We start from the raw sequence: 72,089 nt of genomic DNA on the forward strand, positions 1-72,089 counted from the left end.
TAGATATTGGGAGGTGTACAACGAGTTAGATGACAACCATGATGATGTTGCTATCAGCACATTCAAAAGCGGTCTCCCCACCGAGCATGGCTTAAGGAAATCTCTCACTGGTAAACCAGTTGCCAACGTTCATCAGTTGATGGATAGGATTGACAAGTACAAAAGGGTGGAGGAAGATCAGCTGCAAGGAAGGGGAAATGAGAAGATCCTTCCCCTCAAAGCAAATGATTTTAGGTCGGAACGATATAACCATAACCAGCCGATGAGAGATTTTTCGCGACAGGCTGGACAGAGTAACACGCAAACAGTGAATGCAGTGTTCAGGGAGCCAATACAACAGGTGCTGGAGAAAGTAAGGAACGAGCCCTATTTCAGATGGCCGGGAAAAATGGCTGGAGACCCTTCCAAACGTAACCAGAACCAGTACTACCACTATTATCAGGACCATGGGCATACCACTAAGGATTGCAAGAATCTATGGAATCACCTAGATCAGTTGGTCCGAGAAGGGAAGCTGCGTCATCTTCTGCACCCCTCGAGCGGCCATCCCGGTCAAGCAATGCAAGAGCCTCGAAAGGATGTGTCATTAAGACCCCCCACCGGAACGATACATGTCATCCTCGCCGCACCAAGAAGAACTGGGCCACCCCCTTCCAGGGTATTGGCTGTTGGTCGGCTCCCCTCCGAGGACAGGCAAAGGGAACCTAAAAGGTCCAAAAAGGAAAGCTCTTTGATACTAGGATTCTCGGACGAGGATAAGAGAGGAACTATCCAATCTCACGACGATGCCTTGGTGGTTACGTTAAGAATCAGAGGCTTCGATGTGAAAAGGGTGTTAGTAGACCTAGGAAGTGCAGTAGAGATAATGTACCCTGATCTATACAAGGGGCTGAACCTGAAGCCGGAGGATTTGACAGCTTATGACTCCCCCCTTATCAGCTTCGAAGGGAAGACTGTTACGCCAAAGGGGCAGATCAGACTACCCATACAGACTGGATAGGAGGTGGTGGAGGTAAATTTTATCATGGTCGATGCTTACTCACCCTACACAGCGATAGTTGCCAGGCCATGGATCCACGCCTTGGAAGCCATATCCTCCACACTTCACCAAAAAGTAAAATACTCATCCAGAGGTCAAGTAGAAGAGATTCGAGGAGATCAGGCAATGGCCAGGCAGTGTATGGTGGCCGCCATTATACATTGGTCCCATGCCGAGTCCTTGGCCCCTGGGAACTTATAGCAACCAGCCGTCTCGATAGGGCAAGACAATGAGCTAGCCGAGGAGATAAGGTGTGAAAGTTTGGAAAAATTCACTGTCAACAATGACCCGGAGAAGTATTTCCAGGTCGGCTCCGAGTTGCCTTCTCAAGAAAAAGAGGAACTGGTCGGATTTCTCAGGAGAAATGTCGATGTGTTTGCATGGGACGCCTACGACGCCCCGGGAATTGATCCTAGCCTTATTTGTCACCACCTGAACGTTAACTCATCTTCCACTTCGAAGAAGCAACCACCCCGACGCCTCTCAAAGGAACATGCTAGTACCGTAAGAGACGAAGTGGCAAAACTGAAAAAAGCAGGGGCTATTAAAGAGGTCTTTTACCTCAAATGGTTGGCAAACACGATGGTGGTAAGGAAGAAAACAGGAAAGTGGAGAGTCTGCGTGGACTTCACGAACCTAAACAAGGCGTGCCCGAAGGACCCATTTCCCTTACCTCGAATTGACCGATTGGTGGATGCAACCGTGGGCCACCTTCGAATGAGTTTCCTGGACGCCTTCCAGGGCTATCATCAGATACCCCTTGCGTTAGAAGATCAGGAGAAAATGGCTTTCATGACACCCATCGGAAATTATTACTTATGACAACTTATTCAAAGTTTTAAACAGAACCTAAGTCTTGCATGGCTCCTCGGACCACAGACTTAGGGGAAATTATTATTTATGACAACTTATTCAAAGTTTTAAACAGAACCTAGGTCCTGCATGGCTCCTCGGACCACAGCCTTAGGGGAAATTATTACTTATGACAACTTATTTAAAGTTTTAAATAGAACCTAAATCCTGCATGGCTCCTCGGACCACAGACTTAGGGAAAATTATTACTTATGGCAACTATTCATAGTTTCAAACAGAACCTAAGCTCTGCCTGGCTCCTCGGACCACAGACTTAAGGAAATTATTACTTATGACAACTTATTCAAAGTTTTAAACATAACCTAAGTCCTGCGTGGCTCCTCGGACCACATACTTAAGGGAAATTATTACTTATGACAACTTATTCAAAGTTTTAAACAGAACCTAGGTCCTGCATGGCTCCTTGGACCACAGACTTAAGAGAAATTATTACTTATGACAACTATTCATAGTTTTAAACAGAACCTAGGTCCTGCATGGCTCCTCGGACCACAGACTTAGGGGAAATTATTACTTATGACAACTTATTCAAAGTTTTAAACAGAACCTAAGTCCTGCATGGCTCCTCGGACCACAGACTTAGGGGAAATTATTACTTATGACAACTTATTTAAAGTTTTAAATAGAACCTAAGTCCTGCATGGCTCCTCGGACCACAGACTTAGGGGAAATTATTACTTATGGCAACTATTCATAGTTTTAAACAGAACTTAAGTCCTGTGTGGCTCCTCGAACCACAGACTTAAGGGAAATTATTACTTATGACAATTTATTCAAAATTTTAAACAGAACCTAAGTCCTGCGTGGCTCCTCGAACCACAGCCTTAGGGGAAATTATTACTTATGAAAACTTATTTAAAGTTTTAAACAGAACCTAAGTCCTACATGGCTCCTCGGACCACAGACTTAGGGGAAATTATTACTTATGACAACTTATTCAAAGTTTTAAACAGAACCTAGGTCCTGCATGGCTCCTCGGACCACAGACTTAGGGGAAATTATTACTTATGACAACTTATTCAAAGTTTTAAACAGAACCTAGGTCCTGCATGGCTCCTCAGACCACAGACTTAGGGGAAATTATTACTTATGGCAACTATTCATAGTTTTAAACAGAACCTAAGTCCTGCATGGCTCCTCGGACCACAGACTTAGGGGAAATTATTACTTATGACAACTTATTCAAAGTTTTAAACAGAACCTAAGTCTTGTATGGCTCCTCGGACCACAGACTTAGGAGAAATTATTACTTATGACAACTTATTTAAAGTTTTAAACAGAACCTAAGTCCTGCATGGCTCCTCGGAGCACAGACTCAGGGGAAATTATTACTTATGGCAACTATTCATAGTTTTAAACAAAACCTAAGTCCTGCGTGGCTCCTCGGACCACAGCCTTAGGGGAAATTATTACTTATGACAACTTATTCAAAGTTTTAAACAAAATCAAGCGTCATTGCAACCCTTATTCAAATTCGCTGCACGACATCCTTTTTTCTCGTCCGTTTATATTTATTTATATCATTACAAACGTTAAATAAAGGAATAGTATCAGTAAACATCCATAGCAAACAAAGAGAACGTTCTATATTAATATTCCAAAGTCAATACAAAGAGAGGTCATTACAAAAGAACAAAAACAGGACGACTCTCGTTCAAAAAAAAAAGAAAAAAAAAAGAAAAGGGGGGGTACAAAAATTAAAAATCTAAAAACTAAGCCTTAGTAGGAGGATCCTTCTTCTGCTCTGGCTGAGGAGGAGTAGCCTCGGAGATGGAGTCCATGGCAGGATCTTTCGCTTTATCAAGCACAGGGATGGCATCAGGCACCGCCAAGTCCTGCTCAGAAGCTGCTTGGGTGCCATCAGGATTCTCTCGGATCTCCTGAGGATAGAAGACGTTCTCAGGCAGTCTCAGCGCCGAATCTGCAGGAATTCCTGCAGCATTAAGGGCGTGAGCCCATGAGATGCTGCAGTAGTCCCTGCACACCTCGGGGATCTCCTCGGATAGCCTGGCCTCCGTTTTTTGAATCCTGAGCTGATGAAAAGCTTTCTTTTCAACCTCTGCGTCCTCTTGGATCAGCTGAGCCTCTTCTTTAACTCGCCGTATCTCGTCCTCAGCTTTTTGTAGAGCGTCCTTAAGTTCCAGTACATTTTGCTTCTCAGTAGCAAGACTGGTTTTAGTTACGAATAATTTCTGGCGCTGATCCTCTGCTTGGGTTTCAGCACTCTTCAGGCCAGCCTCCGCGCTCTTGCGCTGTTTCTTCGACTCTTTGAACTTCTCCATTAGTTCAAAGATTTCTTGCTTGAGGGACCCCACGGTCTTCTCCACCTCAGTCCGAGATTGAACCTCGGCTTCAGCCAAGCTGCGGTTGTTGCGGCAGAACTCCTCAACCACAAACACCTGCTGGGTGATCTACCAACAAAACAAAACCGAAATTAGGATAGAATGCAACAATGTTGATGGCTTAATAAAAGGGTGCAAGAATGGCTTACCATCGCAAGGTCCCTCTTAAGGGACGGAAAAAGCTTGGGCTGGGAGAACCGCCTGTAGGCCTCCATATCCCGAGGAAGGAGCACTGGCTGCTCCAGGGCCTCAGCTATGTAACCCGCTCTGCCCCTGTTGTACTCTCGAACCGAGGCAGTATAGGGGATGGCGACCCCGTCTAGCTCCATCTTCGAACTCCATGCGCGGGGATTAACGCGCACCTCAGCTCGATTCTCCTCATCCTGGCTCTCCGTGGAGTTAGCCCTTTTACTCCTCTGTCCCCGAGTGGCTTTCTGTTGCTTGGCCGGGCGATGGGCCACTTCACCTTCCTCAGGAACGTCAACCGGCCTTTTCTTTTTTAGATCAGGGTTAACCTTGAGGCCAGGGTCGGAAGGAACCTGAGGGGCGGTTGGGGGAGGGTCCTGGGCTTGTGACTTAGCAGGCACCTTCGAAGACTGACCCTTTCCTCGGCTGGACATCAGTTCTCGTAAAGATTTTCCCTTGCCAGCTATATTGCCTACTTCCTCGTTTGAAGAGTCGTCCGAGAAAGTTATAATGATTGGAGCGCCAACCACGGAGTTTCGATCCTGCTCTCCCTCAGGATCCGAGAGTTCAACTACGGGGGCTTTGTCAACCTCCTCTTCAAAATAAAACTCGTCTATTTCCTCCTCAAGGGAAAGACGAGATGATTCGGCCTCTTCCTCAACTGACACGGCGGCTTCAAGGTCGTCTGGAGGCAGTTGCACGACCGGTGGAGGATCCCAAACACCAGGTAGCACGACTGGCTTAAGATCTACTAGGGCCAGAAACTTAGGCTTGGACATGTCAATCCTAGCCAACCGGGGGCTACCAGCTCTAATGGCGTGGCCAATGGCTTGGAAAGCACGGGTTAGCGGTTGATAGCCCAAAACCAAATGACACGCACGCAGCTGCCCGTCCTTGTGGACGTAGATTTCTGACCTTAAAAGATAATTTAGGGCCGGAACGTTCACGCGGCTCAGCCTGGGAGCAACCAAAGCTCTATTTGCAATACAGCCGAGAAGGAAATTAGAATTAAACTACAAAATTTATGACAAGCAAAATAGAGAGTAAATCCGAGGAGCTAAGCCCCTTCCCTAAAAGGATTGGGCCTAAAGGCGCCGCACCTGGAATTCCTGCCCGAGTTGGACAATGAAAACCATCGCTCCATTCTCCTGAGCCAATGAGGAAGTCATCCTTCATAGTCTTATTGGATATGGGGAGACAGGAGATTAGCCTAATCACCTCGGATCGAGATTTAAGGTAATATCCTCCGTTCTCGACGTAGTGGCACTCGTACATGTGTACCACATCATGCCAGGTTAGACCCAGACCCATTCGCTCGTTCAAGACATCTATGCAGCCTAATACCCTGAACATGTTTGGAGCGCACTGGTGTGGTGTCAACCTATGGTGGAACAAGTAGTCCCGGGTAATCCTACGCATGGGAAGTGTCATTCCCCCTTGTATAAAGGCAACCATGGGAATGACCACTTCACCCATGTCTCTATCTAATAGTACTCCTTCTGGGGGACAGTACCGCAGAACCACCCCCTGCGGGATATGGTATCTTGCCCTAAAAGCCTCCATGGCGGCCGGAGTGTCTACTAGGTTTTTGAATCTACCCATCTAAGCTGAGCTGGAGGAATGGAAATAAAGACCGAGGAGAAAAGTAAAATTCGAGGAGAAAATCGAAGCGACGAAACGAACGGAACTTACGGATATCTTCACAAATGACCGGTGAGGTGATCGAAAATCTCTGCTAGGAAGGGCGCTTCGCAGAAACGATTATGGAGATTTGAAGAACGGAAATGCTCAAGGATTTCTGGGCGCTGGAGTTCTCTGGAGCTCTCTATTCTGATGTGCGGATAAAAAAAGAAAAAAAGAGCCTCTCAGGCGCTTTATATAGCAAGAGAGAGAGAGAAGAAATCCCTCATGCTCGCAAATTCAAGGAGCAATGCTGGCCGTCAGATCCACATCTCGCCGTTGGATGAAGGAGAAATAAAGCTGTCTGGAGTAAATGGCCGTGCCTCGTAAATTATGGCGCGTCAAAAGTAACCGCCCGCGCGCGCGGACGAAGATTTCATCCGTTCCATCCTTTATAAATGTCAAAACCCCGCTTTTCTCCTCGGAGGGAGATCAAAACCAGAGTTTTGAGGGGCTATTGTGAGGACCGGCCCAGAATAACAAGTTGGCTGGGCCTTGGGCCCGTCCGAGGACCATTCTGTCCGAGGAGACGTCGCGACCCATAACCCCTGCCCAAGCCAACTGGGGCGAAGAAAACACGTCCGAGGAGTAATTCCTCCTCGGACATTCCAAAGTCCAGGTCAATGACGCAACCCAGTTACTGTAGCCCTCACTCCAAACACGTAAAAAGAAAGAAGGCTCAAAATATCCCAACAAAGGCTGTCACCACCACATTGAATGCACCACAACTACTCTCCTAGCCGCATTAATGAAGAGAAAACCCCTGAACAGTGTTATCTTGGTCACTGCAACTCACAAAGAACTGGTAAGGGCGTCTGATAGGACAGGTGCTCAAGTGGGGGTTTAGATGATCAACAAGTGTAGGGTCCAGATGATAAAAGAGGGCGTATATAATATGTAAGAGTCCCTCAGAAGAGAGGGACGAAAAGAGAGGGGAGAGAAGAGAGAAAAGCAAGGATTCATTGTATGAATGCATAGCCATGAATAAAACTTCCACTTTCACATCCATTTTCTTGATTCACGTTTCTACATCTGCTAAGAACATGCAACGAACCGTCTAAGCCAACTGGAACCGAGTTCTTCAGCCCATACTCTACAAAATTCATTGTGTGGGACTTCTTGGGCCAAGGCCTAACCGTCCAGGACCGGGTAACCAAAATCGTGTCCCTACATTAAACATTTAAAAATTTGAAGTAGAGAGAGACTCACATAAGAATTTAATTTTTGTCCTTGAAAGCATGAAAGAAGGCACTGAAACTCGAGTGAGTTTCACCCTACCAAGTTTAAGTTTAAACTTAAAGTTTAAGTCTTGTGCGTTGCATGCTACATGTGTGTGTATATGCATGAAAAATTATCTAAATTTAATATTTATTGTAGACAAGAGGTGGAGTAGTTTTACCCCTGTCTAGGTAAATCTTATTATAATTCCTTTGTGTAGCGTGTAAATATGCATGAAAAATGATCTGAATTTAACATATATTGTAGAAAAGAGGTGGTGTAGTCTTACCTCTATCTAGCTAATTCTTATTATATTTCCTTCGTGTAGCGTGTGAATATGCATGAAAAATTATCCGAATTTAACATATATTGTAGAAAAGAGGTGGTGTAGTCTTATCCCTGTCTAGAAAAATAATTTTTATTTTAATTTACTTTTAAATTACATAATGAATGCATGTTGTGTGAAACTAAGGTATCATAATATGCATATATATATATATATATATAATTGAATGGAAGATGGTAGAGGTACCTAAAAAATATATATATATATATATAATGATTTTCGATAATACATTGAACTTTAAGGCTCAATTAATCATATATATTTAAATGGAAAACCATTGAATTTAATAATTAAAAACTATTCGAAACAATAATTGAAATAATGTTTAAGTGAAACCTCAATTCAATAATTAAGAACAATCTAAATTATTAAACATTTAAAAATTTGAAGTAGAGAGAGACTCACATGAGAATTTAATTTTTGTCATTGAAAGCATGGAAGAAGGCACTGAAACTCGAGTGAGTTTCACCCTACCAAGTTTAAGTTTAAACTTAAAGTTTAATTCTTGTGCATTGCATGCTACATGTGTGTGTATATGCATGAAAAATGATCTAAATTTAATATTTATTGTAGAAAAGAGGTGGAGTAGTCTTACCCCTGTCTAGGTAATTCTTATTATAATTCTTTTGTGTAGCATGTGAATATGCATGAAAAATGATTTGAATTTAACATATATTGTAGAAAAGAGGTGGTGCAATCTTACCTTTATCTAGCTAATTCTTATTATAATTCCTTCGTGTGGTGTGTGAATATGCATGAAAAATAATATGAATTTAACATATATTGTAGAAAAGAGGTGTAGTCTTATCCCTGTCTAGAAAAATAATTTTTTTATTAATTTACTTAAAATAAATAATAAAAATAAATGAATATTTTACTTTTAAGTTACATAATGAATGCATGTTGTGTGAAACTAAGGTATCATAATATGCATATATATAATTGAATGGAAGATGGTTGAGGTACCTAAAATATATATATATATATATAAAATGATTGTCAATAATACATAGAACTTTAAGGCTTAATTCATCACATATATTTAAATGGAAAACCCTTGAATTTAATAATTAAAAACTATTCGAAACAATAATTGAAATTGTTAGGTTCTAAAGACTTAGGATCTTATGTATTTAGAACTCTAATGTGTATTGTTGGCAAACGATGATCAAAACAAGATGTTTAGTCGTGTATAGACTTGCTCAAAGTTGGTTCATTTATGTAAAGTTGGAACAAGTTGATGTAGAAATTAATATTGCTTCTCGGCCTGGTTCGATCGATCGAAACTTAGGCTAGATCAATCGAAAATCGGGTCAGATGCGTTTTTCTGCATAATTCCAACTTAGCCCTAGTTTATTTAAAACGTTTAGGGTTTTGTGTTTTTGCCAGGTATATAAGGCAAACCCTAGCCACGTTTTGTTGTTGCTCATATTGCTGTTTGTGTAAATCTTTTGTGAGATCTGTGAGGAGCTTTCCTTTACACAAGCTTAGGATTATCAAAAAGGATATTTCTTCAAGAGCTTGATGATCATTCAGTTGTTGCTATAAAAACTTAAAGAAACACAAGCGGGTGTGCTTGTACTTGCTGGAGAATCCAAGAAAAAATGAGTCCGTGGTTTCAAAGTTTGCACGTGGTCGTGTCAGTAAGTTTCTACTGGTAGGTAGTAATAGGATGTTAGTGGTCTAAATCCTGTTGAACAACTTCGATTCTTTCATAGTGGATTCAGGTTTACCTTGAGGATAGTTAGGTTAAATCCTCCACAGTTTTTTACTGGTTTAGTTTCCTGGGTGATCATATCATTGTGTTATTTATCTTGCCGCTGCTTTGCATGATATGATTTTTTAATTGTGATAACCAAGATTTGGAATTTGAACTAAGTAACAACTTGGCTAATTACTTAGGTTAATCCAATTGTGTTTTTAAGGGGTCTAAAAACTATCAAGTGGTATCAGAGCGGGTAGCTCTTTTGTTTTAGATCTTTTGATCTAAGAGCTGATCCTTGACCCCTATTGTCATGGATAATTTAAAGTGTCTTTTTGATCATGTTTCTGCTCATGCTTCTGTTGATTTTATTGATGCCTGTGAAACTCTTCGTAAAGAATTATTGAAATCTATGAAAATTGCTAAGAAATTCAAGAAAGAGTTAAAATTGGCTAATCTTGAAAAAAAGGAATTGGTTGTTAGATTAGATGAATTTAATAAAAAGAATGAATTTTTGAGAAATCAAATTTCCTCTCAAGATGAGAAGATGAAAAGCTTGGAACAAGAGTTAGTTGAATCTAAAGCTAAAATTGAAAATTTGACTAGTACCAAGCTTGCTGTTGATAACAGAAGTATTTCTATTTCTCTTAAGTCTAAAACTGAAAAAGTTTATATCCCTCATTTTAAGAGGAATAATAAAGAAAAGGCTTATTTTGCTAGGTTAGACAAAAGTAAAAGTTCTGATATAGACGCTGAAATTTTTAAACCTATGTCTAAACATACTGTTAAAGAGCATAATAAATCTGTTTTTGTGCTTACCTATCACCTTTGTGGTGTTGTTGGTCATATTAGACCAAATTGTTCTTTGTTGAGGCAAAAACCGAAATCTGAGACTAGATTTGTTGTTAGGAATACTGATGTTTCTAAATTTGTTCCTGTTTGTCACTTTTGTGGTGTCTCCGTTCACATTCGTCCTAATTGTCATAAATTGAAATTTAAGCATTCTGTATATCAATCTAGGATATGTGATGATATTTCTCCTGCCACAAGCCCATATAAATTGTTTCATATTCTTTTGAAAATTTGAGCTTGTTGGCTTGTGAAAGGAATTTGCAGGATTTCAGTCTCTCTCAGAAGATTGGTGTAATCCCTCAAATACACTCTACTTTTCATGGATTTTCACCTACAAAACCGAAGACTCGTGCTATATGGGTGAGAAAAGATTCTCCAAGGTGAGTGTTACTGACTTGTCCCTGATTTAATTCTTTCAATTGTTTGTAGACATGTTTTGTTTTTTGTTTTTGGTTGTTTTTTGTCTTTTAGGTTGTTATTTATTAATAAAAAAAAATCCAAAAACATTGAAAATTTTCAAAAAGACAAAAATATTTTATTTTGGACTACGAGCCTCTATCTCGTATATTCCAGGACGTAGGTCAAGCAATAAAGGCTGATGATCCTCGATTGAATTGGATAGACGTATCTAAGCCAGGATTCCTTGCTTGGAGAGATCTTCCGCCCGTCGAGTTGCCTATCCAGCGTGTTCCCCAGGAAGTAGCTGCTCCAAGAGAGGGGATAGATTCTGCATACTTGTCCCTCTCGGCCAAGATAGACCAGTTTCACCTTGAGGACGAAGGTGAAGCTTTAGGCGGGTGGATAATACTCTCAGAGTCCGAGGCTAATATCGACAAGCTTTCTGCAGCCAACACTCCGGGCCTAGTGGTTGCTCAGATTGACTCCGAATCCGAGGAAGAAGAGATGGCTCTAAACTAGAGGAGAAGCCTGTGAGACCTCATGGCCTCCAGGAACAAGGGGGCAACTTCATAAGAAGTACCCAAATCCCAAGTTCTTGTAACTCTTCCTCCCCCTCCCGCTCCTCTCCCTACCGATCTAGGCCTACACGCGATGAGGGACTTAAAGAAGAAGAGGCCACTGCAAGAGATTGAGGAGGGAGAATTGCCCCCTCAGAAGGGCACGAAGCAGCAAAAGACTGCTAAAGATCCAAAGGGTAAGAGGTCCTCATTCGTGGACAGCCGAGAAGAGTAGAACCAGGTCGAGGTGTGACTTCCAAAGCATGTGTGGTTGCCTCAGCTAGAGGTTGATGGGGCTGCGATTCCGTGGAATGCCTATGTTAGGGAGTATCAGAGAGGTCATTTCGCGCATGTGGCTGAGTCCTTGGAGTAGCCACTTCTCCTGCCTAAGGATATGGAGGCCTTGAGGAAGTTGAAGTAGCATGACCTTTTCCTGTCCCTAAAAAGGGACCTTGCTCTGGTAAGTCCAAATTCTCGTCCTTTCATTTACTTTAGCACTAGTATGCAAATATTGTTCTCTTCTGTTTGCAAGGGATGACATTATTGTTCTTATGCAGATTACCCAGGAGGTTTATGTGGCCGAGGAGTGGGTCAACAGAGCTAGGAACGATGCCAAGCATGAGGCTAACCTCCGTCTTGATGCCGAGAAAGCTTTGGGGGCTGCAAAGGAGGAGAATAAAGATTTGGCTACCAAGCTAACCGCCTCAGAGAGGGATCGGAATAGCACCGTGGCCGATCTGAAGAATGCTGAGACTCAAGCTGAGGATCAGCGCAAGTTGCTTTATCAAACAGAGATAGAGCTAGCCATTTTTAAGCAATTTGCGTTGGATCTGAAGGCGGAGCTGCAGAAGGCCAAAGAGGCAGCTTAGTTGGCAAAGGAGGCCGAGAAGCAAGTAGCCTATACCCTTGGCGTAGAGAAGAAACAAGCCAGGCTGACTGAGGAGCTGGCTGAGGCATGCAGGGACTACTGTGATGCCACATGGGCTGAAGCCCTTAACATTGCAAGAGTTCATGCAAACTCAGAGTGGAGGCAGTAGGGAAAGACCTTTTACCACCCTGATATCCGCGTAATCCCGAGTGGCCTTCCACTTCCCTCTACCCTTGCCCTTGAGTCCTTGGAGCAGCCTCTGACTACTCAAGCTGCAATCCTTCTTTCCAAGGTTCCACAGGGATCTAGCCTGGCTGGTGACCAATTATAAAGGGCCGAGGGGCCCAAAGATCAGGGCAAGGGTAAGGAGAAGAAGTCCCCCTCTAAAGTCAAGGATGCCGCCAAGGGTAAGGATGCTGCAACCAAGGCAAAAGAAGCAGAGGCCGGGACTAAGGAAGCTAACAACAAGGCCAAGGATGCTCCCTCCTCTTAGCCAGGCTAGCAAGATCCTCCTGCTCCCAAGGCGTAGGCTTAGAACTTAGGAACTTTCTGTAGTTCTTAGGGATTTTTTGGTAATACTTTTGCCCGAATGTAATGTACTTATCTTATTTAAAAGAAAAGCCTTTCCCCTTTTTCTTATCTGGGAAATCTCTTGCACTTTTTATTTTATATGCTTTGAGGATTATCAACATCATGAATGATGTTGTGTCGTTGCTTTCTTATACTTAAAAATAGTCAACAATACGTTGGTAAGTATTGGGTCAATCTAATTGTGTTGATCGCATCTTTTGATATAATAGTGTTCTATTTAAACACTTATAAAATATGTAACAGTGTATTAATTTTCCCCAAAGCATCTGGTCTGAAGACTTCAGGCATGACTAAGGTTTTGTTTAAATACTTATAAAATATGTAACAGTGTATTAATTTCCCCAAAGCCTTTGGTTCGAGGACATCAGGCATGACTAAGGTTCTGTTTATACACTTATAAAATATGTAACAGTGTATTAATTTCCCCAAAACATCTAGTCCGAGGACTTCAGGCATGACTAAGGTTCTGTTTAAACACTTATAAAATATGTAATAGTGTACTAATTTCGCCAAAGTATTTGTTTCGAGAACTTCAGGCATGACTAAGGTTCTGTTGAAACACTTATAAAATATGTAACAGTGTATTAATTTCCCCAAAGCCTTTGGTTCGAGGACATCAGGCATGACTAAGGTTCTGTTTATACACTTATAAAATATGTAACAGTGTATTAATTTCCCCAAAACATCTAGTCCGAGGACTTCAGGCATGACTAAGATTCTGTTTAAACACTTATAAAATATGTAATAGTGTACTAATTTCGCCAAAGTATCTGTTTCGAGAACTTCAGGCATGACTAAGGTTCTGTTTAAACACTTATAAAATATGTAACAGTGTATTAATTTCCCCAAAGCCTTTGGTTCGAGGACATCAGGCATGACTAAGGTTCTGTTTATACACTTATAAAATATGTAACAGTGTATTAATTTCCCCAAAACATCTAGTCTGAGGACTTCAGGCATGACTAAGGTTCTGTTTAAACACTTATAAAATATGTAATAGTGTACTAATTTCGCCAAAGTATCTGTTTCGAGAACTTCAGGCATGACTAAGGTTCTGTTTAAACACTTATAAAATATGTAATAGTGTATTAATTTCCCCAAAACATCTGGTCCGAGGACTTCAGGCATGACTAAGGTTCTGTTTATACACTTATAAAATATGTAACAATGTATTAATTTCCCTAAAGCATCCGGTTCGAGGACTTCAGGCATGACTAAGGTTCTGTTTAAACACTTATAAAATATGTAACAATGTATTAATTTCCCCAAAACATCTAGTTCGAGGACTTCAGGCATGACTAAGGTTCTGTTTAAATACTTATCAAGGAAGAACAGCGCACTTATACAATGAATGGACGTATTGTCAAAGAAAGCTTTCATTAATAATAGTACATTTTCAGGTTGTTTACATTCCAAGGGCGTGGTATTACATTCTCATTTAAGTCTTCTAAGAAATACGCTCCTATACCAGCCACTGAGGTAATGTGGTACGGTCCTTCTCAATTAGGCCCTAGCTTTCCCCATGTTGGGTTCTTTGCAGTACCTAGGACCTTTCTTAATACCAAGTCACATGGCGCTAATGGCTTTAGCTTCACATTGGCTTCGTAACCCTGTTTGCGCTTATGTTGGTAGTATGCCAATTGAACCATCGCGTTCTCCCTTCTTTCTTTAATAAAGTCTAAACTCTTTTCTAGTGCTTCATTATTATTGCTCATATTGAAAGAGCTAGTCCTCAGTGTAGGGAAGTCGTTTTCCAGAGGAATAACTGCCTCGGCGCCGTATGTCATCGAAAAGGGGGTCTCCCCGGTGGATTTGCAAGGCATGGTTCGATATGTCTAGAGGACATGTGGCAGTTCTTCTACCCATTTCCCCTTAGCATTGTCCAATCTCTTCTTGAGTCCACTCACTATGACCTTGTTAATGGTCTCGGCTTGACCATTCCCTTGGGGATAGGTTGGGGTAGAGTATCTGTTCTTGATTCCCAAGTCACAGCAGTATTTCTTGAAAGATTTGCTATCGAATTGAAGGCCGTTGTCTGAGATGATGGTATGAGGGACTCCGAATCGGGTGACAATATTTTTCCACACAAACCTCTTGGCATCCATGTCCCTGATGTTTGCCAAGGCTCAGTTTCAACCCATTTGGTGAAGTAGTCTGTGCTGACTAGCAAGTATCTCTTGTTACTTGCTACTTTGGGGAAAGGGCCTACGATGTCTAAACCCCACTATGCGAACGGTCAAGGGCTGGATAGAGGATTAAGGACTCCTCTCGGTTGATGCATGTTTGGCACGAACCTTTGACATTAATCACATTTCTTTACATATTCCTGTACTTCCTTTTGCATTTTTGGCCACTAGTAGCCTTGAGTGATAGCCCAGTGTGCCAAAGATCTACCTCTGGTGTGGCTCCCATAGATCCCCTCGTGTAACTCTTCCAGTAGTAATTATGTTGCTTCAGGGTGTATGCATAGCAAGTAGGGCCCAGAAAACGAGCGTCTGTATAGCTTTTGGTCCTTGAACAACCAAAACTGAGGAACCTTCCTACGCATCTTTACTATTTCTGATTTTTCCTCAAGCAGGATGTCATCCTTCAAGAATGATATTATAGGGTCCATCCAGCTAGGCCCTACCCTTACCTGGTGAACATGGATCATTCCTTTCTCCACCCCTGCTGGTTTGTACAAATCTTCCACAAAGATGACCTGAGGAAGACCTTGTGCCGAGGAGGTAGCAAGCGTGGCCAGGGAATCAGCATGGGTGTTTCCACTTCTGGGGACGTGCAACAAGTTAAAAGATTCGAATCTTGACCATAGGTGCCTCACCTGACTTAAGTACTTCTGCATTCTTTTGTCCTTTGCCTCAAATTCTCCTTTTACTTGGCCAATGACTAATCTTGAGTCCGAGAACATCTCTATCGCCTTCCTGCCCATTTTTAGAACCCTAGTCATTCCCATTAGCAGGGCCTTATATTCAAACTTGTTATTTGTGGTCGAGAATCCTAGTCTTAGCGATTTCTCAATAGTGATCTTCTTGGGGGATATTAATACTATTCCCACCCCAGACTCCTTTTGGTTTGCTGCGCCATCAACATATACTTTCCAGGATAGCGGGCCCTGTTGGGAGATCATGCCAACCGACTTTCCATCCATGTGTTGTGCTTCTGTCACTTCTTCCAATGAGGGTTCAGCGAACTCGTCCACCAGGTTTGCGAGGACTTGGCCCTTGACAAAGGTACGAGGCATGTACTTGGTATCAAAAGCCCCTAGGATCATGCTCCATTTAGCAATCCTCCCTGTGTAATCAGCACTCCGAAGTATAGCTTTGAGTGGGAGCTAAGTCAGGACGACAACTGTATGCACTTGGAAGTAATAGGGGAGCTTTCATGTGCCAAGCACCACCGCCAAGACGGCCTTTTCTAGTGGTAGATACCAAACTTCGGCCTCATGTAGTGATTTGCTTACATAGTAAATTGGCTGTTGTATGCCATTGTCAACTCGTAGCAAAACCAAACTTACAGTGTAAGGGGCCATGACGATGTCTGCGAACAGGATCTCATCCACCTTAGGACTAGACATGATAGGTGGCCGTGATAAATATTCTTTAAGTTGTTGGAAAGCCAACGCACACTCTTCAGTCCATTCAAATCCTTTCCACCTTTTCATCAAGAGGAAGAAAGGTTTGCACCTATCCGCCGACCGAGAAATAAATCGATTTAGGGTGGCAGCCATTCCGATAAGCTTCTGGACCTCTTTGGGATTTCGGGGTGGTCGTAAACTGTTAATGGATTTGATTTGATCGGGGTTGACCTCAATGCCCCGGTGAGTCACCATGTATCTCAGGAACTTGCCTGATCCGACACCAAATGAACACTTGGAAGCGTTTAAGTGCAACTTATGTTTCCTCAGGATTTCAAAGATGCTTCCGAGGTCTGTAACGCGCTCGGACACTACCTTACTCTTCACCACCATGTCGTTTATGTAGACCTCAATGCTTTTGCCCAACTGGGATTCAAACATTCTTGTCATTATCCTTTGATAGGTTAAACCTACGTTCTTTAAGCCGAATGAATCACCTTATAGTGGTAGTTTCCAGTGGGAGTAACAAATGCTATTTTTTCTTGATCGTCTAAGGCGAGTGGTATCTGATGGTACCCTTGAAAGGCGTCTAAGAAGCTTATCTGAGGATGGCCGACCGTTGCATCTACCAATTGATCTATTTAAGGCATAGGGAAGGGAACTTTTGGGCAGGCCTTATTCAAATTTGTGAAGTCCACACATACTCGCCACTTCCTGCTCTTCTTCTTCACTACTACGGTATTGGCTAACCATTCGGGGTAAAAGACCTCCTTGATAGCCCCTGCCTTTTTAAGCTTCATCACCTCTTCCCTAACAACGTTTGCATGTTCTTTGGATGGGCGCCGAGGCGATTGCTTTTTGGGAATGATGGATGGGTTAACGTTTAAATGATGGCAGATAAAATTTGGACCCACCCCCAGAGCCTCATAATCGTCCCATGCGAACACATCAATGTTTCTATTGAGGAATACCAATAGCACATTCTTTTCTTGAGGGGGTAGAGCCCCTACCTGAAAGAACTTCTCCGGATCACCACCTATGATAAATTTTTCCAAATCCTCGCATTTAGGCTCTTCGGTTGGTTCATGGGATGGCGACTCTTGGGTTTTTGATTGCTATAAGTCCCTTTTGGCAGTGGCCGAGGAGCTAGTTTCGTGTTGCTGTGAGATGGCAGCCACAAGGCATTGCTGAGCCATAGGTTGATTCCCCATAATTTCTTCGACGCAGCCCCCCGAGGGGTATTTTACTTTCTAGTGCAGGGTGGATGAAACGGCTTTTAGAGCATGGAGCCAGGGCCTAACCACAATAGCTGTGTAGGGAGAATAGGCATCCACCACGATGAAGTTTACCTCCACCACTTCCGAACCAGTCTGTATGGGTAGTCTGATTTGACCCTTTGGAATAACAGTCTTCTCCTCAAAACTAATCAGAGGGGAATTGTAGGCTGTCAGGTCCTTGGGTTTTAATCTTAACCCCTTGTACAGGTCAGGGTACATGACCTCGACAACGCTACCTTGGTCTACCAACACTCTTTTTACATTGTACGCTCCTATCCTGAGTGTGACCACTAGAGCATTGTTGTGGGGTTGAATGGTTCCGATTTTGTCCTCGTCCGAGAAGCCCAAGACTGGTCGGATTTCCACTCTGGCTTTTTTGGGCTTCGGATCATTGCTCTCGGTGGGAAGCCGAGCTACGGACATCACTCAAAAGGGGCAAGAACCGGTCTTGTTTGGAGCAGTGAAGATGACATTGCTCGTTCCTAAGGGCGGTCTTGAAGAATCATCCCTCCTAGGTTCCGAATTTGTTTGGCCCCCTCGGCTATTGGTGTGATGCAATAGATGTTTCAGCTTCCCTTCTCAGACCAGCTGGTCCAAATGGTCCCTCAAATTCCTGCAATCCTCTGTAGTGTGCCCCTGGTCCTGATGGTACTAGCAATAAAGGTTTTGGTTTCGTCTCAGGGGGTTCCCAGCCATCTTGTTTGGCCATTTGAAGAACGGTTCATTCTTAACCTTCTCCAGAACCTAGTGCACAGGTTCTCGAAACACTGCATTAACTGCCTGAGTGTTGGTAGGTCCTGACTGACCACCAAATCTCTCCATGGCTGGCTATTATTGTATCGGTTCGACCTGAAATCCCTCCTTTCCCGAGGGATAACCTTATCCTTTCCTTTACCCATTTGCTGGTATTCCTCAACCTTCTTATACTTGTCAATACGGTCCATAAGTTGGCGTAGATTAGTGACAGGTTTTCCTATTAGGGACTTCCTTAAGCCATGCTCGGTTGGGAGGCCGCTCTTGAAGGTACTGATGGCTACGTCTTCAAAGTTACCATCCATCTCATTGTATATCTCCCAATATTCGTTCGAGTATGTTTTTAGGGTCTTTCCCTCTCTCATACTCAAGGATAGTAGGGAAGATAGGGGTCGAGGGACTCTACTACAGGTGATGAAGCGAGAACCAAATGCCTGGGTGAGCTTCTTAAAGGAGTTTATGGAACCGGCTTTCAAGCTATCAAACCATCTCATTACTACGGGTCCTAGGCTGGATGGGAAGACCTTGCACATCAGGGTTTCGTCTCTGGAATGGACGACCATTCTCTGATTGAAGTGGCTCACATGCTCTATGAGGTTTGTCTTGCCACTATACATGGTAAACGCGAGTTGAGTGAATCGCCGGGGGAGTTCTGCTCGCTCAATTCTTCGCGCGAAAGGCGACTTAGAGATTTGATCCAACGTCTTGCCCATAACATTGTTTCATACACCTTTTCGAAGGGGGCACTTATGCCTATGCTTGTGGTGGTGCTCCTCTTTGTAAGAGAAAGACACGCTGGGCGGGGTCTTTGACCTTCGTCTGTAGCTACCATCCTTTTCACCATCGGGGGAGGCGTCTAGGTTGGAGGAGGCTTGCCTTCACTGTGCATGGCGCAACTTTCTCTTCAGCTGGTTGACTTCCAGCTGCAACGCTTTGGTATTCTCTTCTCGAGAAAGATGACCCTTTCCTCGTGACTGGCTTCTTCCAGTCCGGGCACTATGCACACTCCCTTCTCGATCCCTTCTCCATTCGAGGTTGACGAAAGGATTTTGACGTTGGGATCTTATGGATTTTGCCTATCGTAGGTCTGAACCTGCCATGGTTGAACGTTGAGCTCGCTAACACCCAAGTATTCCTTCCCACAAACGACGTCAATTGTAAGGGCCAGCTTTAGACTTCTAGCCCAACGGATATATGGACTTAAGCCCAAAACAGCCCAAAACAAAAAATTTGTAGAGAATGGGTTGGGAAACTGGGCTTACGTGAACCAAATAATAGAAAAACAGGTTTTGATGCTAAAAAGAGAAAGATAACAAAAGTTTGTTAAGGAATAATGCTCTCGGATTGGTCCAAGGATGCTGATTCTTAAATATTTTCTACTTAAAGCTCTATTACAAATTTGTTTACAGTTTTTCTCTCCTTTATCCATGGAGGGTCTTTCACGTTATATAGCCCTTTTTAGACCATTTTGATCCTACACTTGTTGATCATCTGAGCCCTTACTTGAGTACTTGTCTCATTAGACACATTCTTTGGCTTTCTGTGAGTTGCGTTCGTTGAGGTAGCACTGTTCAAAGGTCTTCTCCACATAAATGCGGCCAGAAAAGTAGCTGTAGTGCATTTAATACGGTGGTAGTAGCTTTCTCTTAGATATTTTTGAGTTTCCTTCCTTCTTGCACGTTCATGAGACACGTTCCTATTGCTAGAGCTTTTTGGAGGGTTACCTAAGTTGCTGGAATATGTGCTTGAGCTGTCTTTATCATATCCGAGGAGGAGCCTCTCCTCGGATCACATTCCGTTCGTCCCTCATTTATAAGTCTCTCAGTGGGAAATCCTGGTAACTACTTGATTCTCCTCGGACAATTCGGCTATCCCGGACAAAGGCCCAAGGCCCAATATGTCATTCTGGGCCTTTATCCCCACACCCACCGTTTTAGTATTTTTTTTTTAAAATAATAAAAATAATTATCAATATGTATAAAAACAGATACCTCATGCGAGAGTGCATGAGGTTCTACCATGTAGCGCTCTAATTTTGTATTAAGCATTTTTTTACCTCTTTCATTAAGTTTTTTTTTTTTTTTTTTAATTATTACCAAAAAGTTCATATTAACTTATTTTTCTGTTATCTCATTAATATCTCATTAATTGCCTAAGCTTACATCACACCCTTCTCTATTCTTCATATCTTTTAGTATACCCACTGTTTTAGTATTTTTTTTAAAAAATAAAAAAATAAAAAAAATTAAGGACTAATAGTAATAACTAACCAAAGAATGCCCTAGAGAGAGATAAAGAGACACAAAAATGTTCTGGATTGTTAAATAAAACGCACTATTTCACTATATATTACCAAAATAAAATACTTGAAACTAACAAAACATTTGAAAGAGAGAGAAAAAAGAATCTGAGGGGTCATCGCCTTTGTTTTATTGGCCTCCCATCACCATCAAGATGCCGAAACACCTATGAGTAATTTTTTTTCTTTTTTCTTTTTAAATTAGGGGCTTAAATATGATTTAAGTTTGGATAGTTTGATTGGATAATTTTTGTTTTGGGATATAAGTAGAGAGAATATTTGGTGCGTAATGTAAAACTATATTCTACCATGGTTTAATTTTAAATCATCTATAAGACACATGCATGCATACACACTTGCCTACACCATTGCTATGTGACACAATACATATTAGTTGATTTTTATGGTCTCGTTACTCTTTTGCATTAATTTTTGGTTTCATGATTTTAAAAAAAATTAATTTTACCTTGAGAAGGCTACAAGTTACTAAACTAATTTTTAATATCTCAAAATGTATATTTTTCTTTACTTTAATTTAGTTTACTTTTCTTTATAATATATGTACAATATTATCCAAAACCGTTTTATATAAAGTGTGTGTTTGGTACAAATTAAAAAGCCAGTTTATTTTTTATTTTTTATTTTTGCTATTATTCATAGGTCTCATTGTACTTTTTGGTACTATTCATGGATCCCATTGTACTATTTCAACTACATTCTAGCTTTATTTATAGTACTTTCAGTAAAAAAAATTCAGTTTTAGTTAAATAAGCTATTCCTAAATAGGCACAAAATATTACAAAATTATCTGTGCATCGTACGGGCAACTTACTAGTTCAAGATAATAGTGTGTTCATTTCTTGATATTTAATTGAGTATTAAACAAGGACGAAACTATGTTTAGATCAGTGGGAACACAGAGAAATTCATATGGTAATGACCTAGGAAAAATGTTAGCCTTATTTTCGCTATACCAGTAAATGCCCGATTCACACAACACACACAATCATTTAAATTGAGGAATCACAATTTTCTCCACTTAAATCTCTAACGTCCTTGTTTGGGCCCATTCATCTACATTGTACCTCGTAAAAATTAGTTACAATTGAGGCTCATTGTAGTTGTTAATAAAATCCAATTTTTCCTAATAGATACCCGATGTGAGACTTATCACACACCCATACAACACACACTATCAATCAAAATGGGGCATCACACACACACACACACACACATATATTCATCCTCTCAAATGAGAGTGGGTCCTACAGTGCCTCTCACATTGGATTGGGTCCCACAAGCTGTGTGGGATCTACTTCTATGTGAGAGGATAGATACTTGTAATACCATCTCTAAACTTGATCCCCTTACAAATTTTAAAAATTTAATATTAAAACAACTGTGTGTTTGGCTTTCTTCTTCTTCTTCTTCTTAATTTTTTTTTTTTAAATAAAATAAAATTCAAATGACTATTTGTTTGACATTTTGGTTGTTTGCTTACCAAAAATTAAAAGTTGGAACTTTTTGAGAGGTGGGTTTTTGCGACTATCTAGCTCTACCTAAACTTTGTGGGTATGATTTTGTTTTAATTTTTTTTTGTTAACTTTGCAGCGCATAAGAAGAATATTGGAAATTTTTATAGAACATAATGTTGATCAACTTAAGCCTAGTAATTTCAAACTTTTGTTTGTGTGTGTGGAGAGAGAGAGAGAGAGAGAGAGAGATATTTTAGTTCGGAAAATAGTGGACAAACAATAGAGATAATATATACTTTTTTTTTTTTTTGGATTTATAGATAATGAGGAAGTCGAAGTATAAAATTTGACATTTTTGCTTATAAATCTTGTCAAAGTTACGGTTCACCACTAAATGAAAAATGATTATTTAACAAACTCTTAAATTATGTATATTGGAAGGGCAATTAAAACAAAATTTAATGTAGAATCAGTCATATGATTTTCAAGTTTTTTTATTTATTTATTTTTATTTTAACACAAGTTCTTCTTTGGCATGTGATTGAATGAAGATGTATAAAGAAAAACAATTATTTTTTAGATTTTATTTTATTTACATTTTGTTCATATTAAATATATGCTCATTTGGATTTTTATATATTAACATAATTTTGAATTATTGGTATTTTTTTAAAATTACTAAGGGTCTGTTTGGGATCCGTTTATTTTGCTGAAACTAAAAACTTTTTACTGAAAGTATTGTAGATAAATGTAAAAGTTAGTTGAAATAGTATAGTAGGACCTATAAATAGTACCAAAAAGTATAGTGGACCAATGAATAGTAGCAAAAAAAGCTAAATAGTAAAATAAGTTAGCAAAAAAATAAGGGGCTATTTGGATTTGCTATTTCCATAACTCATAACTCTGTTCCCATCACTCATAACTCAAAAATGGTGGGACTTATGGCTGAGAAGTTCGTTTGGTTTTTGTTTCCATCACTCAATTCTCTGATTTTTGAATGATGAGTTATAGAAACTGAAAACACATTTTAGGTGTTTTAAGTTTCCATAACTCAGTTTTCAATGGCATTTCCGTAATTAATCCTACAATGAGGGTCCCACGGTCAGAGTTCAGCCACAACTTTTGAACCTTTTTTCTTTTCTTTTTTTCCACTCAATTCGGTGAGTTTGGTTTCTTCTTCTTATTTTTTTTTCTTTTCCCTTTCATGCTGGGTCTAGTATGGTCTTCTTCATTAAATTTGTTTGTTTGTTTGTTTGTTGTTGTTGTTGTTGTTTTTGTTTTTTTTTTTTTTTCACTGGGTTCGAGGAGTTTGGGTTCTTCTTCTTTTTTTTTTCTTTTTTTTTTTCTTTCACACTAGGTGATCTTCTTCTTCTTATTTTTTTTTTTCTTTTCCGTTTCATGCTGGGTCTGGTCTAGTCTTCTTCATCTTCATCATCTTCTTCTTCAATTTTTTTTTTCACTGGGTTCGGTGAGTTTAGGTATTGGGGGTTGAAGGAAAAAAGAAAAAAAGAAAAAAGTAAAAGCTACACTAAGTTACAAGTATAGGGCCCACAAATAGTTGAAAAATTTGAGTGATGGTGCCATATGGGTGGGGTGTAGGGAGTTGGGGTATTTTAAGTGATGAGTGAGGAGTGACGAAAATTGAGTGAGGAGTGATGAAAAAAAAAAAAAAAAAAAAAAAAAAAAAAAAAACCAGGCCCTAAGCTATCCAAACACAACCTAAATATTGAAATTTTTTGTTCATGCTTTGACCCCCAACGATGAAATTAATGTTCCATCTGTTCAAATCTTAGTTCTTTTAATAAAGAACAGCAAACTATGCCAATTTTGATAAAATATTTACAAAAAAAAGAATTAAAATTAAAAGAATTATTAAAAAAAAAAAAACCGTGCGCTATCCTAGGAGAAATTATAAGATCCACATGATGGACAAGTGTTGTGATCCACTATTCCACTAAAAAACTTCCACATGTTTAAAATTGTTAGAAAATTTTTTTAAATAGAAATTAATTACTGACTTAGTAATTTTAAACAAGTGGAAGTTTTTTAGTAGAATGGTGGATAAGTGACGTGGTCTATTAGATGACTCTATAATTTCTCCTATTCTAGAGGTAAATGGAAGTAGAAACGCATTAGACTGATATTAAAAATATAAACTCTACAGCTAGTTCAGAGAAGCTGGTTTGCCCGAGAGGTTAAGGGGGAAGACTTAAGATCTTCTGCACATAAGTGCGCATGGGTTCGAACCCCATAGCCAGCATTTTGTTCTTCTTTTTCTCTTTTCATTAAATTTTAGTGGTTTTTTTGGGACATCAATGGATAATTATTAATTAATATATTTCTATCAGCTTACATATTTTACCTCAACAAAATGATACCAGATGATCCAGTATAATGTTATTGGATATTTTTGGATGAGCTTATGATACCACTTAATCCATAAGTGTTCCTAAAAAAAAAAATTGATCCATAAGTGTATTTACCGCTAGGCACTAGTTGATAACTTTTTTTTAGACAAGCTTATTTTTTAACTTGTCTGTTTGGATACTGCTTATTATTGAAAACTAAAAAATACTGTAGTAAAATAATTTTTAAATATGTGAATAGTACCGTAGGACCTAATTTAAAAAAAAAAATTGCTGAAATTTATACTTGTGGGTCCTGTAAACAGTACACGGGACCCACACAAAAGACGCAGCCCATTCACAAACGCAAACGTGTTTTGTATCCAAACTAACACTTAGCTAGGGGTAAGTTCATCAAGCCCAAGAGCAGCTCAAGAGCGTAAGAAACCCAAGCATAAGCCATTCTAAAAGAACCCATAATGCAAGCCACCTTCATCTAATTACAAGATATTTGGGCCAGCATTGCAACAACTAAGTACTAACCCAATTTTGAACCATATAGCAAGCTGAATTATTCAAGATACTCAAACAAAAAAGGTGCTTGCTACTCATAGTGGAAAAAAATTAATCTTTTTTTGCATAATATTATTCTTACAATTTTTTATTCTGTAAAGTTGTAATTTACAATTATGTTTTATGTTGGTTATATTTTATGGCAAAAAGTGTTGTAATTGCATTAATTTTGTTCCTTGTATTTTGTGGGATTTTATTGTATTGGGTTTATTATTAAGTTGGTGAAGAATCGAGCATGAATTGAAGAATCAGTGTAGTTTTGCGACTAGTTTGCAAGAAGTTCGCGAGAAGAGTAACCCACAAAAAGGCCACGTGAGAAGCACATGCTGGAAGCTGAAGAGTCATGCTAGGCTATCAATTTCACGATTGTCTGGCGAGTAGGGTAAACCTGCGAGGTACCCGTGGAACTCTCTGCCTGGAGGATTAGTGATATCGGTTATTTGTACTCTTTTATTCTTGTTCCGCATTTAGTATAAGTAAGAGTAAAAGCTATATAACCGTAATTTTTAATTGGGGATCTGAACAAGCTCTTGTGTTTTAGCACAAATCCGAGCTTTCAGATTCCAACTTCAGCATCCTCTTATTCTTTATTCCCAAAAAAAATCTCAAAGTCCCTATTACAAAATGTAAGCAACCCTATCTAATCAATGCTTGCCTGTTGCAACATATTGCGCTTTTGATTTAATCTCTATATTTTCCTTGCCTGTATCCACAAGAAAATAATTTATATTGAATCATTTCACACAAGAAAAGAATGAACAGTGTTTGTTTTGAAAAATCTAAAGAACAGAAAAGAGAACTATCTGAATGAATGAATCTCCAAAAAGAACCATATTTTCATCTTCTGTTGGTGGCAATAAAAGAGATGTTGAATGCTATTCTTGAGATCATTTTTTGCCAATCACGTTCCATTAAGAGTTGGGGACAAAGGTACCAACATAACCAACCCCTGCAATGAAGAAGGCAAAGGACTGGAGAAAGAGGTATATGAAATAACGGTTCTTTCCAAAGTTGAGATCATAGCACCCGCAGAAGAAGAGATAGGCCCCAACACCGAGCTCTAGTAGATGGAGCCTGTTTAAGAAACAAAAAATGTAAACTTCAGATTCTCAATTTTCATACTAGATACAGTTCATTAAATTCTTTTATAACATTGTCTAGGTAAACATTAAAAATGAAGGTGACACATTTTTCTGGAATATCAACTCAATTATTGAAAGTTTGAAACTTAATGCTCTATTTATTGCAGAGCATATTGAGGAAATGAAGAAGGTATTGGAGCTTTAGAACAACTGTTCCAGTTCCAAGTATAAGAAACATATCAACTACATTCTGCTTTCCACTGTTTTCTGCATAAACAAACCATGGTTTGACCATCAAAGTATACTCGCGCTCTAGTTTCACCTGCACATGTTTACTTTCCTCTAAATAGATTTTCTTCTAGGGATCAGCTTATTATTTGGATACATAAATAAGACATAACATTAACTTTTACTTGTGGATTGGATTATGTATAATCAAATGGGATCCATAAAGCTGACCCCAATTTAAATGTGATCAAAGGGCTTAGTTAGGCATTTACTTTTACCCTATATTTATTTATTTTTTCATATATTTGAAAAGCAACATGTCATTTCACAGTATTAAGATTACTTCTATTTTTATTAAGTGTTGCAATGCCATTGTTACGTTGAAGACTCCTTTTGACACAGTTCAAATGCTATGACAATCGTAACTGCATAGTGTACACATTGTAACAGTGATTGCCAATACAAGTAATAATACCTTTCTCCAGCCCTGAATCTAGGTTTCCTGGGAGCTTTTGCACCTGATTTCATCTTGAGAGCATCTCCCAATTTCTCAGTGACAACCCATTCATTTACTCTCCCTGCCTCAAGCAGACCTATAAGTGTTGCCTTAGTTCGATGCAAAGACATGACATTCTCAAAAAGGATCCAGAACATCAATAGGTGGAACGATCTGTGAGATAACATATAGTTGAAGGTATTAGAAATGAGTATAACAAGTCAAACTAAGACAAAAGCATTATTGAATTATCCTTTTTATAAAGCTAGTAGTTTCTCCAGGATTGATAGAAAATTAATATTTCAATCAGGTTTGGACATAGCACAATCCTGCAAAGTAATGACAGCCAATCCATACCCTATAAGAACCACACTATTGGTGAATTTGGACAGGTCACAAGGCCTGGCCAGTACTAATGCAATCTATAACAGGACATCATGAAAACTTGCTTGCCAAAAGAGAGAATATTGAAGGGGAGAGAAAGACCTTGGAGTTCCAACTGCATTGAGGAGAGTAATTATAGATGGGATGTACACAGAACCCCACTTGGGAACTTCCACCTCAGGAACCAAGACTGTTGCTGGCAAAACAACACAGTAAAAGAAAAATGTGACAGTATGGGCAATGACCTTCCGAACAAAGAAAAAGCTGTAGATCACGTATAACTTCTTCCACAGTGAGACTCTCTGCAATGCATTATAAAATAAATAGTGAGTAGAGACATAGACAAAGAAAAATATAATAAAAAAAAAAATTTTGGATTATGAGGGGGAAAAAGTACAAATTGGCCTTATGTTTCTACATTCTTGATTATCACTCTAGACAGAACAGAAACATCTAAGAGAAGCTAAGAAGAAGCATACCTTGTTTCTCAAAATCTCCATGGCCATTTTTCGGAAGAGATTAGCAGGGCCACAAGACCATCGGTGCTGCTGATAACGGAAGGCTTTGAAAGTACTAGGTAATTCATTTTTCACCTGAAATATATAAATAAATTAGAATTATATCAACTTTGAAAAGGGAACATAGTAAAAACTTATTACAGGACAATTCCAGAATCATACCACTTTTATGGAAATGGTGCTTGCTTCCTAAATTATATAGACTTTCGAATTTAAGGAAGGCTTACATGGACCAATGGGTTTGCTTAGTAGAATGAGTTCAAATGATTAGAATCAAATATGCATATTAATATATTTTGAGACATTTTTATTTGCATGGACATCTCTTCTCACGAGACCTTTACCCATGAGGGTGGGGAAAATGGCATCACTAGGTAATTACAGTGGTACATTATACAAGTTCTGAGAAAAGTGTTATGTACAGGTTCATTAGAAATCATTCTGTTGTCTAGTAAGAGTTATTCTTCATAAGCTGGTTCAACATCACATCTCTTTGTGAGAATTTAAACAAAAATATCAGGAATATGTGAAAGAATTTCATCCAAGGGGTTATCCTGAAAGTTTAAAAGGGCTAATTAGGATGTCAGGAAGTTTGCATTGCATCCCAAATACTGCGTTTAACTGTTTATCCACCACATATTCCCCTTTTTCCTTGGGAGACAAACAAAGGACTGGGTGGAAGGTGTAATTTTAATAATTAAAGCTAGAGGTCAATAACAGAAGTTATTACTGATCAGAATTACTATTAAATTTAATCCAAAGCTGATATTAGCCTCTTTATACATAATGAATATTCTATTCTAGAGATTTAGTTCTGTAATTTACCTTTCAATATTTGGGAAGTTATATGTATTCTAAAGCAATTACACAAATGGATATTGATCCTTTTATTAAATAATAACAGATATAGCCAAAACAGGCTGCATACAATTAGCAGAAGTAGAAACTAAGTGCAAAGGTTTCAATTACAAAATTTATGACATTGTGAGACAACTGTGATATTAAGCAAGATGCTTTTGTCTATCTAGCTCAAGTATTTTTTCCACTTTTCTTTTTCAGCCATAAGCTATTGACACTAGACAGTGTGCTAGTAGGTGGGTGCAAGAAATGGTCTAAGAGAAGGGCAATAAGCTCTAAGCTCAAATGGCACATCCGCCCCTTGTAGAAGCAAGGGGAGGTGAAGTCACGGGTTCAAGCCTACTAGGTGTGTGTGTGTGTAAGATCAATAAAAAGAGGAAAAAAAAGGTCTAAGGGAGGACAATTGTAAGAGGATAGACAGCCAACAAGGGTAGTAGTATAATAATCCATTTAAATAAAGATCTCCCTGAAATGTTTAATGAAAATCCCACTGGAGAATAATGAATACTTCACTAATCAACAATTTACTTTATCAAATTATAACTAGTTCTACTGGTTTTGTTGTTAATACCTTGATGTCACCAACATATACAAATTTCCAGCCTTTGAGACTTGCTCTGACTGCCAAATCCATATCCTCCACTGTGGTGCGGTCCTTCCATCCTCCAGCCTCATTGATTGCTGAAATTCTCCATACACCGGCTGTCCCTGCATTAAATTCTCTACTGTCATATGATTGGATTTTCTACTAAAACTATCCGCACTTTTTGAGAATATGGCTTACCATTGAAACCAAAGAAGTTGTAAGTTGCAGATCCCACTTCTTGCTCCACTGTGAAATGGTAATCCAGTGACATCTCTTGCATCCTTGTCATTAAGCATTCGTCAGCATTAACTGCAATAACATCCAATAAAGTACCATCACTCCTCCTCTTCTTTGGTAAGTACCTTTCCAGTCATTCTATAGTGTATAATAACTCTATACTTTTCAGACTTTTTGCTACATAGCAAGTGCTTTTCTCTTGTACTAAAAAAAAGAAGATATTTTTCTCTTGTATTTTAATTATAGAAATTGCTCTGCACAAAGTATAAAGTTGAAATGGAAGCCCTACCAATTAACTTGAGTTCGACTTAACGAGCTTGCCTAATACCTTCTAATGACAATCAATATACAAAGGTCATATTCAGGCTTGCATCAAATTGATATATGCAGATTTCATGACAAGATCTTGACAAAGTATTGTCCAAGCTAATATGCTCAAGATTCATACTTTTTTTTTTGGTCATGAGTAAGAGTCATCCTTTCTGTTGATGCTAGGTTGCATGCTCAGAGAGCAAAACTACCATCCATGAAAACCAAATGAAAGGAGCTCTTTTCTAGTCAAATTAGTATTAAAAAAGAAGCACGAAATAGCTTTTATTTGACAAAAGAGATACATGTAGGAACTTATTCTATGCACCCTGTGAAATGTGCCCTGGAGGGATTTTCAATAGAAGACTGGGAAGAGGAGCATTTTCCATTCAATGACTAATTAAATCCATTAACACTACTTTTACAGACCAAGACAAAAAACTTAAAAACTTCACAGAAGTCAGAATTTCTGCAAATGACAGACCTGCTATAAAATCTAGCACCTTTACACATACATATACATGCTAAACATGTGCATGCATATGTGACTATATTTCTTTTTTTCCCCTGAAAATGTAGGTTCTGTTTTTTTTTTTTTAAATGATAATTTGATAGACAACAACTGGGGGAGGGGTGATTCGAATCCTGGTTTTCCTTATATAGGAGAACAAGTAATGCTACTAAGTCGCAAGACTCTTGGCAAAAATGTAGCTCTTTAATGTCCACTATATGTGACAATTCTTCAGAACTAGAACAAGACACGTTGTTTTACATGATTTAATATAGATTGATGCTAAGGATGCTATCAAATTTCATACATAATCTTTAAAAACCAATGTGTTACCAATCACAATAATTAATTTAAACACTTATGTATGATGTTTTGAAGTGATACTAATCAAGTCATGACATGTCAGTTTAAATTTTTTATTTTTATTTTTGTAGTAAGCTTTAACATTTTCCTTATATATATATATATGTCATTTTCTATCTTTGTTGGCACTTTATTCTAGATTATAAACTCAGTCATTAAAAAAAGGGGCTTGAACCAAGTTTAGCAGCAAAGGTGTTACATTTAGTAAAGACGGCCACATACCAAATTTCCAGCGAGCTTGAACAAGAGCAATTTCAGGGTTGTGAACAAGAAAAGGTATGGTGCGCCATAGAAAATCAGGCTCAGGTTGGAAATCAGCATCAAAGATTGCCACATAGTCACACAGTTTGACGTAGCTGTGTTTCATGCCTTCTTTGAGAGCACCTGCTTTGTACCCATTCCTGTTGTCTCTGATCTCGTACTTTATGTTTATGCCTTTGCTTGCCCATCTTTGGCATTCTAGTTCCACCAGTTCCTGTTGTTGTACTTTTATTTATTAGACCATGAATCACACAGACCCACATAAATAAAAGAATGTAGATTTTGTTTATGAAATTATGAACTGAACTATCTCATGTTGGAGAATGGTAATGGTGCTCATTGTCATATACGATAATATCTCAATTTGACTGTAACAAATAAGGAAACTATCCAAAAATAAACTTTTGGAACTCTATCATCCAACGATCAATTCAAAGTAGGTAGGGTGTTATTTTCTTACAAAGATTTTTTTTTTTTTGGGTGTGACTTATGGTTGTTGGTTGGGTTAATTTTAATATTTTTTACAAAAAGACTTGGACAAAGTTGTTAAATCCTAGGAACTGCTTCGAAACCCAAATTATATATGGGACAGAAAGAACAACTGCTTCAAAATATTTTATTATTTTCTTATAAAAAAAATAGTATATTATTTTAAGTAAATGAAAGCTCAAATAAATAAATGTATATATAATTCAATAGACCATGATGTCGGCACATAACCAATTTCAAACATGTATCTAATTCGTGTTTGAAATGAGATAGGATTGAAATAAGAACCTTGATAGCTGGGTCAGTTGAATCATCAAGAACTTGAATTATTATCCGATCAGACGGCCATGAAAGCCCACATGCAGCTCCAATGGATAGCTGATACACCTGCGTAGCATAGAGCAGTCACATGAAAGATTAAGTGTCCATGTTATATTGCAGTAGAAAACAAAGCTTGTAACCATAGAGTTTTGTGATATTGAATTTTAAGTGGAAAACTCTTTAATATTTTGAATATTTTGGTAAATCACAATGAACAATACTTTAAAGTTTTAAATTCGTAAAGTATGAATAATAATTGAACCACTTTTTCCTAAAAGCTTCAACTTTTGATAATTTTAAGGATCCCTTAAAATACTTTTTCCCCATTATTTAAAAAAAGAGTTTTTGAAGCTCTTAAATTCTTTTATGATTGATAACGCATAGCTAGACGTGTTCTAAGTAAATTTCGTTGTACTATAAAGTAAGAAGTTTGAATTTGGTAAAGATGAAGTGTAAAACCCATGTTTTATACTATCTAATAAGAGGTTATCGTTTTATCTTTTTACTTAAAACTAAATACATCCTACTATACCTAATAAGATCACAATAAACTTTCAATTTGGTTGGATTTTCAAATATATATTAGAATTGATTGAGGATGATTGTGCTTATTTTTTTATGAGTGATAAGATGAAATGACATGTTAGGATTAAAGGAAATAAAACTTATGTTTTATACCACATTTTTAAAGAATTTAATTTTTAAAGGAAGATATAAGGTCTGTTTGGATACCGTTTATTTTGCTGAAAACTGAAAACACTGTAGTAAAATATTTTTTAAAGAGCAAAATATTGTTCACATGCTTTTCAGGTGTTGGCTGGTTCATGAACAGTAACATGAGATCAGTCAAAAAAAAAACACAAACACAGAAACATCTATACGCAAGCAAACGCACACATAGAGAGAAAAACTTATAAATTAATAAATCAATCATAAGAGCTAATGATTAAAAGCTTTGTGTGTATGTATATTATATTTGTGAGTGGTTTAAACTTTGTCACATAATCAATATAATAACTCTATCATAGAGTCATGTTAATAAATATTGATTAAATGTTGGTGATAGGAGTGAAATCTAAATTGTCTTACCTCTTTCTCGTTGAACATGGGGATTTGCACTAGAACCATGGGGTAAGCTGAATGACCAAGCTCCAAATCGTCCCTCATAGACTCGCATTTGTAACTCTTCTCTGGCTTTCGACCAAACAACTTGATAAAAACTATGACAATGCCCATGTACACTCGCTCCATGAAAAGCATTAATGACATGACCAAGCACACAACCAGCAGCAATTTCAACAGTGGCACAATCAATGGTGCTTTGGTTTGTTGCCAAATCAATCCAATTTGTCCTGCAATGTCATCACGAGTACCTTGGAACGTGTCGGGGAGCATGGTCGTGGTTGAGAGCCTCTCCATATTAGCCTACTTTGTGAGTGATGAGGTTCTGGGCAATGAAAGCTTGCAATATATGTGAATATATATGTGTGTATATCAGTGTATGCTTGGGTTATAAAGGGCTGTGTGTGTGTCAGTGTGTTTAGCTTTGCGAAAAGAACACGAATGTTTTACTACTATTTTATATGAGCTAGCAAGCTTTTACTTTCTTTTGGGTGAATTGCTGTGATTTTTGCTTCTGAGTTACGCCAAGGCAATGTGGAAAAGAGATTGATTCTGAGTGGACTCGATCATATCATTTCTACTCAAGAAGCAGACCCACTGGCTCTATGATCACAACAGAGCAGAGAGAGAAGCTAGCTATATCCAACTTAAAAATACACTCAAAGCAAGCTATTACGTACCACAAAGAAAAAGGTGACACCAAAGAAGACTCTCTTCTCTTCTATCTTCTCTCTGTTTCTGCAGAGAGAAAAGAGAGAAAGGCAGGCTTTGGTTAAACCAGTAGCTAGCTTCTGGTATCTGGGTGCCTCTCTTTTATGCCTGCTATTCAATTTCTAGAGAGAGATAGAGTCAGTGGTGAAGCTCAAAGTTTGTGTTTGTATAATATATATAGAAGAAACTACAAAGCAAAGTGCTTGGTCAAAAAAGATAGCGACTTTGGATCCGAAACCAAGCAATGACTGTCAAATTCACGCAGAGTTTTTAAACTTGGATGTTTATAATTGAATAGTTGGGAGGTTTACACAATTATACAAAACTATGTTCAAACTAGTTTAGCTATCATTTTCAGTCTTGATGAGATGCAAAGCTGGCATTAGCTTAATTTAAGCACATTAGGTTGTTGAATTTTTGTGCACCTCCAAAACAAACTAATCTTTCAGGTTGGTGTTTAACCTAAATTTTGATGTACCAAAAATAAAAAATAAAAAAATATAAATGATGTAATACATTTCTACAAATCATTTTCTATTGTTCCATGTACATAATAACAAGTTTTAGATAATTTCATAATTAAGACTGATAAAAGAGAGGAAGGTTATGGGTCATTGTAGAGAAACATTTTTATTTTTTATTTTTTATTTATATTTTTGAAAATAATCTTCTTGGAAGAGAAATGATTACTGGTGCAACCATTGTTTTATGACTAATCTTCTTAAGTTACCATGGTCTTAGAATGCCTTTGAAGTGGGTTTTGAAAATCGGCATTCTTACATCAATTGATCGTTTTTCTCTCTCTTCCTAAAAAAGAAATCTTTAGTCTTTCTCACTAGTTAGTATTAATAAGTATGAACAAATTGAAAGTGAGGCTAGTAGGTATACTTCCAAAAAAAAAAAAAAAAAAAAAAAGAGTGATATTTAACCTTTAAATATCACACTTTTTTTTTTTTTTGAAGATGTATAATGTTTAAAGTTCAATGGTTGACTTTGTACAGTGTACATCTCCATTTTTTAAATCATTTCCAATGGAGACATACAATGTCGTGTATTATGGGGAAAAAAATGGTATAATGTGTACAAACCTTTAAAACTTTTTAAAAGAAAAAAGTTAATAAAATGTAATGTGTCATGAATTTTAATGTATATTCATAATTATGGCTAATGGCGAAATGGTTGACTTTTTGTTATCACTTCCTAATCAATCAATCAATAATAATAACAATAAAAGCAAAGATCTTATGTGAGAGAGTATGGGGTTTGCCATGTGACACTTTATTATAGTAGTTTTACATTTAGCCTTCTACATTAAGGGTATATTTGGTATACTGAATGAAGATTACGATAAGAATTGTGATCTTTATTACTGGAAATAAAATGTGTTGTAATGGAAGAACTAAACATATTCATAAGTTGGGTTGTGAGTTGTAACATTAAAATATAACTTAAGATTTATTTTAGGAAATATCTTACTCATACAATTATATTTCCTTAAAAATAATGAACTAATATATATATATATATATATATATATCCTTAAAAATTATGTTTATTTTTTTTTATTTTTTATTTGAGAGAGAGATGAGTTAATTTTAATGATTTTTTATATTTTTATACTTGTTACTTGTTTATGGAAAATTTGTTTATTTTGAAGTATAATAATTTTAAAAATTACTGCACCTACTAATGAATAACTATTACATCCATTTAAAGAGGAATACTTATTTCTCATTTTGAATAATAGATATTCATAATAATGATTATTTCTTATAATAAAAACATAACCAAACTAAGGGTATATCTTCGAAGGATCTCGTTTAAGTACCAATTAGGCTAATTACGAGAGCACGAGCAAAGAAGTTCAAGGATGTACTCAACGGAGTCATCCAAGAGTTATGGGCTCAAGCAAATTCGTGGAGGCCCATTGAGCATGATCCATGTGGGCAACAAAAAATCGTCAACTTGATTCAAGTTCTAGAAGGATCCGGTCAAGGCTAAGAATTGGCATGAAATATTTTGGGTCTATGTAAAAAACGTTATTCTAGGTTTAGGTGATTTATTTCCTTGTTTTTAGGTGCATTTAATGCTTTTTAGGTCAAACTTTATTCTTAATATGGTTAGGTATCAATTAAGAGTTATTTTAGAATATATTTTCTTGTCTGTCAAGTTTTAAGGAGCCCTTAAATAGTCATCTAAGTCTATAAACGTTTTTCAGATATTATTGATAAAACTTGTGAGGTTTATTCTCTTTGGTTCTTTGAAGAACTACTCGAACTTATCGGGAATTCCCGTGACGTTCATCTCGACTTATCAAACGAAGTTTCCACCACCGTTTGTGGCGTCTTCCTTATACCGAGGTTATTGTTTGTCATAAACAACGGGTCGAGGTCTCCCATTTGAATCTGTCCATAGAATGATCTTGGGTTCCCTTTCGTTGTTGGGTCTCGTTATTCTTGACGGGGTTCACATCATTTGGTATCAGAGCCAGGTTTCTAGTTCAGGTTTGCCTATCCTTTAACATATTTATCTCTTCTTAGCCGAATTTCCTTTACCCTATCTGTTCAATCTTTGTTTGTCTTGTTGATGTCTAAACTATTGGTCTGGTCTCACATCTCTTAGTTATTTCGAAATCTTATTTCATTATTCTCAAAAGCTAGTTGCTGATCATAAAATAAATTTAAAAAAAAAAAAAAAAGACTCGAAGAAGAAGACAAAAAGGAGTCTGAACCAAAAAAAAAAAAAAAAAAATCACTATTCTGTGCTTCCAAAATTCCAAAACTGCCATATTCCTTCTAATTCTAATCTGAAAATTTCCATATTCCTTACGTTCAAATTTGAGATTCCTTGATTAGTTCTTGGTGAATAGTTGCTGGAAATTTTGAGTTGTTTGTTTAGTTTCAAAAGAACTGAAAGAGAATTATTGAGTGGAAAAAGGCAAGAGTGGTGAGAACATTAGAGGGTAAATGCCATATTATTTTGAGTGAAACACGAGTGGAGAGTGATCCACATTCTTGAGTGTATACACGTAAGGGAGTGATTTGTGAGGTTCCTTTTTTTTTTTTTTTTTTTTTTTTCTTCTAACCTTTGTTTTGTAGCAATCATGTCTCACGATAGTGGTAAGAGCATTGCCGAAGATGATACAAAATTGGCTGATCTGAAAGCGTTTTTGGAGGCCATGATGAGTGAGATGAGGCGTGTGATGAAGATAGAGATGACGCAGGTTCACGAACGGATAGATCAAATGGAGAATAGACATGAGGAGCAACCACAAAACAGTCGTAATTTGCGTAGAAGGGAAAGAGTTCTACCGAGGGAGGAGGATGAAGAGCGTTATGGGTCTGGTTTTGATGAAGAAGAAGATCGGGATTCCATTGTTAGCAATAGGAGACCTGGAGGAAGATTTAGAGAAGCTAGGAATCGCGAAGATAACAACTTGGGTGGTATTAAGATGAAAATTCCGTCCTTTCAAGGTAGGTCTGATCCTGAGGCATATCTTGAGTGGGAGAAGAAGATGGAGTTCGTGTTTGATTGCCACAATTACTCCGAGACAAAGAAGGTAAAATTAGCTGTGATTGAATTTTCTGAATATGATATTACTTGGTGGGATCAGCTTGTGATAAACAGGAGGCAGAATAGAGAACACCCAATAGACACATGGTAAGAGATGAAAGTAGTGATGAGAAAGCGATTCGTTCCAAGTTACTACTACCGAGAGTTGTACAAAAAGCTACAAGGTCTTAGACAAGGGAGTCGAAGCGTAGAGGACTACTACAAGGAGATGGAGATTGCTATGATCCGCGCTAATGTAGAGGAGGATCGAGAGGCTACAATGGCTAGATTTTTGCTTGGCTTAAACCGGGAGATCCATGATATGGTAGAGATGCAACATTATGTGGAATTGGAAGATATGGTGCATATGGCTATCAAAGTGGAACAACAACTCAAGAGAGGGAATGGGACACGTGCAGGCCATAACTCTAGTTCTACCTCTTGGAAATCGAGTCATGCTAAGCCGTTGGACAAGTCACAAACGCCCAAACTCGAGCCCAAGTCCACGACTACCAGCCACGTTCCTCAAGGTAAAATCGAAGCCTCTACCTCTAGGAATCGTGATATTAAATGTTTTAGATGTTAAGGCAGGGGCCACATAGCAAGTCAATGTCCAAACAAGCAAGTCATGGTGTTGTAAGCTAATAGTGAAATTGTGACCGATGATGAAGATTTCGACACCGACGACATGCCGCCATTAGAGGATGTTTCCGAGGAGGAGTATTTAGCCCCTAGCGCATTGACATTGGTGGGGAGGAGAGCATTGAGCTTGCAAGCAAAAGGAGTTAATGAAATACAGCGGGAGAACATCTTTCACACTAAGTGCTATGTTAAAGACAAGGTATGTAGTGTGATTATTGATGGTCGTAGTTGTACTAATGTTGCAAGCACAATTATGGTAGAGAAATTGGGATTGCCCATGGTAAAGCACCCTAGACCGTACAAGTTGCAATGGCTAAATGATAGTAGTGAGATCAGGGTGAACAAGCAAGTGTTAGTTGCATTTCGAATCGGTAAATACGAAGATGAAGTGTTGTGTGATGTAGTACCGATGCAAGCGGGACACTTATTGCTAGGGCGTCCATGGTAGTTCGATAGGTAAGTGAAGCATGATGGCTTTACGAACAAGTACTCTCTTGTACTTAATCAACGATCAATCACTCTTGTACCATTGACACCGCAACAAGTATACAAGGATCAAGTAAGATTACAAAAGGAGAGTGATCAAAAGAAAGAGAGTGAGCAAAAGAAAAAGAGTGAAAATCAGAGAGAGGCCGAAAAAAATGAGGGAGAAAAAGAAAATCAAAGTTCGGCCCTTGAGAGAAAATCAAAGAGAAAACAAAAGAATTTCTATGCAAAAGTGAGTGAGATCAAGCGAGCAATGTTTTCAAATAAGCCGATGATTGTACTTTTGTACAAAGAGGCACTTTTAAACACTAACGAACTTGACCTTGCTTTGCCTAGTTCTATTGTTTCTCTTTTGCAGGAGTACGAGGATGTCTTCCCCGAGGAAACACCACATGGGTTACCTCCAATCCGAGGGATTGAACATCAAATTGATTTTGTTCCCGGTGCAACCATTCCAAACCGACCAGCTTATAGGAGCAATCCCAAGGAGACAAAGGAGCTTTAACGGCAGGTAATTGAATTGTTGGAGAAAGGGCACGTGAGGGAGAGCATGAGCCCATGTGCAGTTCCGGTCTTACTTGTACCTAAGAAGGATGGGACGTGGAGAATGTGCGTTGATAGCCGAGCCATCAACAACATAACGGTAAAGTATCGTCATCCTATCCCACGCTTAGATGATATGTTAGATGAGCTGCATGGTTCTTGCATATTTTCTAAGATTGATTTAAAAAGTGGTTATCATCAAATTAGGATAAAAGAAGGAGATGAATGGAAAACCGCCTTTAAAACAAAATATGGTTTGTATGAATGGTTAGTTATGCCTTTTGGTTTGACTAATGCTCCGAGCACCTTTATGAGACTTATGAACCATGTTTTGCGTGCATTTATAGGAATATTTGTTGTTATCTATTTTGATGATATACTCATTTATAGCAAAAACATAGACGATCATGTAGTACATTTGAAATCCGTTTTAGATGTGCTAAGGAAAGAAAGGTTGTTTGCTAATTTAAAGAAGTGCACTTTTTTCATCGATAAGCTTGTATTTTTGGGATTTGTTGTTAGTGCACAAGGTATACAGGTTGATGAAGCGAAGGTACGTGCAATCCAAGATTGGCCGAGCCCCACAAGTGTAGGTAATGTTCGTAGTTTTCATGGACTTGCTAGTTTCTACCGGCGGTTCGTGAAGGACTTCAGTAGCTTAGCCACACTACTTACCGAAGTGATCAAGAAGAACGTTGAATTTCGGTGGGGAGAAGAACAAGAGAAGGCATTTCAATTAATCAAAGAGAAGCTGACTAACGCACCTTTGTTGTCTTTGCCCAACTTTTGTAAAACGTTTGAAATTGAATGTGATGCTTCAGGTATTGGTATAGGAGCCGTTCTTATGCAAGAAGGACGACTAATTGCTTATCTCAACGAGAAACTCAGCGGGGCAGCCTTAAACTACCCAACTTATGACAAGGAGTTGTATGCGTTGGTTCGGGCTTTAGAGACGTGGCAGCACTACCTATGGCCTAAAGAGTTCGTGATTCACACCGATCATGAGTCCATGAAACACTTGAAGGGCCAACACAAGCTAAACAAAAGGCGTGCACGATGGGTGGAGTTCATAGAGACGTTTCCATACGTCATTCGGTACAAGCAAGGTAAGGAGAATGTAGTCGCTGATGCACTTTCTCGCAGGTATGCCTTACTCTCCACACTTGATGCAAAATCGCGTGGTTTTGAACATATTAAAGAATTATATGCTGAAGACCACGAATTTTGTGAGGAATATCGAGCTTTTGAGAAAATCGCCTCTGATAAGTTCTTTAAGCTTGATGGATTCCTATTTTGAGAAAATAAGCTATGCATACCTAATTGTTCTATGAGGGAGTTATTAGTGCAGGAATCATATGGTGGGGGATTAATGGGACATTTTGGAGTTGCAAAGACTTTAGCTATTTTGCAAGAACACTTCTATTGGCCTCACATGAAACGAGATGTCAAACAGATTTGTGGTAGATGTGTCACATGTAGGCAAGCTAAATCCAAAGTGCAGCCCAACGGTTTGTATACTCCTTTACCAATTCCTAGTGAGCCTTGGATTGATATTTCAATGGATTTTGTGTTAGGATTGCCTAGGACTAAACGTGGAAGAGATTCAATTTTTGTGGTCGTGGATAGATTTTCTAAAATGACACATTTTATTTCATGTCACAAAACGGATAATGCTTCACATGTTGCTGATTTGTTCTTTAGAGAGATTGTGAGATTACATGGCATGCGTAGGACAATTGTTTCGGATAGAGATGCTAAGTTCTTGAACTATTTTTGGAAGACTTTGTGGTGTAAGTTCGGTACTAAGCTATTGTTTTCCTCTACTTGTCATCCACAAATTGATGGTTAAACTGAAATAGTAAATAGGACTTTGTCTACTCTATTGTGGGCAATCAATAGAAAGAACATCAAAACATGGGAAGAATGTTTACCACATGTTGAGTTTGCATATAATAGAGCTGTTCATTCTGCTACCAAATTTTCACCATTTGAAATTGTGTATGGGTTTAATCCTTTAATTCCATTGGATTTATCTCCTTTACCTTTGACGGAGCACGTTAATTTAGATGGCAAAAAGAAAGCTGACTTTGTGAAGCAGATTCATGAGAAAACAAGACTCAACATTGAGCGAAGAACGGAGCAATATGCCACACAAGCCAACAAGAGACGTCGCAAACTAGTTTTTGAACCCAGAGATTGGGTTTGGCTGTATATGAGAAAAGAAAGATTCCTGACGAAAAGATGTTCTAAATTGCTCCCAAGAGGAGATGGTCCCTTCCAAGTCCTCGAGCGTATCAATAACAATGCTTACAAGCTAGATTTACCTGGTGAGTACGATGTAAGTGCCACTTTTAATGTTACTGATTTGAGCCCTTTTGATGTAGGTGATGATTTGAGGGCAAATCCTTTTCAAGAGGAGGGGAATGATGGAAATCAAGGCACCGCTTTGAAGGATCTCGTTCAAGTACCAATTGGGCCGGTTATGAGAGTACGAGCAAACAAGTTCAAGGATGTACTCAACGGACTCATCCAAGAGTTATGGGCTCAAGCAAATTCGTGGAGGCCCATTAAGCATGATCCACGTGGGCAACAAAAAATCGTCAATTTGATTCAAGTTCTAGAAGGATCCGGTCAAGGCTAAGAATTTGCATGAAATATTTTGGGTCTATGTAAAAAACGTTATTCTAGGTTTAGGTGATTTATTTCCTTGTTTTTAGGTGCATTTAATGCTTTTTAGGTCAAACTTTATTCCTAATATGGTTAGGTATCAATTAGGAGTTATTTTAGAATATATTTTCTTGTTTGTCAAGTTTTAAGAAGCCCTTAAATAGTCATCTAAGTTTGTAAACGTTTTTAAGATATTATTGATAAAACTTGTGAGGTTTATTCTCTTTGGTTCTTTGAAGAACTACTCGAACTTATCAGGAATTCCCGTGCCGTTCATCTCGACTTATCAAACGGAGTTTCCACCACCGTTTGTGGCGTCTTCCTTATACCGAGGTTCTTGTTTGTCATAAACAACGGGTCGAGGTCTCCCATTTGAATTTGTCCATAGAACGATCTTGGGTTCCCTTTCGTTGTTGGGTCTTGTTATTCTTGACGTGGTTCACATCAATATATATATATATATCTTTAAAAATAATTTTTATTTTTTTATTTTTAATTTGAGAGAGAGATGAGTTAATTTTAATGATTTTTTATATTTTTATACTTGTTACTTGTTTATGGAAAATTTGTTTATTTTGAAGTATAATAATTTTAAAAATTATTGCACCTACTAATGAATAACTATTACATCCATTTAAAGAGGAATACTTATTTCTCATTTTGAATAATAGATATTCATAATAATGATTATTTCCTGTAATAAAAATATAACCAAACTAAGGGTATATCTGGTATATTTGGGATGCGGTAATTACTTCTGTAATAGAATAGTTATTCATGTGTAATAGTATATTTATTACATAGATTAGTTATTAAATAGGAATAACTATTCTTTTAATTGAAGAATAGAAAGATGTTATAACTGGGTCAGGCTTAGGTCCAGTGTCCAGTAGTACTGGACTTGTTGAGATGATGACATGTGTCCACTTTTGGACACGTGTAACTAGACCTAAACCAAGTCCGTTATAATTATTCCTTAGTGTACATATAATTGATTTTAAATTAATATATTTCAAAAAATATAAATTTTCCTTATACATTATCTTTTATAAGCTTTCTATATGTAACAACCAAACTTATAAATAACAATAGTTATTCCATTACAATGTCTTCTATTCCTAATAATAGAAATTACTATTCCTAATGTAATCTATATTTATTGTGCCAAATGTGACCTAAAGAGTAACTATTGTATTACAGTGCCTATTACAGTCTACCAAACATACCCTAACTTCTTCCCACTGTATTTCAAACAATGGGCTGATGTTTTAAGTTAGCCAAACAACTATAATGCCTTTATTACTTTAAATGCTTTAGATAGATTTAATGGATAACTTTTCAATTTTCTCTACATTGCATAAGAGCTAAGTTTAATGCAGAATTGCAAGAGTCGGATTCAATGGATTGGGAAATATGATTATTTGTTTTTACGAATTTGTTCAATCAAGCATAAATAGCAACCTTCTTAAGAGTTGTCCTTTAAGATAAACTTGGATAGAGCGATTTTTAAAGAACAAAGCAAGATCAGGAATTTTAATTTGAGATGATAATGGGTTGCTCATTGCAGCATTAAGTTGCTAAGGAGAGCAATTTGGATTCAGAGGAGGCAAAACTAGCAGCGGCCGTCTATGCTATTAATTTTGCGTGCAATTAAGATAGGTGTAAGAGATATTATCTTAGAGGAAACTTAGCATATGTTATGGGCAGGCTTCGATCCAAAGATGAAGATAATTCATGGCTGGGAGCTATAGTAGAGACAACAACAATAAGAATAAGTATTAGCCATGACATAAAGATAATTAGAAAAAATATAGTCTTTATAAAATATTTTAAAATAAATTTATATTGTACATCGTATGGGACATGGGCTAGTAGCTTATTAATTAGATGGCTACTTGAGTTAATTAGTGGCCACGTGGCTGGGAAACAATTAATTTTGGTTGTGATATCTATAAATATGTGAGTTAAGAATCAAACTAGAAATACTAGAACTTTACGTATTAAATTGTCGATAAAATTGTATAAGGGACTGCCTTTATATAGCCTAACATATATGTGAATGATGTAGAAGTAAATAGGAGTATAGTACAAGAAAATTACAATGGGCTTGCATTTCAAGAGCCCTCTCTAACTTATGTAGTGTGGTGAGAGACCAACTTGAGTTTGGAGACGATATCATAGAAGTGGCCTTGTGGAGAAGGTTTGGTGAAGATGTTGGCTAACTAATCCTATGAGGAGACAAAACATAGCTGTAATGTACCCTAAAATAGATGATGATGAAAAAAGTGACAATTAATCCCAATATTCTTAGTATACTCATGGAACAGATCATTGTGAGCAATTTGAATGACACTTCGATTATCATATTATACCTGTAGTAAAGTTGAGTAATCAACTTCTTCATCTTGTAGGAGCCAACGTAGCCAAAGAAATTCAGATGTAGTGTCTGTAAGTGAATGATATTTTTCTTTTGTACTAAAATGAGCAACTACAATCTGCTTTTAACTGAGCTAAGAAATGAGGGAGTCACTATATAGGAAACCAAATCCTATAGTGGAATGGCAGAATGTTAGATCTCCTAGCAAGTCGACATAGTGTAATTCTGGAATGTCAACGATGATTGGAAGGAGATGTGCCTTTTAAACATGATCAAAGCTAGGATTCTAAGGATAATGGCATAATGAAATGACTCTGGTGTTTCCATGAATTGACTGACAATGCGGGCTGCTTGAGAGACGTATGGTTGAGTAACTGTGAGGTAGACTAGACTTTCAACTAGCTATCTATAGATAGTAGGATCATGATAAATCTTTAAAATGTATATTTATTTGGACGTTATCTCCTTATTACTATATTTAATTTGTATAATTAAGTTATGATTTGCATTAGTCTCAATTATTTATCTTTACATAATTTTTTAAATAAGATGTTATTCATTGTGTGTAATTTTCTACTTTCAGGAAATTATGAGAAAAAAATGAGATTACAAGAGTTTGTGGGAGAAGTAAGGGAGAATGGAGATCAAACTAGAATTAAAGAGGAGCTAAAGGATCATGCTTAAATGTCTAAGGAGGTGTAGCTAGAGTACTTGGGTGGTTTACCATATTTGGAAGCTTCACATTAAGGAAAGAAATCAAAGAGGCATAACTCTAGATGAAAATTAAATAGTCAAAAGTTTTATTTTCTTTGTACACTTTGACATTAGGGTTTTGAATGGGGGCTGGAGAGAATGAATTTAGAGAGACAAAAACTTGTATTTTCTATTACCTAATGGCAGCCTAAACTCTTAACTAGGGCTAGGGATTATGTTTCTTCCATACGATTATATGAATATTCATTGTGATTCTTCCTAAATTTTGAGTTGACAACATATTTGATTGTTCAATTAGATTTTAAAATTTTTTTTTTTATAGATTAGTTCTTCCATACTTTCAATAAGTTCAATCATGTTTTTCTTATTGTTTAAATGAATTTCTAATAGTTTCAAATAGGAATCAGGTTTTAAAGTGAATGAATTTTTCTAAAAACTATTCTAACCGTATTATTAATCTAGGTTATCATGTGTTTTTGAATTATTTTAGTTCAATCGAATCATGAGTATTTCATTGTTTAAGAACAATCAATTATGAAATATATATTTTCTTAGATCACAAAGAATTTCATATTGATATAGGAAAACATCCCGATACCTTGGTATTTAAAATATAGATTTAAACCAATCATTATTTAATTGTTAACAATCACCAAGCAAAAATTATTTTTCATCTTCACCAAAAGTGTTATTTAATTACATTGGTTTTGAATTTACCTCACTTTTTGTGGTTCAATCTCAATACTTTGAGAATTATATTGTTACAATCTCTGGCACTTAAGAGAGAGCAAGCAAATCACAAAAAGGTTCTCCATCATTCATGTAGGTGAGGTGAGCGTTATATTCAATGAGTGCGCGAACTATTTTGCTATTCGTGATACATTAGAAACCCTAGTGCACGAATTTCCATGCCAACAAGTAATTATGGGTTGAAACAGGATAACAGAATCATCAGTAGGCCCCAACCTCGATCGATTGTGAGGAGTCAAACCTTAATGAAACTTGATCAATCACATGGTATCAAGGCTGGTGTCAGGGCAACAGTTCTTCTATGCTCTTGAGTAGTTTCTTAAGTTGTTTTCGTGTCTTCAAAGTAATCGTTCAACACTATTCGAGACATAAGAACTATGAACTCAATTACATAAAAAATGCATTTTAACTCAGATTTGCCAACAAATACAAAGATTGATCCTAACAAAGAGTCAAGAGAGAAAGAGGGTGGAGGTGAAAGAGAGCTTGAGAACGGAGGGGAAGGTAGTCTGTTTTCTTTTCTTTTCTTTTTTAAGCCACGTGATCTCTATTTGTAATTGGAGGATACACTAATAGAATGGTCTATTTAGTGCATCATCAAAGTTCAAATACCAAATTGAGGAAAAAAGTTAAGGGGATTTTAGTGCAATAACATAAAAAATCAGGGGGGGTCTTAGAGCAATTTATTAGAAATTTAATTGCTAATTATAATTCTTAAAACAACTTCTTCTTTTTAAATTTTTTTTTTTTTGTTGGTACACCCTCCTTTTCAAGAAGAAATTCATTCAAGGATGTAAGAGGGTGCAATTCCCATTTTGTTTGTGTGATAGCTTTGGTTTCGTTAATGCTGTTAATTTAGTTGATTATTTTGTAACTTCAACTGCTCAACATGTTATCTTCACATGAAAGACCAATCCCAAAAATGACAGCCCAACTGCAGCTATTAAAAGTGTAAGGAGGACAAGACAAGTATTCGCTGTTCCTGCAAAATTAGGAATTTATCCCATGACGAAATGATTCACATTCAGTACTCTCATTGGAAGCGTACAGAATCAGAATGGCATACAATCATAGCCCATATGATTCGCATGTTCTTCCACCATTAATAATAGGATCAAGAGAACTCACACATTGGCGAATGGCGACACATAAATTAATCAAGTTTCAGATTATAGTCTTCGATTTGTGACAAAAATAGACAAAAAGAATAACCATTAGAACTTGGGGTCCAGAGGTTGGTAGGACATCGATGAGCCAAATGATTAATACGAGAGAAAAAAAAAAAAGGGTTAATAATTGTTTATGATGACCGTTGAAGTGGGAGATTGCCGAATGCCTACTTTTGTTATACCAATACCATTTTTTTTTTTTATTTTTTTTTATAACAATTTAAAAGTTAACCATTTAAGAATAAAACTTCAAAGCCATGATTGGCTTTAGCTAACACATACATGCGTACAGAAAATTTTAGGCAAGACTATGTGAACATCTATGCAGACGTATGAAAAGCTAGCAAAGCCTATTGGCAAGGCTATAAAGTTTGAGGCGTAAGGCAAATTTAAACAAGTTATAACAATTAAGGGTTCATTTGAATACCACTTATTTTGCTGAAAACTGAAAACACTGTAGCAAAATAATTTTTAAATGTGTGAATAGTGTTGTGTGACCCATTTTTAATAAAAAATTTGTTGAAAAAAGAGGTTTGTGGGTCCCGTGAACAGTACATGTGACCCACTAGAAAAGCCATTAGTCACAGAAACGCGCTTAAAAAAAAAAAAAAAAAAAAAAAAAAGCAAACGTAGACGTAATAAGCTCAATCCAAACGGGTACTAAATAAAGTTATTAAATAAATAAAAAAGTTATTTAATATTAAACAAATTAAAGTTAATTTGATAAATTACAAACATAATTTAATGACTTAATACTAACCAAATTAAGATTAATTTTATGTAGAGAGTCAAATAGAGTCTAAATTTGGTAAGGATGAACAAAATATATCGCTAGAAAAGTTATAAACAGGAGGAACCACGTTTACCTGGCACTAATGGCATTATCAAAACTGGTTAACCTAAATTTTAGACCGTATTGCCTGTTTAGGATGGTGTCATTATCCTTATTTTGAGAGAGAGAGAGAGATTCATAGCATTATGATTGTGGGGTCTATGCAGAAGCTTATATGTAAGGGAATTCCTATTTGGTCAAAACGTGGGAGTAAAGATAAGAAAGGGTATTAGATGGGGAATATAGTGGGGTGCAATGTCTAGCTCAAACCCAGGAAGGGGAGTAACAGAATGTTGGAAAGAGAAGAAATAGAGGCATCAACAAAGTGACAGATAGAAGCTTCACAAGCATCACATTCAACTCATCTTCCTTTTTTCAATATTATATACAGTTTAAGATTAGTCATGGCTGATGGCACATCATTTTAATTAATAATGTCATTAGGATCCTAGACACCACCATTGCTCACCAACCATGTCCCCCGAAAATAACAAAAAATTTGATGAGAACAATTACTTGTAATTATAAGTCACTTGCACCATTATAATTTTTTTTTTTTTCTAATTCATATAAGGTTATTTCATTTGGTTGAAAGATAAAGATAAAGAAAAATGAAAAATCTTTTTATCTTAATCATTATGTTAAATGTAAATTCTTTTTATTTTTGTCATCAAAATTCAAGCAACATCATATTGCAGGATGTTGAGGGCTTAATAGGTGATCTCAGAATTAGAATATTATGAAATTTTGTTGCTCTTCAAAATAAATTGGTTAGGTTAGGAGGTATTTGAAACCATAGATTAACTCCTTCTCTTTTTCTTTTCTTTAAATCTTCATTTTTGGGCATAGTTGAGGTTCTAGATGTCAGAGTGAATTTGAAGTGCATTAAATATTCACTTTTGAAATTGAAGGCAACTTGTTATTGAATGATGATGATGATGATGTTAACTTCAGGTTTGTTTGCCTTTTAGGTATGAACCAATAGCATCATGCTCTCAATTGATAAAATATATTTTCTAAAGTCAATAAGACAAAGATAAGAACGGCCTCAAATAATCCTTTTCTTCAATTTTTTATTTATTATAAATATCTATATTTCTATTTAAGGGACTTTCTTTATTTAGGATCCTCAATTTTGATATTCAAAATACTCTCAAATTTACCACTTTGTAAAATTTAAATAATAGGGTTATATATGTAAAATTACTAATTTAAAAACTCCTAAATTTTAGCTCCCACCTAAAACATAGACTACAAAATGGAACAATTCCCCGTTGGTTTTCAAACTTAATATTCAGAAAGAGATGCTCCAACTCTCTTATATTCCTTCCATCACTCACGTTTTCAAAAAAAAAAAAAAAAAAAATGGCACTTTATCAAGACTTAACTTTTTCTTTTTAATTTTTGGTTTCTCTTGCTCCCTATTCTCACTATTTTTTTTTTTCACCTCAAATGCATAATATGATTAAACATACACTTAAATTTCAAATAGTGATGAATAGAAAGTTAAAAGACTACACCCAAAAAAGAGAGTCTCATGCATGTGCGGCGAGCGTGCAATCAGGCTAGTGTACATGTGTGTATATAAATTTTTTCTTTTTTTACAACTTGTCTACTTTCAATCATATCGTTTTTATAACATTTTTCAATTGGTTTTTATTTCATGAAAGAAAAAGAGCTAAGCATATGAGTGGGTGCCTTCTAAAATATTACTTAATGCAGGCAAGGTTCATTTTTCATTATTATTTTAATCACCCAAGATTTCATAGCGTAATAATTACGTTGTGAACGTGGGACTTTTAAAATTTTAATAAAATAAGTCTCGCTCCCGGGACCCCGTGGGCCCGTACATCTTTATATTTCAGCGTAGGAAGAAAATATACTAATGAATTTTTATATTTTAAAACTATATATAAAATATAAGTTTATTATTGGAAAGTATATAATATCTGAATCTAATTAAAAAAAATTAAGAAGAATAATCTAATTAACTTTAATGTATCTTAAATTTTTTTTTAAAAAAACCTTAAATGTGTTGCATACTTGCATATTTTCTTAGACCACGTTGTGCTTACCTATTAAGAATAAAGGGTATGTGTAATCGAAATGTGAGATTTTTAAAGTATTAATTCAATAAAAGTTATTAAGTCACGTAATATTAACAAAATATATATATATATATATATAATGTTTATTTTTGGGGAGATTTTTTTTTTTTTTTTTGAGAAACCGGAAAGAACTTATCATTAAACATGCATGAAAATCCTGTCAGCAGATACAAGCTCTGTTACATTACAATGAATATCCTCTAACCATACTTGTGGTTCATACAAATTCTTCGCTAGCTTAGCGAGTTTGTCTGCAACGTTGTTACCCTAGCGCTTGGTGTGAGTGAAGGTAGCCGACCTGAATGTTGATGCTAGGGATCGAGATTCTTCAATAATGTGTCCAAATGCTGACATGCAAGGTTGCTTTAATGTGAGGAGTTTAAAGATAACCTCTGAATCGCCTTCGAAAACCACATCTTGCAGCCCAAGTTCACTTGCAAATACGATGGATCTCCTGCAAGCCAACGCTTCCAAAGCTGCCACAGTTGGAGGCAAATGAATTCGTTCCGATAGCACTGCAATGACCAAGCCCTCTGAATCACGTACAACCACACCCAGACCTGCTGCGGCGATGTCCGGAAAAGTGACGCCATCAAAATTTACCTTGTAAACTGAGGGCAACGGTGGCAGCCAGTGAGTTGGATATCAAACTTGCCCCACCACTTAAATGCATTTGTATGTATGTACATGTGCATGCAAATTACATGCTAGAATAAATTTTTTTTTTTTTAGAAGATATAAGCTAGAGTATAAATGTGATTGAATGACTTTTTGATGCCTTTAATTGATTAAGTTGTGTTTACCTTCATCAAAATAGGAATAGTATTCTTCCCATTTTAAATGGTTGAATTTTGTAGTTTATATTAAATATTAAAAATTTTAAGTTGTATTTTTGTTATAATTTTATAGGAATTTCAAGTTGTATTTAATATTATATCAACAAAAATTAAAAGATGTAACACTAACACTATATAAACTAATGTATAATCCATACATATGCACAATACTATAAAAATATATATATATATATATATATCACAATTAAACACATATATAGGTTCAAATTATACTTAGTGTAAAAGTTATACTTTTTTTATAAATCATAAATAAGTTTTACTCTTTTTTTATATAGTTATTTTTGGGATATATACATGAGTTTACTTTTTTTATTGGGTTTTTGATGGTTTATTTATATTAAATTCTTTGTCTTTTGCACAACATTAACTCACTTAGAACAAATTTAAAAAAAAAAAAAAAAAACTTAAATAGGTTACGTGGCTCAAAATTAGACATCAACTAAAATCCAATTTAGAATTTAATTGGACTTTCTCTCAATTTTGACTTTAATTATATGTTAACTTATAACCCGTACTTACACATAGGAACATTAAACAACGGTGATAAAAATGAATGAAAGTCAATAAAAATTAAACTGTTGAAGTTGGAAAATTCCTAAATTGATACAAATCCATCTGTATTCCACATAAGAGAATCAAAACTAAATGGAAAATTTCCACAGAGAGAGAGAGAGAGAGAGAGAGAGAGATGAACCTTAATGAGAAAAAAAAAATCCAAAGACACTAATTGAAAAAAAAAGAACTGTTTACTCAGAGAGAGAGAGAGAGAGAGAGAGGGAAGAGACTTAAGGTAGAGAATGATGGTGCAGTGAAGACAACATGCTTCTCTAAAACCTTCGAGTAATAAAAAAGTTACTTTCTTTGAATTTTTGCTCTAGAGATTCATAAAAAATTTCACAATTTCCATTAAAGAGGGAGAATTCAAAGAGTTTAGCTTTTGTAACAATCTAGTTTCACCATTCCAAAATCTATATAGTTTATTACTCTTCAGATTTTGCATAATATTTTTATAGGTTTATTTATTTATTTATTTTTATATAAACTCTTAGGGTTTTGCACTAATAACTTGGCACAAAAATTAAATCGGACATGTGGTGCAAAATTAAGAATTCAACTGAAATCTAATTGGATTTTCTCTGAGTTTTGGTGGTTAAAAAGAAAATAATATATATATATATACACGCGCGTGCGCGCATACACATACATATTAGTGTATAGCCCATGCATATCATGGTAAAATTAAAACCAATTACAATTACACACATGCATTCAAATTACATACTAGTGTATAACTCGTATATATCATGGTAAAATTAAAAAAAATTATAATTACACATATATATGGGTTCAAATTATACATAGTATAAGAGTTACACATTTTTCAAGTCATATATGAGTTTTACTCTCTCTCTCTCTTTAATTTTTTTGATTTTTTGATTTTTTTGATATACACATGGGTTTAATTTTTTTTTTTTATGATTTATTTATATTAGATTTTTCATCTTTTGAACATTATTAACTCACTTAGAACAAATATTAAAAAAAGTTAGATAAGACACGTAGCACAAAATTAGACAACAATTGAAATTTAATTTAGAATCTAATTGAATTTTCTCTTAGTTTTTGCTTTAATTATATATATATTAATATAAATTGATTTTTTTTTAGAAAGATAAACTGTTAACGTAGAAAATACAACTCAATGGTGAAATGTATTATCTCCGATTCTCCATTTCACTTTAAATGAGTAATGGATAAGTTTGCCATGATTACCACTATATTAGGAAACATAAACAAATATTTTTGGCTCTATTTTACTTCAAGACTCTAGGCAATGATACATTTTACTGTAAGATGATTTGTGCTTGAGGATAAAATTATGAGGCACGCTACGATCAAAGTGACTTTAATTTGTCATTCTTATCATGAGTTCTCATTTTTTATACCAACTCGATATTTATAAAATGTCTTCACTATTGGTAAACTTTTGGTACCCGCTTGTACTTTACACTATGATGATCCTCTTGGCAAAGTTTGAGCAAACAGAATATCAAGATGATCTCATATGCGTCGATCAAATTTGATTGAAAAATTTTGGTCAATATTATATGAAGCACGACAATATCGAAGTTTGGTGAAACATGTGATTAATCCTAAAAGCATTTTAAACAAAAAATATTGTGTGGAACCTAAATTAAATTCCCTATTGAGCGTTAGGAGGCGTGCGTTTTAAATTATGAACCTAATAATTGCTTATATTGAGAAGAGCTCATTGCACACAGCTACCAACTGGGTGCCTTATTTATGCCAAATTCTTAATTTTGATATTGAAGTCAAGGAAAAGGACCTATCTATAATTGCGCATGCCCCATTGTGAAAACAGAGTAAGTAGAACCTGGATATTCTTGCTAGGCTAGCTAGCAAGCCAAGGAGACAATTTTAGACAAGGAAAAAAGTCTAATTGTTTACCCATTTTAATAAGTAGGCCCAAGATAGTTACACATTACCTGTGGACTGAAACATATTTGTGGTAATTTTGCATATAATGTGTCAAATGGAAATCATTTGTCAAGAGTATTCTAGTTTAACTGATAATTTTAGATGTTTTCAATATAAATATCCGCGATTTAGATGCCCCTTCCCGAGTTATCGTATTATCAAAAAAAAAAGAAAAAGAAAAAGAAGAAGAAGAGAGAGAGAATCATTTGCATTCCTATGTTTACTTTAAGAGATTAGCAATTTCTCTTGTCCACTGGAGTGTCTTCTCTGGTACAAAGTCCAACTCCCTACCATAAAGATTAATTTAAAATTTTCCTGATGTTAATTTTTCTAAAGCAGGGCAATTCAACCATCTGATATCATTTTATTCAAAGCAATCATGTAAAATTGTAAATAATGATCTTCGGTTGTTATGTGCATAATATAAAAAGGTTTCTGAGCTACCCCCTCCAAAGAAAAGGAAAAAAAATTAAAGGAAAGTTAGTTAAACAGTGAGATTATTAAAAATAAAATAACAACGAAGATAATTGTTTTTTTTATTTTTCTTTGAATACATAGCTATTTTAATTTCATGTATGAAATGAAATTAGAGTTGCCACCGACAATATATGGTTGAGTCTAAGAGTAAACGACAATGATATCATTGACAACTGACCGTATAACCTCTAGGTATATGGGATACAGTACACTCCTTAAAGTCATTATTCCATTATTCTTAATAATAGACTCATTAAAGTCATTATTCCATTATTTTTCTGTGATTAGATCTTCAATATTTTGTGTACCTAATAATGTCGGCGGCTAATTGACCCCCAAAAGAAAATGGGCTAGTGCAAATTACATATATTTATATATATATATATATATATGATGTATAAGAAGACAACAAACCTTTGATTTAATGGCTCAACGGCACGAGGTGGTATTATTAAGCTGGCCACAGGTTTAGAAGTCCTCCACGTGTGGACTGATGGTCCTATTGATTTTATTAAAACATTGTGCCAAACGATTCTTTCACCGTGAACAATACTACTGATATAATCATCACCATACCTAATTTCACAAATTATTTGTTTGTGCGATTATAAGTAGGTGACGAAAAAAGATAAGTCTATATGGGCAAAAAGGTGTTTACCATTTATAATTGTTTAAGTTAACAAGTTGTTAAATTAAGTGTGTTTCTAAAATTATTCTTCTTCCAGATAATGAGAGAATAAGAGTCCAGTTTTATATTTTGATAATAATGATGATTATACTGATTGAGACGTTAAGATGTCCCAGAAGTAGAAATTTGAAAATGGAGCAACTCCATTTGATCAAGCTTAAGGAAATAATTTTAGCAACAAATATAAATTAAAGTTACCGGAAGATTATTGTGACACTACATGCATGCAATAATACAGTAGTACGTTCTTGCTGCCAGTCCATTTCAGACTTCAGAGAGAGAAGGAAAGAGTATCTTTACATTTATGATGTGTTTGGATACTGCTTTTTTTGCTAAAATTGAAAACTTATTGCTAAAAGTATTGTAAATAAAGGTAAAAGTTAGTTGAAATAGTATAGTGAAGCTCATAAATAGTACCAAAAAGTGTAGTAGGGTCCATAAATAGTAGCAAAAATAAGCTGAATAGTAAAATAATTTTAATTTTTAATCGGTTCCCAAACGCACATTTAGAAGAGAGCCAGGATTTTCAATTTCATTTACCGTGTGGGACACTGCCAAAAGATTTCACAAAACCCGCCTAAACCATTATGAAAAAGATTGTAAAATATATATATATATATATATATATATATTAGGATAAATTACAAATTACACCCCTAAAATTTGGGGGTGATTAGATTTTACACCTTGAAATTTTAGAATTTAGATTTTACCCCCTGAAATTTGGGGTGTTTGGATTTTATATCCTGATGTTTCAAAACTTGGATCTTACCCCCTAAAATTTAGGATTTTTTGGATTTTATATCCCCAAATTCTAAAACTTTAGGGTGTAAGTCGAAACTCCCCAAAACTTTAGGGAGTAAAATCTAAACACTTCTAAAATATAGGGGGTAAGATCCAATTTTTGAAATGTTAAAGTATAAAATCCAAACATCACCAAACTTTAGAGGGTAAAATCCAAATTCTGAAACTTCAGGGTGTAAAATATAATCACCCCCAAACTTTAAGAGTGTAGTTTGCAATTTACTCTATATATTATATCTAAAATCTAAAACAAAACATTTATTGTTGCTACTTAAGTTACATCATTGGTCACATGACTCACATCATTATTATTTTACATATTTATTTTTGGACAAAATTTAGTTACAAAATTGATTGTAGCCTAAGGCTATAACTACCTTTAAAAATATTAACATTACTACATACTTTAAAAATCTAACTGTCGAATATTATTGTACCAATCAAATATTATTTACTATATGTCAAATTTTGTCAAATTTTTCCAATTGAACATTACTATATTCTTTACGTTTTTAATACAAATGTCAAATTTTGTGTTAATCGGATATTATTTATTATATGATCTATAAGTTTATATTTTATACATATTTTTAAATTACAAAAACTTGCCATTTAAATAATTTATTGATGACATGCTATTGATTTTTAATTTTCTAGAAATTTTGTAAGCATGAAAGATGTAAAAAATAAAATTAATTCAATCGTGGATTTGTCAAAATTCACATCTAATAAAAAAATATTTAGTAAAGTTATAGCCTTAGGCTCTACAACCAATTTTATAACTAAACTTTGTCCTTTATCTTTTACCTTTAATTTTTTTTTGACAATATTGAATATATAAATATATTGAATTTACAAATTCATCTTAGGTAATTTTAACTTTACATATTCATCTACTTTAATTTTAATGTTATAACTAAATAATAAATTAATGAAAAAAAAAAAAGTATTGTCTAATGTCCACACATATTTATTTTGGACAATTTTAACTTTACATGTAATTTTTCTCCTTTATCTTCCTATTTTGACTCTTTTTATTCTCACCATCTTATTATAAATTTGTCACTGATCTCATTCTATGCATATTTTTCCCACACAAAAAATGTTATTTCTCTCTCCCAATTTTTTTTATCTTACATCTCTACCTTAGACTGGTGAATATTTATGTTCTTTAGAACCCTACTTTTGGTTGTTTATAACTAAAAAATAAAATCACCGAAGAATCAAAAATATTTATAAAAAAAATTGTCTATAAAAAAGTATTCATAGGTGTTGCTTAATCATTGATGGTAGAAAAGATGTAATCTAACAACTGCCCCACAGGAGGATCTCTTACTAGAGTTTTGTACCCACATTGCCCTATCAGTGACTAATTCAAATGTGCTCCTTAATGCAACTACTTTTTTTTTTTTTCATTTTATTTACAATACTAAATACTTTTAATGAATGGTGTTTGCTGTTTACATGATTTGGGGAAAAAACATATTATAAGATGTCCATATCTTGTTGTTGTTGTTAGGTTTTAGTTCATTTGGAAAACAACAAGATAATCTTGACAATATAATGAAGAACAATTAGTACAGTTGAAGAAGATGGCCTTTGTGCAGTTTTCTTTCACTGTTTGTGAATATTTTGTTTAATAAATTTGCAGCAAATTGTTATGCCTTTGTCATAAGATATTCTTAGATATGCTTGAGTAATTGTTTTAAGCGTTTACGAATATTTTATATTGCTCTTCATCTTTGTTATCTCATTAGCTTATTCTTTGAGATTTTTAGGAAAACAAATTCAATTTTGTATTTAAAATTATTTATTTATCTATTCATTTTTCATATGTTGGATTAGATGTTAGATTAAATTATGACTGTTTTAACACAATACTTTTTTTTTTTTCAAAAAATTTTATCTACTTTTTCCCCCTTTGGAATTGTACTCTTAGTTTTTTTTTTTTTTTAATATATATATTTTTATTATTTAGGAAAAAGAGGTACAATCATTATGTATAAATCTATAACCAACACTTTGAATCAGGAACAATGACATATTTCTATTGTGTTATTTCAAAACTCTATTAAAAATTTTGAATTTGATTATGTATTGAATATTTGACTTGATGACATCACGTTTGATGTTTTTACATATTCGGGAGAAGGAGCTTGACTTTGATGTGAGTTTTATTTTGAATTATAGTTTTGTTAAATTTTATTAATTTTTTAGATTCGTTTCTGGGTTTTGTTTTTATTTTTTATTGTATGGTAGGAAAAAATTGGATTTGAAAAAGTTTGTTTAAAATTAAAAGAATAATTTTCTTATTTTATATACTTTTTAATGATACACAAAATGTTAGAAGTAAATTTTATTAAAAAAATAATATTTTTGCTACTGTAGGGGTAAGGGTCCAAGATTGTATATTGGGTTTTAGGCTTTGTCCGAGAACATTGATAGGTCCGAGGATGAGCAAATAATTATTAGATGTTCCCCGTTAAAGTCTCACAAGTAGGGAACAAATGAGAGGATTGTCTGAAGAGGAACTCCTCCTCGGATATGATGAATATAGTTCAAAGTATGTACTCCAGCAATTAGGGTGATCCCCAAGAAGCTCCAATGATATGGACATACCTCATGAACATACGAGAAGGAAGGAAACCTAAAAATATCTAAGGGAAAGCTGCCACCACCGTGTTAAATGCACTGCAGCTACTTTTCTGACCGCATTTATGTGAAGAAGACCTCTAAACAGTGCTACCTTGGCTACCACAACTCACAGAAAACCAGAGAGGGTGTCTGATGAGACAGGTACTCAAGTAAGGGCTCGGATGATCAACAGGTGTAGGATGAAGATGGTCCAAAGGAGGATATATAATGTGAAAGACTCTTCATGAAAAGGGGATCGGAAAAAAGAGAAAAGAAAAGACTATAGCAATCTAAATGATCTTGGTATCCAATTGTAATTAATTTATAGAAGGAGGACCTCCTCAGACTGAAAATATATTAAGATCAAGTCTCTTGTTTGTGTTTTACAGTCGTTCAAATGAAATCTATCCGTTGTTCAATTCATTAGGACCTAGTTCTTTAACCCACTCTCTACAAATTTATTGTATTAGGCTTATTGGGCCAACACCCCATACGTTTTGGGCTTAGATCGTAAATCGAGACCCTACAGCTACCTTTTGAATTCATGAGATAAATTATATTGTTTTTATTTTGGTGCGATATAAATTATATATATTACATTTGTGATTGTCCCTACAATGTATGAAAATATGATTATGAAATACATTTATATTTATTTAATTAGTCTAAATTGCAAAAAATAAATTTAATAGGACCACTCTAAAAATATTATCACCCGTAACGTGTGGGTTCGTGAGTCTGTGACTAGTATATATATAACACTCAATTTCTCTAGAAGTTTTAGCCCTCACTCATTACTTGTTTGGCATTCCATATTTTTTTGGTAGGTTTTTTTTTTTTTAGACCCCAAAAAAAGAGGTTTTTTAAAACATAATAATTTTTTTAAGTGAAAAAAAGAGAAAAAGAAAAAAACAACAACAACTACAACATTTTGCCTTTTGCCAATTCCAGTCCTTTTGCAGTTTGTCAAAACCGCAACAATCAGCATCTGCAGAACATTCTTGTCTAAAAAAACAATCATGTTCCACATGATATAGATGTTAAAGAGAAGATAAAGAGGGACTAGATATGTGAAATTTCCATAGTAGATGGCTTCCAAAGGAAGGATTAAGAACATACAAAAAGTAGGTTTTTTTTTTTATTTTTTTTATTTTTTAAAAAACACAAAAAGTAATTGCTCAGTTTTTGAAAGTTTGTTTGATTTGGTTGTTATGGCATAGTTTCATGAGTTTCTCTTTTGCATTTTCTGCCTACTTAAATTACAGTGCATTTTATGAGTGGCAAAAATTAATTTCAGCATATCGAATTTTTTTTTTTTTTTTTTTTTTTTTCTATACGTTTGGAATTGTTAATGTGCTTGTTAAAGTCAGATTTGAGAAAAGCATTATTAGTGATAAAAAATCCATTTCAAGATAAAAGATTTAATTTTTAATGCATCCAAATTTGTAAATTACATGGTATCACCCATTTAAATTCATAAGCTATTTTTTTTTTTTAGAGAGTTTCAATTTATGGCGTCCGCTCCTAATAATATGTTCCTGATGATAACTCTTTATCATCACACCAAGACACCAATCAGTTTTTTGTGTAAGCGGGAATTGATCATCAGATTTCTTATTCAACTATCAAAGACTTTACCAGTTAAACTAGCTGAAACCCACAAATTCAATTCATAAGCTACTAAATAAAGAATCATAATTGATTTTAAATGAAATGACACCAAGTTATTCTTTATACCCTTGGAAACTATCTTCACTACTTCTTCACCTTGAAATGGACATTCTATTTCAAAGTAAATTCTATTTCAAAGAAATGCAGGGGAGAGGTGTTGAAGATTAGACTGTGCTACAAGTAGTTTAGACTTTAGTATGACAGAATGCTACAAGTCGTTTCTGTTAGTGTAAATATTACGTAAGTGTGAGTAAGTTTAGCTTGGAAATTTTCTATTTAGGAGGCATTTAGTTTTTTTTTTTTTTTTTTTTTTTTTTTTTTTTTTTTTTTTTTGAGAAACTAGGAGGCAGTTTGTTTGTTTATCTTTCCTGCTCTATTTTTCTCTTATATAAATAGAGCATAATGTATTTCTTTCTTAGTTATAAAATCACAGGCAGTAATTAGAGATATTTTCTCATAGCTTTTCTCTCTGTCCAAGCACTGTGTTTCTTGATTAGAGGGTTAAGATTGAAGGGAGAAGAAGGAGAGAGATTCAAATCAGTCAAAGACAACCTTAGCCCCAAAAAAAAGGGGTTAGAAGACTAAGTGACTAACAATAAAATAAGGAAAACAAACCCAGATAAATTTAAAGAAGCTTGGAGAATGAAATCTGGTTATCACAATGTACATAATGGAGTTAATGATTCAAATTATGTTCTTTCTTTTAAAATTGATATTAAATGTAACAATGGCAGTATTTAGATACAGTATTTAAGTACTGCTCTTTAGGTTTCCTCTTAAAATTTAGTCATATGACTGTACTTAATTAAAAATACACTTTCATCCTATGAGGAAAAAAAATCGTACGACTGAATTTTAAGAAGAGAACCTAAGGAACAACTATACTTAAGTTTTTTCCATATAACAATAGAGTATTTTTTTTTTTTTTTTTTTTTTTTTTTTTTTTTTTTTTTTTTACTTGGCATCAATACACATTCACCCAAATATCATGACTTTTTTAGTGTAATTATAACTTCTTTAAAAAAAAATTGAGAACCTAATTATTATGACATTTCATCAGTGGAAATCACATTGTATTGAAAGGGAGAGAGTTCAATTCTTGTCCAGTGAGAAAAGGATGGAATATATTAGGAAATTTCCATGTGGATTACTCTCTTTTTGAACAGGATGAGCTTGAGCCATGCCTGTGTTCCATGTAAACAGAATTTCCCTAGAATTAATGTTTACTCTCTCTCTCTCTCTCTCTCTAATAATAAAAAATATATCAAAATATATATTTATTCTAATAATAGAGTGGGTGCGTTAATTTTGAATAAAATAAAATAAAACCTTGTTCCTCAAAATAAATTAATAGCATACGCATGCTTGTTGGTACTTATATGCCCAATAGATTAGGAAGTGTATGAGAATTTCAAAACCTAAATGGAGAGCATATTTTAAGCTTTGAATACAAAATACTTGTCTACAACTTAGGGTTCCAGAGTCTGGACCGCAAGTCTGCAACATGTGCTCAAAGGTTTTGCATTAAATTGTACAAAGATGAACCAGCTTGGCAAAGCTGGACTACACCATATATATATAGATGTATTCAGAATTAGCGATATTTTTTTAGTAGTTTAGATGTACAATGCAAGCTATATCATAAGGAGTCAACTCTAAATTCTTGAAGTATCAATGGAGAGCACGCTGGTTAATGATCAAGAAGGGAAATACCATGCATAGGTTGAACCAGTTTCGTGTTAAAATAATTTTCTTTTAAAAAGCCATTAGTCATCAAAATTCCCAAAATAAATTGCTGCTGAGTTTGTTTTTTGATTAGTTGACTTGATATACCAACAGTGAGTGGTGGAAAAAAAAAAAATTGATCCATGTAAAAAAGTGATGTAAATGGTAGATCCAAATGAAAACCAATAAGAATTTGCAAGGTATATATTAATATTTTAAAATTATGGGGAAGAAGTCCATGACTCTCTCTGTCTCTGTCTGGCATAAGCTAACAAGTTGTTAAATCGGGTGTCTCAAAAATTCTTCTTCTTCCACACCATGAGAGAATAATAGTTTAGTTTTATAATTTGATAATAATGATGAGATGCTACTGATTAAGTACACTAATTCCTTTTGACAAAGCTGAGGCAAATAATTTAGTAATTAATATAAGTTAAAGTTAGTCAGTTTTTCATTTTATTTTTTTTTATTATTTTTTTTTACAAGATAGAAATTCTATTCTAACTTAATTTAAGTATATCTCCCTCTTGGAAACTTAAACCCTAGCTCTTACCCTCCCACACTCCACAAGCTCTTATAATTGAAAAGTAACCATTGTACCAAGGATTTGTTGTGGTTAAGATAAGTTAAAGTTACTGGAGGATTATTGTGAAACTACATGCAATGATACAGTCATACCTTTCTTGCTGCTAGTCTATTTCAGGAAGTGAGGGAAAGGCCAAATGTATCTTAACATTTAAAAGATGAGTAATTCTAGTACTATATAAATTGTGACAATTTTTGCCACAACTATTTCATGTGTCAGACTATGATTGACTACCAATCACTTTCACGTGGACTTAACACTTTTTCTCCATTATTCGCTACTTAGACTATTGTCACACAAATTGTGTCATTTTATGTATTCTTAGAATTTTTCTTTAAAGAGAGCCATGATTTTCAAATTTCATTTACTGTAGTCTGTAGGTCACTGCCAAAATATTTCACATAGCTTTTGTTTTCCTATCTTCTTTTTTAAGTTTTGTGATCCGTACACTTACATTTTAAACTGCAAAACTATAAGGATACAAATTTTTTTTGGGCATGTGAAAGTTACTAAATTATTACATATTGCTGGAGCATTGCTCCTACAGACAGAACCAGGATTTTTTTTTGGTGTTTTTTTTTTGGGGGGGGGGGGGGTTATGAAGGAATAAACGAAAAAAAATAGTACGGACCAAACCTAACATAAACTCAATCAATTTCATTGCATTAATTAACATCATAATTTTATTTGCGGACGCAATCCTAGATTACGATGTAATGAGCTAATACCAATTTTATCATGGGTGATTTTCCAGAAGTTTTTTTTAAATGATTTTTAGAAATTGGGACCTCAACACTAGGTGGTGTTGCCAGCACTTCATCATCAATATCAAAATTGCAGTTTACTTTTCTATCATCTTAAAAGAAAATGGTAACAATTAATTAACTATAAGGAATGAATCCTACGCCTACCTACCATTCAAATAATATTTTGACAAATTTCTCACATTTCTTAAAAAGTAACACTATCATACAAATACCATTGCATGCACACTCTTAATACAATGGTCACTCCACAAGTATAAGTACTTGTGGGGTGTGGGAGGGAGGGAGGGTTAGAGCTGGAGGTCAAGTCTCTAGGAGGGAGTTTTACACACATATATACTTGGATTAAACTAAAATAAAATTTTTATCTTGTATGAAAAAAAAAACACTATCATACAATTTATTAAAGCAAACTCATTAAATTTTCTTTTTAATTTTAAAAAAGTGACATTATAATTAGTTATTAGTTATTACAGCAAACTCAACATAAAACTTAAAAAAAGTACTTCTAAAAAGAAAAGTAACATTAAAGTTTAAACACTCGCACTATAAACTGAGAATCACATGACAAGTTGTGATTGATGAAACGTAAAATAGAACACAAAAAATGGTACAATTTTATAATTTTTATTAATATTAATCACTTCACAGTTCACATTTTTTTTTTTTTTAAGATATAAGATAGAAATTCTACTCTAACCTAATCTAAATATATATGTGTGTGAAGCCCTTCTTAGAGACTTGAACCCCGGCCCTTACCCCTACACTCTACAAACACTTATACTTGTAAAGTAACCATCGCACCAAAGGTGTGCGGTGATACTTCACAGTTCACATCAAACAATAACACTTATCACATTATTAGTAAATATAGAAAGAGCATAGTGTAGACAGCAGTGACATTAACAAAAAAAAAAAAAAAAGTTATCATTCTCAAAAAAACACATAATCATAGCCATACCTCTTAGCTAATTAAACTAAGGTGGAGACGGGAGAGTGTGGAGATGCCAACAAAACAAAACTAACCCAAGCCACTGGCTGCGATTGAGTGAAGGAAAAATAAGAGTAAGAGAGCGAGACTAACCTAGAGATTTCTAAATGGGTAAAAATTGGGGATTTATGATTTGGGTTTTCTGATTTCAGGCTTAAGATTATTTTGTTTATATTTTTTATTATTATTTAGAATGGAATTTGGGTTTGTCTAAAGGTTGTTCTAGTTATTCTTGGGATAATTGGGTATGTTTAGATTAGATTTGTGCCTTATTTTGTTGTTAATATTAGATTGTCTACAAGTTATTCATGTTATTTTTGGGCGAATGGGTTCCTTTAGACCAAATTTGTGCCTTTATTTTGTTGTTATTGTCCAGCGGTTACTATAATTATTCTTGAGGCAACCGGGCAAAAGGGATGGAGCATGTTTTTTTTTTTTTTTTTGGGATCTCATGCCCCAATTTATAAGTTTCTTCTAGAGGAGAGGACCAAGATTACATATTTTTGGGACATTGTAAATTTTCTTAGTGTATATATATACTAGGCAATATTTTTTCAATTTTTTCTTTTTTTTTTTTTGGGTGGGGGTGGGGGTGTGGGGATGGCCTAACCTAGGTCCGTCTTTGATTGCTCCATCTTCTCACATGAGGGGTGGACCCCATAGTGAGACCCATATGTAGGGCCCACACCTATGTGAAATGAGAGAGCATTACTTCCAAACTATCTAATTATTTTTTATTACAATCACTTATTACCTAAAAAGTTACATAAAAAAATTATGAAGTATATCCCTAACACTCAATTTTGTGAAAATTATGATCCTCACGGCTATCCATTTGATATCTTGTATTTTTTTAATAATATATTTGTTAAATGCAAAAAAAGAAAAAAAAAACTAATAATTTTGTTAAATTGAAAAAAAAAATTAAAGAGAAGGCAAGACAACAAAGAAATGATCCAGTCCATTCCTTATAAGGTATCATAAGCGTCCATTCCTTTATAAGTTATGTAAAGCAGTTTATCAAAATCATAAGAATCAATATAGGCACTCAGACAACACAAACTTGTCTATAATACCTACAAAAAGTTTAGTACCACACAAAAATGCACAACTTCTGCCACAAAAACTATTAATATGGCTGACTATAATGGGTGGAAAAAAAAAAAAGTAATAGATCCTTGCAAATCTGGCAAGCAGTCATAATCTACCAGATAGAAGAAGTGAAAGAACTCAAAAAACCATCATCATCTTGTACAAGAATATGTAAAAATTCTATAGTTAATTGCTTCCAAAATAAGGATCAAGAATACACAGAAGTAGGATCTTATGCAGCTTTAGGTGACCATGTTCAGATTTTGAAAGATAGTTTGATTTGGTTCTTATGGCATAGTCGCATTAATTGCTGCTTGTATTTTCTCCTACTTTTAAGTTACAGCGCATTCAAATTATTTTTTGCCTATTATACGTTTGGAATTGTTAATATTCTTGTCAAAGTCAGATTTGAGAAAAGCACTAGTAATGTCTCAACTTGAAGAATAGAATCGGGAGAAATGACATTTTGGGCATAAGAGAATATACATTGCTTCATGATTATCCTCAAAGACCAAAACTTTGTGACATTATCCTTTGGTAATCAACAAAACCAAGGCTCTTCAATACACTGATAATTGAGATTTGAGAGATTGCTAATTTCCTATACCATCTATCAAGACTCAAAATTGACCTCTGCCTTAGTTCAAAATCATATAAGAACATGACATTCTAATACTCTCATCAACTGCTGCAAAAGTAGTCAGGCAGACACTAAATGAACAAACAAAGCAATTTTATGCTTGTGGTAAAGATAACGTGGGACCTTGAAAGAATGACTCAGTGATAAAAGCATATCCAACTTTCATTGTTGCCACATGGATGATGTAAGCTACAAGTATCTTAAAGCTTCAGGCACTGCCTGCCCACATTGTTCAAGGATTTCAATCAATGGTCCAGCAAGCGCAGAGTTTTCTTTAGTTACAAAGCTGTGCAACGCGCCATTGACGGTGTGGCGGGCCATCTTCGTGAGAACATGCACATAACTCTCTATTGGTAGTTCAAAACTTGGTATTATTACAATCTCATACTCCTCTAAATTAGCAGTACTTATCTGATCAACATTGATCATAGAGACTGGAGGTTTCTTTTTGCTGTCAAAATCAAGAGTACACAATTAAGACATTATTTATATGTGCAGAATAGTTCTAAGCATCAGATTTTGTGCTGCAGAGAACTGACAAGAAATTTAGCAATCCTTTATAAATAACAGTAATTAAACTTTTATTTGAAAGAATAGATAACTGTAATTAAACTTCTACAGCTGAAAATTTTTGTTTGGAGTATAGGTATATTTGAATGTAACATGGAAAGCTCCATTCTCTATTACAATTTAAGGTGAGGATCTGAAGAATCCTGGGATGCAACCTACCGTAGAAGTGGTGTGAGGCCTAAAGTTAAAACATCCTTCTCTAAAATGACACATTCATCTCTTTAATTCTTACTAGTAGAATATTCCATTTGCTGAAAACCTTTCTTTAGTATACAAAACCCCACTTCCACACCCTTGTTCCTCTCAACACCATTGACCCTTCAAGTCTACCACCCTAAAACCTTTTTGAAAAGAAGTAGATTATTTGTAGCACATTAAGTTCAAGACCCAAAACTTAGTTCTTTTTTTGCCTCAGAAAAATAAAAATCCAAACCCCACAACTGCTCACTTGCAGCCCTTTAGCCAACCATTTTTTAACAAGTCATGGTAAATAGCAGAATTCCACTTATCAGTGTTGTCCTAAATAACATATTTGAATTTGGGGGGATATTACATAAAAATGGCTGAGATAATACACATTCCCAAGTTTTAATTTTGTCAATTAAAGTCCTAAACTATGAAATCACTTCAGTTTGAAGCTTCCATCCATCTCCATTATTTTGGGCAATAACAAATGACTGAAAAGCAAGAAGCCATTGATAAAATTCTGTGTTTCACCTATGGTATGTTCATAAATCAATTTGGCAGCCATGGAACACAGAGGGTTTAGAGAAAGATCTGATAAGAAAGAGAGAGTTTTGCTTAGAGTAAGAAAGTGAACGAATCTTCTATAACAAAAAAAAAAAAAAAAAAAAAAAAAAAAAAAAAAAAAAAACTAGTTACCTAGGTGAAGGTATTCAGTATTTTTCTGCTCTGTTATTGCTCAGAATAGCATAGATGAATGGAGGCTTCAAATTGAAATGGTTTCATAAGTTTGGGACTTTATTTGAAAAAATTAACTACCTCAAACCTAAATCTGAAACAGTGCATAAATTCTAGGCCAGTTTTTGTAATTTCCATTTAAATTTTCCAATACATTCACTATAAAAATTTCTACCTTTTATCTGCAAGCCTTACGGTTTACAACATGCAACCAAAATAAGACGAAAAGATCAAAAAATTATTATGAAGATTGATAAGGCTTGACTTAAGCAAATTTCACTAACCAAACTAAGATGCATGAACAAATCGCAGGAGCATTTCAAAACAAGAATTTATATTTTCAACAGGCAAATACGCACAGGGTTTACTTATCAAAAATAATAAGAAGAAGAAGAAGAAGAAGAAGAACAGGATTTTCCATTCACCTGTTTTCAAAATTTGATATGGTACATGATGGACCAGTTGATATGGAATAATCCTTGACTTTGAGAGCAGTGACTAACTCATGGAGCTTGCTATCTTTATCACATATATATAGCACCTTCAAAGGCTGAGAGTAGAGTTTATTGCAATAAGCTTCGTCCAGAATTCGGATGCACTGCAAAAATCAATGATTGTAAGAAGATGCCATTTCAAGGAACCATTGTCCTATTGCCCAACAGAATGTAAGATGGAATAAAATGCTATTTCTCCATGAAACAAATTTAAAATGTTTGCTGATTTATTTTTGGCTAAAATACACTTTACACCGCACCCTCTAAGTTTGGGTCAACTTCTAAATTGGTTCCTCAACCTTCAAAACTTACAATCTCACCTATTACAATGATGTCAATTTTCTGACCAAACAATGTTTGATATTCGCTCATATTATAATGCATTAAGAGGTTCCTCTTAGGTTATTTTCCCTTGGAAAGGTATATGGGGGGTCATGGTATCCAGACAGGTTTCATTCTTTGTTTGAACTGCAGCTTGGGGGAAGATACTCACTAGTAATAAGTTGAGGAGAAGCGTTTTCCCTATTGTAGATTGGTGTTGTATGTGTAGGTGTAGTGGAGAGACCGGGGATCATTTAATGATCCATCGCAAGAAGGCATATTAGTTGTGGCATTTTGTCCTCAAATCTTTTAGTATTTCTTGGGTTTTACCAAGGTGATATATCTTATTTTTGGATGGAAGAATTGGTTGGGGAACACTTCACATTTGGAATTTGACTCCGTTGTGTTTGATGTGGTTTATTTGGAAGAAGCACCATAATAATACTTTTGAGGATGTGGAGAGCTCAGAAAATCAGTCTTGCCTCCTTTGTTAGCACCTTGTTTGATTGGTCTTGGGTTTGGGGACTCCAACTAGCGAATCTCTCTTGATGTTTGTAGATTCGCTTTTTTCTTGTATATATTTTTCATTTTTTTTTTTTTTTGGTAATCTTTGACTGCTTTATGTTTTCTTGCATAAAGTAGTCCTTTAATAATACTTTTTCTCACCTAAAGAAAAATGATGTTTTTGGGTGAGTTAATGAAAAGAGGTAATAGTTGATGGTGTAAACTGCAAGTTTTGAAAGTGAAGGGACCGATCAAGAAGTGACCCCAAACTTCAGGGTGTAAAGTGCATTTTAGACTTTGCTTAGCTCAACCACAACTAATCAAGAAAACTTTTATTATATAGTATCTGATATAACACAATAGAATATATATGTAAAACAAGCATTATGAGAATAAGGAGAAATGTCTCATTCTAATTCCATCTAGCAAAAGCAAACAATGAAGTCCCTTGAAAAAGAGATTTTCTTTCAGGCACTTTTATCTGTGCAATATAAGAATTCTTGCAGATTATACTGATGGAAACACAAACATACCTTTGATAGTTTTTCTTCTTCCGAGGCGCATACATTCACAGACTGGATAATGCATGAACTTAGACTGGTAATGGCATCATTAAGAGATAATCTGAAAGCTGATCCCAACAGAAGATTTTGAACCAATGGAACAGAGGTATGGCTAAAACAATCATCAAAAACCACAGTAAGGGGATTTCCCACTATAGATTTCCTAATTGATTTTATCATATCAGAAAAACCTCCATTTGAAAGAGGTTTGAGCCCATCAACAACCTGTACAATCATCACAACATTAAATTAGAAATTGAAGACCAATCTTGAAGTAGCATTCCCATTACAATCAACGGCTTTATTATAGTAACAGAAGACATTATTTTGCCAACTATTTAAGAACAATTCATATATCATACAGCAATCATTCAAAGGCTCATCAACTATAAAAAAAAAGGCAGAAAATGGATGGGGTATGTATAAAACATAAAATGGAAACAAAGATACAAAGAATCTTGAGAAGATCCTGGATAGCATGAGGATCATCAAAACATACACAGGAACACACTCAGTTATATTGGAAACCACATCACTGACTTAATCAATTTCAGTCACACGAGCACTAGAGAAGGAATCTTTCACTCTAAAAGAGTTGTATGACCCAAAACCTTCACTTGTTTCTGTGTATAATCATATTCCTAATTCATCAAGACCAAAAAAATTTCAATCCTGACATTTGAGGTGACTTTAGTTCATGGAGTTGTGGATACATTTATAGAATTAGAAAAACTGTGAATTTGGGACAAGTATCAATGAAGCATGGTAAACAGAACTGGAATAAATTACAGGATGAGTTGCTTGTAGAAGTATCTGCGCAGATGGTCACAAGCAAACATGGTTAACATTTGCATATCACCCATCCAAAACATTAAATTCCACATAAGAAATGCCATAGATAAGCTTTTCAGATGAATCTGTAATAATAAAGATACTTCAATATTATAACTAAGCCTAAATTACCATTTTGATTTATTATACAAGGGACAAGCTGGTAACTAAAAAACAGTAAAACAATCATCACAGGTGAAAACACATACAAGGGGAGTAAGAAAGGAAACTTATTTTTCATATGTACTACATATTCAACAAAAAAAATTTACCAACAAGGAGACACCAGATATATCAATGGCTTTAGATGTAACAAGCTCCAGTAGCCTCTCAGGTGTAGACACAAGGAACTCAGGCTCACAGCTCTTTAAACTGTCAAATACAAAATAAACTTTTAATGAAAAGGAAGAGAAAAACTTACAGTTTTTAAACAAGAAGACTGTTACAGCAGTGCACATTGGGTGTGTAACAGTGGCATAAAATTAAAAACTATGTACATACATACAGACATAAATAAACAAGTACACCCATGCAGTTAGGCACAAGTGCATGCCTAAATGGTGCACGCATACAAACACAGCTTATGTTTGATTAAAAGAACATCCACTTGCAATAGAAAGTGGGTTGTAATTATGCGAACATGCAAAATATTACCAAATGCAAGCATAAGCTACCTTTTAATGATCTCATCACCACTTTACATTATAAAAACACAGATGCCAATTCCATACTTACCCTTGAATCTGGTGATCCAAGGATGCACCTGGATGTATACTCACAGTATGTATTCCAAGAGCCTTCAAAGGCTTGCAGATTGAGCGAACCTGCACATAATATTGGAGGACAAAGAATATATCACCAAAAAATAAATAATGGCTTCATACGCTACATACCCCACAGGCAAATGCAAATTAGTTTCCTTATTATTCCATATAAATGAGATAAGATCATTCGAATTTTGTAGCTTTTAGAGCTTATCAAAATTTTTCTGCAGATGGAGAGTATTATTAAGGCAGAAAGACAAAGGCAAAACACCCTTTCATTTAAGCATTTACAATGTCTATAAGACTAACAAATGATAGAATTTCCAAGCACCCCCAAATTAAGGTACTGACTAGAGAGTTAAAGAAAATATTTATGACTCAAACCAAAAAAGTCCATTGGGCAGTAAGAGAAGAGGATAACAGTTAAGGTTGAGAATAGTAAAGAATATATATATATATATATATATATTCACAAACCTTAGCAGCTTTCTCCTGGGATGGTACAAGGAATAAGAGAAAGGGACTGGCAAAAGATTGACCTTCTTTCTCCTTTCTTGCAATCGTGTCAGCAGCAATGGAAACAATCCAAGCAATTTGCTCTATGGAAGAACAAGCTCCACTTGTCTCCAAAATATCCTTCCCAGCTGAATAACATTTCCAGAACTCAACTCCCCAATCATTAACAAATAGAGGCTTTTCCTCTTCACTAATGTAGGTACCATCATGCCGCAATGCATTTTCTATTGAATTCAAGCACATAAAAAGAAACTTTGATGGAGTTGAGTTTTCAAAGGCCCACCTATCTTGACCGTGGTTACCTTCCTTCTCAATCACTTGAACCTTTTCTTCCGGGTCAACAAGACATTTCTGTCCCATATCATTAACAGAAATCACTAAACCTTCTTCATCATCCATGAAATCCACAACCTTCACATTCTCATTTTCTAGATTGCTAGGTTGCTTTTCGTTCCCCAGTGCAACACCCTTCCCTTTAACAAAATCCTCCTCATCCTCTTGGGAAGGAATTTTGTTCTTGCGTCCCTTTCTTTTAAAATTCTTTTTATCATGCCTGTTGTTGAAAGGATCCTCAGGAGTAGGAAGGGTAAAGCACATCCCCTGTAATGTCAGGATAGTAATGTCAACACAGAGTCATCATATATGATAATTGACTTGGGAAACGAACAAAATAATCACAAAGACTTGCATAAATTAATATTAGCCATATCAGATCATAAGACAAAATAAAGAGCACATTTTCTTAATTTTCCACAGCTTCAGTGAATCTAATGTGCAAAGATCTAAATCACATAATTGCAAGAATTTTACGGACAATATGAAATTGGAAATTTTCATAAGGACCAAAGATGCCTGGGTAATCCAAAGCAACAAATTCCATTAGAGAACAAGTGTAACCAAAAATTTTATTTTCAGCTATCACTAGTACTTAATTCCAAATAAATATGTATTTTCAGGCATTTCCTTGATTCACATGTCATTCACCTTAATATAAAAAAAAAAAATATATATATATATATATATATATTTATTGGAAACCAGATAAACATAAAACACAGCATCTCTTTTGTAAAAATTCTCATTTCATATAACTCAAAATCAGAGAAAAACTACCATCTTTTTGGTAGCTAGATAAACTAACTTGTTTTAGATGAAAAGTTTCTTATTGTTGTTATTAAACTCTGAAAAAACCACAGCCAACTAGGCCATACGGTTGTCTGTTTTGTGCCCCTAAATCAGTGTTGGTAAAAGCGAGGGGCGCACTTAAGCGCAAGCCTGATTGAAGTGAAGTGTACATTTTTATAAAAATTTAAAAATAATTATTAATGAGAAATGCAACAATCAAATTATAATATAAATTGAAATAAAATTTTTTATATAATTCATGTAACATTTAGAGCCCTACTTTTGCAATTTTAACACAAAAATTGCAAGTCAAGTTATTTTATTTTATTTTTGGATCAACTAGATATGAGTACTTCCTTGTAATATTCTTTCTTAAATCTCCAATATCCATAATTCCCTATGACTAATTAGTAATATTAGTTAATAATTTAATCACTTAATGACTATAAGTCTATAAGAATTAGTTTGCTATGTTCAACATCAACCACTAAAGTAACTAAACCATTACCACAAATATATTATATCATACTTTTTTTTTTCCATGAATGACCTAAGAATATGAGGACATAGCAATATGGTAATTGGTACCGAGCAGATATCCAAAAGGGTAAAAATTAGAATATGAAGAAGAAGCTGAGTGGGTTACTGTTTCAAGGAGAAAAAATCAAGAAAAAATAGAAATAAAAATAGAGAAGAACTGGGAGGTTGTGGGTTTTAGGACAAGTTACACTCAAAATAAATAAATAAATATATACACACACACACATATATATATATATAAGTTACA

The 72,089-nt window shown here is 35.3% G+C and overlaps 5 protein-coding genes, 1 non-coding gene and 1 pseudogene across 6 annotated transcripts in view; 2 read left to right on the forward strand and 5 right to left on the reverse strand.

Annotated features, from left to right (window-relative positions):
- Positions 1-15,096: 15,096 nt before the first annotated feature.
- LOC126722153 (uncharacterized) lies at positions 15,097-16,677 on the reverse strand. The gene is made up of 2 exons (XM_050425307.1): positions 16,114-16,677; positions 15,097-15,984 (listed from the first exon to the last, which is right to left on the reverse strand). The coding sequence occupies exons 1-2, from the start codon at positions 16,675-16,677 to the stop codon at positions 15,097-15,099; spliced, it is 1,452 nt and encodes a 483-aa protein (XP_050281264.1).
- An 800-nt stretch (positions 16,678-17,477) lies between these two features.
- Positions 17,478-17,927, reverse strand: LOC126722154 (uncharacterized). Its single transcript, XM_050425308.1, has one exon. It carries the CDS (start codon positions 17,925-17,927, stop codon positions 17,478-17,480), a length of 450 nt encoding a protein of 149 aa, XP_050281265.1.
- Positions 17,928-18,181: 254 nt separating this feature from the next.
- On the reverse strand, positions 18,182-18,970 carry LOC126722158 (uncharacterized). Its single transcript, XM_050425309.1, has one exon. It carries the CDS (start codon positions 18,968-18,970, stop codon positions 18,182-18,184), a length of 789 nt encoding a protein of 262 aa, XP_050281266.1.
- Positions 18,971-24,208: 5,238 nt separating this feature from the next.
- Positions 24,209-24,291, forward strand: TRNAL-UAA (transfer RNA leucine (anticodon UAA)). Its single transcript has one exon. It is a non-coding gene; the product is annotated as a tRNA-Leu (tRNA).
- A 1,152-nt stretch (positions 24,292-25,443) lies between these two features.
- Positions 25,444-33,583, reverse strand: LOC126722923 (glucomannan 4-beta-mannosyltransferase 9-like). Its single transcript, XM_050426083.1, has 9 exons — positions 32,682-33,583; positions 31,560-31,658; positions 30,744-30,996; positions 29,300-29,410; positions 29,087-29,223; positions 27,619-27,732; positions 27,242-27,441; positions 26,735-26,929; positions 25,444-26,023 (listed from the first exon to the last, which is right to left on the reverse strand). Exons 1-9 carry the CDS (start codon positions 33,009-33,011, stop codon positions 25,861-25,863), a joined length of 1,602 nt encoding a protein of 533 aa, XP_050282040.1. The 5' UTR covers positions 33,012-33,583; the 3' UTR covers positions 25,444-25,860.
- Positions 33,584-36,863: 3,280 nt separating this feature from the next.
- On the forward strand, positions 36,864-49,764 carry LOC126722159 (uncharacterized; annotated as a pseudogene).
- A 14,762-nt stretch (positions 49,765-64,526) lies between these two features.
- LOC126722924 (DEAD-box ATP-dependent RNA helicase 5) overlaps positions 64,527-72,089 on the reverse strand; it is an 8,937-nt gene continuing 1,374 nt past the window's right edge. Inside the window, exons 2-7 of the mRNA XM_050426084.1 lie at positions 70,139-70,777; positions 69,633-69,721; positions 69,170-69,269; positions 68,037-68,291; positions 66,610-66,782; positions 64,527-65,144 (exon numbers count right to left, since the gene is read on the reverse strand). Of these exons, the coding sequence (XP_050282041.1) occupies positions 64,883-65,144; positions 66,610-66,782; positions 68,037-68,291; positions 69,170-69,269; positions 69,633-69,721; positions 70,139-70,777 (1,518 nt within the window). The 3' untranslated portion in view covers positions 64,527-64,882. The remainder of the gene's footprint in view (positions 65,145-66,609; positions 66,783-68,036; positions 68,292-69,169; positions 69,270-69,632; positions 69,722-70,138; positions 70,778-72,089) is intronic.

The sequence above is a fragment of the Quercus robur genome, chromosome 4 (assembly GCF_932294415.1).
Source record: "Quercus robur chromosome 4, dhQueRobu3.1, whole genome shotgun sequence".
NCBI lineage: Eukaryota > Viridiplantae > Streptophyta > Magnoliopsida > Fagales > Fagaceae > Quercus > Quercus robur.

What these genes read in the sequence shown, in the direction of transcription:
- LOC126722153 (XM_050425307.1), bottom strand. Translation starts at nt 16,677, where the DNA reads ATGACAAGAATGTTTGAATCCCAGTTGGGCAAAAGCATTGAGGTCTAC. An exon ending in TACAACAGCCAATTTACTAT is followed by an intron (nt 15,985 to 16,113) that starts GTAAGCAAATCA and finishes GTCCTGACTTAG; the next exon opens with CTCCCACTCAAAGCTATACT.
- LOC126722154 (XM_050425308.1), bottom strand. Translation starts at nt 17,927, where the DNA reads ATGTCCGTAGCTCGGCTTCCCACCGAGAGCAATGATCCGAAGCCCAAA.
- LOC126722158 (XM_050425309.1), bottom strand. Translation starts at nt 18,970, where the DNA reads ATGGGCAAGACGTTGGATCAAATCTCTAAGTCGCCTTTCGCGCGAAGA.
- LOC126722923 (XM_050426083.1), bottom strand. Translation starts at nt 33,011, where the DNA reads ATGGAGAGGCTCTCAACCACGACCATGCTCCCCGACACGTTCCAAGGT. An exon ending in CAACTGACCCAGCTATCAAG is followed by an intron (nt 30,997 to 31,559) that starts GTTCTTATTTCA and finishes GTACAACAACAG; the next exon opens with GAACTGGTGGAACTAGAATG. An exon ending in TCAAGCTCGCTGGAAATTTG is followed by an intron (nt 29,411 to 30,743) that starts GTATGTGGCCGT and finishes ATGTTATTGCAG; the next exon opens with TTAATGCTGACGAATGCTTA.